This window comes from Bos javanicus, chromosome 21, assembly GCF_032452875.1.
Source record: "Bos javanicus breed banteng chromosome 21, ARS-OSU_banteng_1.0, whole genome shotgun sequence".
Lineage (NCBI taxonomy): Eukaryota > Metazoa > Chordata > Mammalia > Artiodactyla > Bovidae > Bos > Bos javanicus.
In genome coordinates this window covers 30,222,754-30,293,221 of record NC_083888.1, presented here as the reverse complement: position 1 = coordinate 30,293,221, position 70,468 = coordinate 30,222,754, and the positions used below count along the sequence as shown (strand labels likewise).

General features: G+C 47.1%; 2 protein-coding genes and 1 long non-coding RNA gene across 8 annotated transcripts; 2 read left to right on the top strand and 1 right to left on the bottom strand.

The window, feature by feature from the left end:
• Positions 1-24,267: 24,267 nt before the first annotated feature.
• On the top strand, positions 24,268-43,449 carry SKIC8 (SKI8 subunit of superkiller complex). Of its 2 annotated transcripts, none has more exons than XM_061394691.1 (11): positions 24,268-24,402; positions 27,381-27,431; positions 28,128-28,155; positions 29,969-30,074; positions 30,443-30,615; positions 37,141-37,289; positions 37,506-37,599; positions 38,707-38,800; positions 40,583-40,675; positions 41,414-41,492; positions 43,246-43,449. In XM_061394691.1, exons 2-11 carry the CDS (start codon positions 27,420-27,422, stop codon positions 43,333-43,335), a joined length of 918 nt encoding a protein of 305 aa, XP_061250675.1. In that variant the 5' UTR covers positions 24,268-24,402; positions 27,381-27,419; the 3' UTR covers positions 43,336-43,449. The 2 variants fall into 2 exon arrangements, with proteins under 2 accessions (XP_061250675.1, XP_061250676.1); XM_061394692.1 differs by having other exon boundaries at positions 24,359-24,472.
• Positions 43,450-45,134: 1,685 nt separating this feature from the next.
• On the bottom strand, positions 45,135-62,056 carry DNAJA4 (DnaJ heat shock protein family (Hsp40) member A4). 4 transcript variants are annotated; one of them, XM_061394687.1, is made up of 8 exons: positions 61,608-62,056; positions 61,098-61,236; positions 55,074-55,254; positions 53,022-53,126; positions 51,887-52,114; positions 50,724-50,954; positions 47,298-47,398; positions 45,135-47,111 (listed from the first exon to the last, which is right to left on the bottom strand). In XM_061394687.1, the coding sequence occupies exons 1-8, from the start codon at positions 62,054-62,056 to the stop codon at positions 46,896-46,898; spliced, it is 1,650 nt and encodes a 549-aa protein (XP_061250671.1). In that variant the 3' UTR covers positions 45,135-46,895. The 4 variants fall into 4 exon arrangements, with proteins under 4 accessions (XP_061250671.1, XP_061250672.1, XP_061250673.1 ...); XM_061394688.1 differs by lacking the exon at positions 61,608-62,056 and adding an exon at positions 61,388-61,470; XM_061394689.1 differs by lacking the exons at positions 61,098-61,236; positions 61,608-62,056 and adding an exon at positions 60,208-60,631.
• A 35-nt stretch (positions 62,057-62,091) lies between these two features.
• Positions 62,092-67,856, top strand: LOC133234318 (uncharacterized). 2 transcript variants are annotated; one of them, XR_009732105.1, is made up of 2 exons: positions 62,092-62,176; positions 63,494-67,856. It is a non-coding gene; the product is annotated as an uncharacterized LOC133234318 (long non-coding RNA). The 2 variants fall into 2 exon arrangements; XR_009732104.1 differs by having other exon boundaries at positions 62,130-62,211.
• Positions 67,857-70,468: the final 2,612 nt, after the last annotated feature.

Sequence of the window (70,468 nt, the reverse complement as noted above, 5' to 3'; positions counted from 1 at the left end):
CTTCAGGACTGCAAGCCTGGGGAACGGTTGGCTATAATTTATCAGAAAACATGGCAACTGTTCCAGCTTCCCTTTCAGTGCAAAGAGAAGGTAAATTGATGGCCCACAGCCCTGCACTGGGAAGGGCCCCCGGCCCAGCCAACAGTGCACAGCACGTGATACAGAGCTGGCCCCCGATTGTCCCCCACTTGGGCCTGTCCACCTGCTGCCTGGAGGTGGCCACAGGGGGGTCAGCTGCCTCTCATCGATCGCCCTGCTCGGGATACCAAATGGTGCCTTTGAAAGTTCACAAAGGAAGAGACACCCGTTCATCCCTGATCAATTACCTCTTGCCGCCCCTTGCCCGGCACGTGCGGGCGCAGCACAAAGCCTGCTCGTCACGGGTGCTCGATCACTGTAGCAGGATTAATGGTTCTTCAGATGAGAGAAACGCCTGCCTCCTTCTCCCTCATCCCCAGACCAGGCGTCTCCAGGACAATGCTGCAATGGCCCCAGCAGCCCCCAGCTCCCTGCTGCCCTCCTTGATCGAGGTTGACGGATGTGGGGTGAGTGGGTCTATAGAAGCCCCCAGGCTCCTTCTGCGGGGCTGATGGGCAGGACAGCTGCCTCAGCCCTCCCAGATGTCCAGGAGAATCCATTCTCTCCTCCCCATCAACAAGGCAGCTGGGCCAGCCCTGGGAGCATCAAAAGGCAGCTGGGCCAGCCCTGGGAGCCCCACCTGAGGGGCCTCGGGCCTCGGGCCTTGGGGTCAGACCACATGGCCCTGCACAGGCAGGCCTTTGATCCTGAGAGCTGGGGGGCTGGTTTGCTTCTCTCTCGTCACCCCAGTGACAAGCTCAGTGCCCCCCTCTGCCTCCTGAGGCTGCCCCAGCCTGGGCTTTGAGTGATGAAGAGGGTTTTCCTGGCCTAGGAGGATGATTGCGTTACTGCTGATAACTTGAAAATTAATCATCATAATAAGACCTGCCGGCTGCTGAAGGAGACGGATGGCTGCCTGCATTCCGGCAGCACGGCGCTTCCCGCTGGGCTGCAATCATGTCCTCATCCTCACGGCTCCCCGAGGCCCTGCAGGATGTGAATATTTAATTAATGTCCTTCTCCTGCTCACTGGAGTGTTTGTAAATATGATTCATGGCCGCATTGTTACCTCAGCAGAGCTCTGCTCTGCCTGCAGCATCTCTCGGGCAGAGTCAGCCACCTGGCAGCTTAACACCCCCGTCCTCGTGGGTCCGTCCACACCCTGTGCCCCTGCAGGATTTGGGAGCAGTAGGGGCTCCAGGCCTGGACACAGCCCGCCTTCCCTTCCATGGAACCCAAGCTGGAGATCGGAGGCCACGCTTCAGGTTGGGTTTGGACCACAGTTCATTAACGGGTCTTTGAGGAGGCCCACCCCCCGCCCCGGGAGCAGAGGCCTAACTCAGGCTAGTTATTCTAGGGAGCAGGGGACGACCCCATGGGAAGGCCTGTCTCCTCCCTAGCCCCACTCAGAAACAAACACATAGGAGAATAGTGGACCATAATTACCAAACATCTTCCCACCAGCGTGAGCAAGGCAGATGGCATTGCTCTGAGGGAAGGGCGTCAGATGGAGGAGCAGGAGCCCGGGGTTCTTTTGTGGGCTCTGCTGCCATGTGCTTCCTGACTTTGGGTAGGTCATCGGGCCTCAATTTTAGCATCTACATCGTGCACACATTAATACCTATTCCATCAGTTTCATGGGATGCTGCAAGTGCTGGGGAAGCCGTAAAAAATTCTGTGCATTTTGAGGAATATAACACACAGTCAAGGCTGGAAGGGCTAACTCTTTCACCATACAGATGAGGAAATTGAGGCTCTGAGAGGAAAAGGGGCATGCCTAGAACACAGTCAAAACTGGGACTGACTGTGAATCGGCTTACTCTCAGCTAGAGGTTTTTTCTGGAACAGAGTTTGGAAATGGACCATTTCATTCTTTCAGCTCAGTTCCCAGATTGGCTCAGAGGTTCTCACCCCGGGGCACCAATGGTGGGCACTTCTCCCCGAGACACAGTGCAGGCCGGGAATGTCCATGTGTTCGCCCAGGGTGGGGTGGGGTGCTGCAGCCTGGGGGCTGGTGGTCACATGCAGGGGACCAAAGGCAGCTGGCTGTCTGGGCAGACCCTCAGTCTTGGGGTCTGGCGTGGAGGACTATCTCAAGCTGCCCCTGCGGCTCTCTTAGAGTCCAGGCAGGGCTGACCTTGTGGGGTACCCACCCAGCAGATGAGGACAGGCCCTGGCGACACTACCATGGATGGCCATCTCTGTCCTCACACCTCCCTGTGTGCCCTCAGCCACTGCCCAGGCCAGGCCTTGTCCTGATTCTTAGGGGCAGCCTCCATGGGTCTCCCAGTTCTCAAATCAATCTTTACTCAGCAGCTCACAGATTTGACTGTGACCTCCACTGCCTGAAACCCTTCTAATGTGGCCCCCAGCTTCAGAATCGAGTCCTCGCCCCAGCTTCAAGCACCTTTGTGATCTGGGTCCCTCCACCCCACCTCCCCTCATTTCCCTGTATCTGTCCCACTTTTCATTTCTGTTTTACACTGCTCCCCCTTCTATCTGCTTGACAAGACTCCTTTGTTACAATCCAAAACCCAGCTCACCTGTCCCCAGTTCTGAAATCTTCCCAGACCCTTGCCTCTGGCACCCAGCAGCCCCCATCATACCACTCTCAGAGCATCACCATCCTGTATATTTATACCTCTGTGTTCTGCCTAGTCTAAGAGCAGCTCTGGTTGAGTGTCCAGCCCAGGGCACAGTACAGAGCAGACTTTGGTGATGTCCAATGAGTAGATAGGTCGGTGATTGAATAAGAGGACTTCTATAGGTGGGTTCTTGGCTGATTCCACAAGTATGCATGTCCATAGAGCAGCTGTTCTGGGGGCTGCACACGTCCCTGCCTTCCCAGGCCTTTGTCTGCTGTGCTCCTCAGGGCCGACACCCTGGAGATGGGGGTGGACAGGACAGAGGAGGAAAAGGCAGAGGGGGAGGCTGGAGCCCCTTGCATCTGGGGCCCGGTTCCAATCAATGCTGCTTCTCTGGAGTCCAGTGGGAGGCCCCAGGATCTGATGAGCTTATCAGGCTCCTAATCTGTTCCCCTCCCCTGGGGGTGGGGCAGGTGGTAATGGTGGTTAGGGGCTTTGTCCGAGGCCTTTCATCATTCTCTGTGTCCTATTTTCCCCACGGTAGAGAGAAGCAAAAATATGATCCAAGAAGTGGGGCAACACCTGTTTCACGAGGCGAGTGAGACCCTTGGGATGGAGTTCCTGCCTTCACCTGAGTTGGAGGCTCTTCTGGGCCCAGGTGACCTCACACTTTGGCTGGAAAGGCCTTTACCCACCTCCTGCCCTTTCCCTCTCCTTGAAATGCGGCCATTATTGATGCCGCCTTTGGCTTGTCCCTAACAAAGCTCAGATGCCTCTCTTCCTATTTGGCATGGGTGCTTCAGAGGTGGGGAGAGTGGATCTTACAAGGGGAGGTGGGGGTTCCCTGAAAAGTCATTTCGGCGGGGCGGGGCATAAATGAAGAATAGTAGAGACTGGGCTGCTGGCCTTCAGGGAGGCTAGGCCCCGCAGTCATTAGAGCCATCCGCCCAGCCCACAAAGGGGGTATCAGACTCACTAACTCATTAATCACGGCCCATCCATCTTCTTTCTCTGCCTTGACACATCCATCGCCCCTGACAGCTGACATGACTGTCCTGGAGGCATCACCCTCAGTGTGGGGATGGGGAGTGGGATTGTTGGGTGGGAGAATAAAATGTCTGCTTGGAAATTTGTTTTAACTGCTAGAAAACCACAGAATGCTGTGGGGTCACCAAGAAGCCTGTTGGTGCACTTGTGCGGCAGACCCAGGTTTGATGTGGGCTGTATCGCTCTCTTGCCATGGGGCTAGGGCCAAGTCAGTTCCCTTCTCAAGGAACTTCAGCATCCTCCTCTATAAACTATGGAGTCCAACCCCTCCTTGGATGGGGTGTGTGTAAAGTTAAAGTAAGACAATGGATGGGGATACTGGTGCTGCCCACTTTTTAGATGCCAGGATTGCTAACCTGGAAATGACAACCCTGTTTTGCTGTTCATATGCGCACTTTGAAAACCCTGACCTGACAGCTTCACATCCTGGGCATCAAGCCCGTATGCATAACTTATGAAGAGCCTTAGGAAATCTCATCTAGGCATTGCCAACTTTCTGGAGGACGATGGAAGAGATCAGTAAATGATGGGCTGTTTCACGTTGCCCAGCTGTCTGTGGTTCAGTCACCAAGATGGGGCTCTGTTGACCCTTGTGTAGATGTGGCTTTCGGCTGTCGAGCTGTTCTGAGTTGACTTGTGCTGGGCCTCTTCTCCCCAACCCACACCAGCCCTTAGCACTGCTCACCAGAGACCCTCCAAGAGGCAAGTCCACCGCCAGGCATCAAGTGGTGTGGGTGGGTGCAGAAGGGCTCCTCAGCCCATGTGTGGAGACGTCCAGATTCCCAGGCTGTACACCAGACCCTCTCCACCGTTTGTGCATTCTGCCTGCAATTCCTAGGCGTGCCCCCTCCCAGAAAGCCCAAGCTACTGAGCATCAGCGGCACAGCCTGTGAGATGCCCTGGCTCATCCACCTTTCCTCGCTCAGCTGGTTCTGCCTTTGTGGGCTCTGGCCTCAGCCACAGTAGCAATGCAGACGTTTCAGCCAGAAGGTGTGACCGAACTGTGCCATCTCCTCCCCAAGATTCCTGTCCCCAGCACCCTCCCTAGTCTTTTCTGATGAAACACATTTGAGTTTCTTCCTTACCCTGGGCTTCATTTTGGAGATATGTTCTCCTTTGTCAATGTCCTTCTTTTTAAAAATATGTGCACATATTTTAAAGATTAAATTATTTTACAGAAAAATTATAAAATCGAAAAAAATAATCCCTGTTTGTATTTTTACATTTCCTTCCAATTTTCCCCTCAAATAGGAACTATATATATTTTCTTACTTTTATAGCATAAGCAGTTTCCATGTTGCAGTATGGTGTTCACTTTACTTTTTTTAAATTTTCAAAAATAATGCAATGGGATGACTCAATATCATATAGTTTTCTACCCTAAGATACTCTATAAATTCAAATCTAATCAAAATAGTAATAGGATTTTTTTATATTTGGAAGGCTGTCTCTAAAATTTATGTGGAAGAATAAATATACAAAGATCACCAAAACAATTTTAAAAAGAAAAAGCAAAGAGGAGGAACTCATCTCACCAGACATAAAATACTTTGGAAATCTTTAGTATTTTAAAATCTTGGGCATTGGCATAGGCATAAACAGATCAGTAGGACAAAATTGAGAATCCAGAAAATTATCATCAATGTGTAGGTAGAAAAGCAGTAGATCAAAAAGTGACACTTCAAGGACTCGTCTGGCAGTTCAGTAGTTAAGAATCCACCTTGCAATGCAGAGGATGTGGGTTCGATCCCTGGTCAGGGAACTAGGATCCCAGATGCCATGTGCTGCATCTACTGAGTTGGCGCACCACAAGGAAAGATCCCACATGATGCATCAAAGACCCTGTGAGCCACCACAAAGACCTGAGGCAGCCAAATAAAATTTTTTTAAAAGGTGGCACTTCAGACGTAATGCACTCACATAATATTCAAATGTTCCAGAATTAAATACCCTCCTCCTCTTCCTTTTTCCTCCCAATGTCAGAATATCCAGCGTGGAGAATTCCATCATGTGGATGTACACTACTTTACTTAACAAGCAGTCCCCTTCTATTAGACATTTAGAAAAATGTCTTTAACACCATGAAGAGCATTGCAATGAGCATCTGTGTCTCTGTAGGTTTTTCCCCTTCTGTTTTCGGATTACTTCCTTAGAAACTGTTCCAGGAGTGGGATTGCTGAGACAGAGGGTAGGGCCATTCCAGGGCTCTTGGCACATATGCCCGAAACACTTTCCTGAAGGGTTGGGCCTTTAGTCATGTTCTTCCTTCCTTCATTCATTGAGCTCCTCTGCTGGTGTTGGGACTGGGGAACCAGGTCAGGCACTGAGTGTATGTAATTCAGTCAAAGGAGAGGCATGGAAATGATGATCTTTACTGACATACTGCTTAAAACCAGGCAGTATGTCAGCCCTTGGAACAGTGCACTTTGAGAGTCTAGAGGAAGATTCCCCAGGGCCAGTGGCACTGAGACCAGCTGCCTTCCTGAGATGGGCACATGAAGGGGGCAGAAGGCCTCGGGCACCAGGTCAAGGAGCTAGGACTGTGCCCCAGCTCCATGGGAGGTAGGTGAGCTATAACAAGCTGACGGAGGCAGGCTGGAAGCAGCTGTCTTGGCTTCAGGTCCTCTGTTCCCATCTCTGCTGGGCTGCTGGCCCTGCCTCAACCTCTGAAACGAGGCAGCCTCCCACATCTAGAGGCCACCCCAGCCTCAGGCTCAACTCTTAAAGGCCCAGAAATGAGCAAAAGCCACATTCTGCCCTCTGCAGCCCTTGGGAACCTGAACTTCAGGGTCATTGGGGGTGTGTTGAGCTGGCTCTGCACCAAATGAAGCGGGGGTATCTATGGAAGTTCATCACAATAGTTCATGTCCTGGTTCTGCTGCTGATTCCTGAAGCCCCCTTGGGCAAGCCCCTGGCTTTCTCAGGCCTCAGTTTCCCCACCATATACTGAAGACTGTGAATCAGCTGGTCTGAGGATTTCGTCAGCCTGGACTTAACCCAATGCAAATGGAACCCAGTTCTATCAAGCGTCAGCTGTAATGGGAGAAGCACTGGCACAGGCCCAGCGGAAATGCCTCCAGTCAGCTTGTGTGGCTTTTCTGGTGTGCCTCGTCACTACTGCCTCCTCCCAGCTATCTCTGTTCAAGCCTCTTTCATCTGGTTCTGTCTGCAGAGGTGAGTGCAGGCCACTTCCCTCAGTATCCAGCCCAGGGTCTGTCTCAGACCCCTGATTTCCCCCAGGCAGCAGAAGCCTAGCGACAGGCCTCATTCATCTTCGCCACCACCTCCAAGACAAAGGCCTAATGTGTGTGCAGATGGGCCTGCCCTCCATCATCCCTTACAACCAATGGCCGATAATGGGCCTCCAATGAGTCCCCTGTGGCCACCAGCTGACCAAGGGGTGGCCGGGCAATGGCGCATGCAAATACAGGGACCAGATGACAAAGCAAGCCTCTTGGGGGAGGGCATAGAGCTGGAGGCATGATTGTGGCCCCATGGCGAATCACATAACTCATTTCTGACACAGATACGTTATGCCTCTCAAAGACCACTTGCCCCTGGACACTGAGCTGCCAAATTAAGTGACAGGGGGTCTGCTGAGGCAGCCACTACAGAGCAGGAACCCCCACCCCCAGAGGCCTGGCCCCAGGAACCATCACTTTCTGTGAGGACAGAACCATCCCCTGCCAGGCCACTGGGCTATTGAAGATCTTGGCCACCACCGAGTGCCTGTATTTGTGTGATTAAGAAAATGGGGTCTCAGGAAGAGCCACGATGTGCTCCAAGCACATGGCTAGTTGGGGGCAGAGCTGAGGCTAGAGCCCAGGTCTCCTAACTGCCCTCCCAAACCCATCAGAAGGGCTCTGATGCACAGTGGGGCCTCCCGTCCTCTGAAGGGCAAGGCCAGTGACTCCAGCCCATCCTCCCATAGAGCCAGCACAGAGCCTAGGCCTTCCCTGGAGCCCAGGGCCTGGTCCCCCACCTTGGCAAAACCCCTGAAGGCCAGGCCCTTCTTAAAAGCAGATACAGAGCAGATGTGGAGGGTGGGAGATGGGATGGAGGAGGCGCCAGCAGTCCTGAAGTCATAGCTGGCCCCTCACTGAAGCCAAAAAGGGCTTTGGGTGGAGTAGGCTCCAAGAGCTCAGCTGCGCTGCTGGCCCGTCTCAGAGTCTCTGTCAGACTTGCCCTCTCTTTAGACCTCAGTTTGCCTTTCAGCAAAATGAAAGATGACGCAAAAACTAGTGACTCAACTCCTAACGGCTCCTATGTATGGAGCGCTTGCTGGGAGCCAAGGCCTGTGCCAAGTGTGGCGTAGTCATCGCATCAGCTGAATCTTCATAATCACCCCAAGAAGCTCTCGTCTCTTACAGATGAGAAAACTGAGACATAAATAGCTGAAGGCACTTCTAACAGTAGTGGCCAAATCCAGGTTAGAACCCAGCCTGACAACGAAGTCGGTTTCAGGACATCAGGCTGCCTGTGGCACTCCTCTGGCTTGGGGACAAAGAGAGAGGAGGGCCAGGAAACAGGGAGGGACAGACTTCCAGAGGCCCAGCTCCCGCCAGGAGGGCAAGAAGCATGGTTCTAGAGTGGCGAGGCCCTGGGCGCCTGGGGAGAGGCGCAGGGTAGAGAGGACAGTGTGGCCTCTCCATTCTGAACTGCCCAGCCCACATCGCAGCAGGACTTGCTGAAAGCCCTCCGTTCTCCTCATGAACCTCTGCCTCAGCCCCCTTCCCACAACAGGGAAACCTAGACAGTATATTGCAAAACAGAGACATCACTTTGCCAACAAAGGTCCATATAGTCAAAGCTATGGTTTTTCTAGTAGTCATGTATAGATGTGAGAGTTGCACCATAAAGAAAGCTCAGCACCAAAGAACTGATACTTTCAAATTGTGCTGGAGAAGGCTCTTGAGAGTCCCTTGAACTACAAGGAGATCAAAGAAGTCACTTCTAAAGGAAATCAACCCTGAATATTCATTCATTGGAAGGACTGATGCTGAAGCTGGAGCTCCAATACTTGGGCCACCTGATGTGAAAAGTCGACTGTTGGGAAAGACCCTGGTGCTGGGAAAGATTGAAGACGGGAGGAAAAAGGGTGACGGGGATGAGACGGCTGGATGGCATCACCGATTCAATGGACGTGAGTTTGAGCAGACTCCAGGAGATGGTGAAGGACAGGGAGGCCTGGCGTGCTGCGATCCATAGAGTCGGAGAGTCAGATGTGACTGAGCGACTGAACTACAACAGGGTTAGCCACATCCTGGTAGCCTCAGCCTGGTTGTCATGGAGATTTCAACAGCCCCCAACCCTTAGCCTTGCTTCCCCCACTCTATCTTTCTGGTTCCATGTCCTGAGGCTACGTCACGGAGTGAGGTCACCTTGTGGGGCACAGCCTCCAGCACCCAGACACCCCACTGGTCCGTCACCTGAGCACATCTAATCCTATCACTGCCCTCCCTCCACCTTCCCGTCACAGTGGCTTTGTCTCCACTCCTGGACCTGAACAAAAAGAGCCCCTGAAGGGGCCTCAGAGAAGGATTCCTGCATGGCTTGAACAGGGCATTGATGACCAGCTGGACTTGGAGACTGTGAGAGGAGAAGCCACAGTGAGGGGAGAGGAGTCTGCATGTAGGAAAAGCAACCACTGAGGCCAAAGAGGCAGGGCCACACCCCAGACTGAGGGTCCCACACTCAATAGGCGAGGACTTTAAGTGGACCCTACAGCTCTGCATAGCAGAAGTCCCCAAGGTCTGGGGGCTGTGAGTACAGGGTTGCCCAGGGGGAGATCCTGGTGTGGATTCAGTGGATTTGGGGGGATGGAGCAGCGCTGGGCTGAGAGTTTGTCCTGAGTCTAAGCTCCCTTCAGCCTTTTGCAGCCCTGCCGTCAGCAGCTCAGTAACAGGAGCAAATCCAAAGTGACTACAGAGGAGGAGACAGTACCTACAGGGCAGGGAGAGCCCCGAGGCTACACTGTGGTGGTCCTGGGCTCTGCTCTGCCAGTCCCACATCAGGCTGTTAGACTACACCTTGTACATCTTCCCCAGAACAAGAGGCTCACCCCTAGGAGGCAGTCCCTGCCCTGTGGACTGGTTGTGCTTGTGACAAAGAACCTTCTGGCTGGGAGTTCAGACACCCCTCTGTGGCCCCACCTTGAGGTCAGAGCCTGCATTCACTCCTCTGACCAGCACTGCCTGGCAGAAGTCTGTGGAGGAGGCTTAGGCACCACCACTCCCACTCCAAACCCCCACGTCTCTGCAGGTCAAAGATGCTATTATCTTGTTTTTGTTTTTCAATTTTTACAGTGTTGTGTGGGTTTCTGCCATACAACAATGTGAATCAGCTACCACCAGACATATATCCTGTCCCTCCCTAGCCTCCCCCTCCCCCTCCCCCATCCCAGCCCTCCAGGCCATCGCAGAGCGCCAGACTGGGCTCCCTGGGCTACACAGCTACTTCTCCCCAGCCAGCCACCTTACACCTGACAGTGCAGATAAAATGAGGTCTCTTTCTCCACTTGTCCCACTCTCTCTCCCCCGACCAGGGCCACAGGTCCATTCTCCACATCTGCGTCTCCATTCCTTCCTCGAAACACTATTGTCTTACGGCTAGCTGTTCCACGGAGTATAACCTCCTCCCCGCACCTGAATACTGCCTCTCCTCCAGGAAACCTTGGCAGGGCAGAATCTTCCGTCTCATGACTGAGTGCCCACAGCTGGTATCTACTGCCTGGCACCCCCTACCCCAGCCTCATTCTCCCCGGTTCTGGAATTGAGGTCTACGGAGGACCTGGTCAGTTCCTCTTCATCAAGGCTTTTGTTCAGAGAAGAACTCAGCTCTGCATGCACAGGACACCTCAGTAGCAACGACCCACCCCTCTCCCCACCAATGTGATGAGGTTTCATCGTTTCATCAACACTCCTACCCACCCAGCACAGGCTCCTCATTGATCTCCCCTGGCTCCAGACCTTCCTCTTATACCCCCTTCCCCAGGGCTGAGCAAGGCTCCTCAGAGATTCCCTGGTTCCATGGGCCTTCTTACTCCTCCAAAAGTCATCTGAATGCAGGGGAATGAGAACTTCACTAGGACACGGAGTCACCCCCACTTTGTCAAATGGTGGATTATCCTCAGCCATGGGTCCTTGGAAACTCAGCCTGGATTCCCCCTCAGAGCAGAGCCTGAGGCCAAGACTGCCAAACTGGGAGCTTATTAGAAAAGCGATCCCAAGAGCAGGATGGAGAGAGAGGGGTGAAACAGGGGAGAAGGGAAGGCCAAACCAAGGATGCATTACTGGGCTGGCCCCCAGAGCCGGTGGCTGGCGTTTGACCCCGTGGGGCCTTTGAAGGGTCATGCAACAGGTGACTCAGAACTGGGGGAACACTTATGCAGTGGCTTCCCCTCACATTGGTTAGGGCCACCCCACCAGCCGTGATTCCCCCACCCTTCCTGGCGAATGTGGAGCAGCTCCCCAGGCAGGAAGGTGGAGAGTCGCGGAGAGGGGAGATGCCATCGGCTTCCACTTGGGCTGAGCTGACAGAAACCTGTGCTGAGCAGGGCGTGGGGGTGTGGCTGGACTGAGAGGTGAGGCTGAGGGATACTCAGAGCTGTGCAGAAAGTACCCCTCATGTGCAACACAGGGAGCTCACAGCCGACATGGCCAACCAGCCGGCAGGGCACCTCGGTCCAGAACAGCCAAGGTGGATCTGAAGGTCAAGACTGGAAGGTGCCTCAGAGCCGATGGGCTCCCTGGACAGACAGATGAGGAAATTAAGGCCCAGAGAGGGCTCTGGCAGAGGCCAGCCAGAGACCTTCCCTTCTAGATCCTCTAGTGGCTAAAGGAGACAATTTGGGTGAAGTGCCAGCTTCATGCGTGGCATACAATAAGTGCTAGGAAATGGGAATTTTATCAATAACAAGGGCAAGAATGATAACAGTTCCCAGTGTGAAGTTCCCTGTCCTGGCTGCCACACCACACAGCTTCCTGGGGCATCTTTGATATAACTGCCCAGCAGGTTCTCTACGTGCTTTCTTTCTTCTGCTCTTAACTCTGGTGCAGTGGCAGACAAGGAAAATGTTGATACTTTCAGCTGAACGGAGCATCCCAGGAATGCACTTGAAATTCCTGTCTGGTGTGCGGCTTGGACCTCAGCTCCCTCCCTGAGTCAGGGCTGTGGGAGGTGGGGAGCTTTGTGGCAAGGCTGTTTTAAAGCTCCTTTTGTTTTTTTGTTTTGTTTTGTTTTATTCCCTTTGTCCTTCAGAAGTGCATTCAATACAGAATACCTGGTGCTTTCCCAAGCTTTCCAGCTTGGTGCTGGCACCTGTTTGTCCTGGCAAGAGATTCTGGGCTTAAGCTGTTGGGGGGAAGAGATCCCCAAGTTCCCCTGGCAGTGAGTTCTCTTCCCAGGGCTTGGTGTGCCCCTTTGCCTCCCAAGTCCAGACCCCTCTGCTCAGCATTTCCTTCCAATCCTGCCTTCCACACTCTGCTATCAATCCTTACTGCCCCTAACTTTGCAAGTAAACATTCCTGAATTTCACAGTCCCTTACTCGGATGCTGCTTTTCCCAGAGCAGCCTCTGGAGTGGACACCATGGGATATGGACATCCCGGGCATACCCTGGGTCAAAAATCACCAGTGGTGTGCTGAAACCTCACATATCAGCTTACCAGAGCAGATGCTGTGCACTGATCAGTGACATCATGTCAGTAACTTGAAATCACCCACGGGAGCTATATTTACACCACAGTAATTGGCCTATGTTATGAACCAGGTTTTGATGCTTTCTCTGAAGAGCCTGTTGTTAAACATTCACCAGCGTATGGATGGAACCCCTGCTCCTCCTCCTCCTGCTCCTCTGAGACTCTCATCATCCAGGTAGACCCCCCCGCCCTCTACCTTCCTCATCACCCTCACCTACCAACCTGTCCTGTCTCATTCTCTGCAGACTGTGGGACTGGCTTACAGCTTCCCACCCGATTCCCACCACATTATTGGACGCAGAGCCTCCTCTTAACAGCCCACCATCCTAGCTTCCCTGGCTCATCCTCTGACACTCTCCGTTTCTTCAGCAGCCTGTTTCTGCAGCCTGACTTTGCTGCTTCCTGTGTCATTCGGTAAGTGCCCAGCTACAGCAGAATTCTAGATCCTACTGGGCTTGCCCAGCCCCTGTCTCTCCCTCAGCACAGCTGCACTCCCCAAGGAGTGTGACCCAGCCCCCTAGTCTACAGCGAGTTCGCCCCTGGCTCCTGCCCCTTCTTGAGTGGTGTGGGCACTGCAGGTAGTTGGAAGAGGTGGGACTCTGGCCCTCAGGGTCAGAGATACCACCTGCCCGGGGCCTCAGGGAGACTGGGTTCCCATTCCCATTTTTCCGTGGCTTTTCTAGGTGTTCTGTATTAACCTTGTTCACTGTGCCAACTTTTCTATAAAATTGTGTGCTGTGTGCTCAGTCATGTCCGACTCTTGGTGACCCCACAAACTGTAGCCCACTAGGCTCCTCTTTCCATGGGATTTTCCAGGCAAGCATACTGGAGTGGGTTTCCATTTCCTTCTCCAGGAAATCTTCCCAACCCAGGGATCAAACCTGTGTCTCTTGTATCTCCTGCATTGCCAGGCAGATTCTTCACCACTAGAGCCAGTTGGGAAGCCCTCTTCTATAAAATGGGGACTTGTCATTCCTAGACTTCTAAGGTAGGGAAAAGCAGACAGGCTATGGCTTTTCTGATTCAAAGGCTGATTCCTTTGAGGATGGTCTAGAAGCCTGATGAGAATCACTGGGAGCAGCAGCATTTCCATCTGATGCCTTTTTGTGTTTCCAGCCTAACCCCATACAAGCCAAGCTAGTGGACATTGGCACAATAGCCCTGGGCAGGAGGTGACAGTCAACCCCTGGCCAGCAGCTGGTGAATTGAATAGAATAGAACCACGCTGGTCAGTGCTTGTGTGCAAGGCCAATCAGTTCCCCAGGCCTCTCCGCAGGCTGCAGCCCTTAGGTCAGGTGTGTGCAGAGGGTGAATTGAATAGAATAGAACCGGTGCTTGGGTGCAAGGCCAATCAGTTCCCTAGGCTGATCCACAGGCTGCAGCCCTTAGGTCAGGTGTGTGCGGAGGGTGAGGGCCTCAGCTGCACCTCCCCAGGCTCTCTTTCCCTGCTTCTACCATCTGCTCGCACTCCCTTGGGGGATCTTCCTAGACTACACCTACAGGGATTACCAAGGGGAATCCCATAGCTCGGTCTCCAAGGTCCCTGAAGAAAATGGGGTTTCTATCCTCCTCCCTCCAGGCTTTGTGAGAACCACTACCCTGTTCCAAGGAGCATAACAATAATCCTTGATAGCCGGCTTCCTCCTCCATCTTCTAGTTTGGTTGAGATCAATGGTTTGCACATGTTCACCTGTATCATTGTCACCCTGGAGGGCCCCTGACTGCTGGGGCCAGCCTCAGGTCTGTGATGGGGCCTGAGAATTTTGCATTTTGAAAATTTTCCAGGTGATGCTGATGCTACTGATTTGGGAACCACATTTTGAAAACCATTAGCGGTTTAGGACATGGTATTATGACCTCCACTTTCAAGGTAAGGAATTTGAGGCCTGAGACGCCCTTGCTTGGGGTCCCATAGCAGGGACTGAGCAGTAGGCAGTTTCTGCCTCTGGTGTCTGGAGGAGCCCAGGACAGCCCATTTCAGCTACTCCATCACTTTCTGCCTGCATGGGCCGAGTGACCAAGGGCAGGCAGTGACTGCCACCCTCTGGCCAACAGCAGTAAAGCCCCAAGCTGGTGGCTCCACAGTTCTGGACTGTGTTTTGGGTGGAGACTGCCCAGACTGGGTGGGGACTACCCAGGGACCCAGGTTGCTCTATAGGAAGCCATTTTCCAGGAATTTTCCTGACTCAGCCTCCCCAGACCAGCTGGAGAAGGAGCAGTGGGATCCCTGTGGGTTTGGATATGAATCCAAACTCCTGCCTCTGGCCCAGTAAGAGTTCTGTCCTCACCCCTCTCAGCCACCCCTGTCCTTCCTGTGACTTTCTATTCCCTAACTTTCCCTCTCCTAAAACTATGGACTTGGGAATAAAAAAAGATATAGCCATCTCCCAATTCAGCCTGGGTCTCAATCCGACTTTGCAATTTGCTGACTGACACTGGAGAAATCACTTTCCCTTTCTTAGGGTCAGTTTCCTTCTTTGTGTAAAACAGCATTAATCCCTCTGCAGCATGATCACAAGTATTCTGCACAGTTGTGTTTCTCAGTGCATGGCTCCAGCCATACGTTCATCACTGCATCTCTCCAAATGTTTAAAACCAAAACAAAAATTTGGAGATGTTAGGATCTGGGATTCATGTATACCAGAAAGTGAGCAAGACCATCCACTGGGATATGGAATGAAAATATTAGACCTCCTGATTATATTTATTTTTATTTCATCTTTTAAAAAAGAATTCATTCATGTATTTATCTGTGGCTGTGCTGAGTCTTCACTGATGTGTGGGCTTTCTCTAGCTGCAGCGAGCAGAGGCCATTCTCTAATTGTGATGCGTGGGCTTCTCATTGAGGTGGCTTCTTTTACTGCAGAGCATGGGCTCCAGGGCACACGGGCTTCAGGAGTTGTGGCACACAGGCTTAGTTGCTCCATGGCATATGGGATCTTCCTGGACCAGGGATCAAACCAGTGTCCCCTGGATTGCAAGGCAGATTCTTCACTGCTGGACCACCAGACCACCAAGGCCATATTTCATCTTTTTAAAATTCTATTTCTGTATTTGTTCTATAAGATACACAAATCTATTAGCAGAGTAGTACGTACACATTATTTATAAATAATAGTCACATATGGAGTTGCTCAGAGGAACTGCCAGGGCCCTCTGTCCATGGGATTCTCCAGGGAAGAATACTGGAGTGGGTTGCCATTTCCTTCTCCATATGGTGGTGCACAACAAGCATTTTTTAATGACGGGTATGTGAGATCACTGCTTTAGAAGATGAAGGGTCCTCATAATTTTCTAGAAGTTTCCTTGTGAGGAAATGCACACAGTAGATCATTTCTGGATGATGTCTAAGGGTTCCCCTGTCTATTAGCTTCAGAGATGCAAATATGTTTAGGTGTCCAGGGAGCCAGTGAGGGAAGAAGACCTTGAGACTTTTGAGTTTCCTAAAGGTGATTTGTGGCTGTGCTGTATGTTTACAACTTCCCAGAAAATAATTGTAAGAGTAATAATAGCGAACATTTATTATTTACTATGTGAGAGGCACTGTTCTAAGCCCATTATATGTATTAATTCTTTTAATCCTCATATCAACCTAAAAGGAAGGTACCATGATTATCCCCAATTTAGAGATAAGGGAATTATCTTATTAACCCAGAGATGTCATTTACCATAACCTCTTATGTATATTATTTACCATTTATAATTTACCCAGAGTTGCAGAGTGGAGCAGCCAAGATTGAACCCAGGCATTCTGGCCCTAAAGCCCAAGCTGTTTAATCCTTATATACCCAATCTGAAAACGAGAGGGGCCTGGGGGTCTGTCGGTGGGGGCAAGGAGGACAGAAGGAAGGCAAGCTGATCCGAGAGTGGGAGAGTCTTTGGGGGTGGAGCGAGGGATCTGGCCGTAAGAGAAAGGCACCATGTGACCAGACTGCAGGTTGGGCAGGAGAAGGGAGGACAGCGAGGAGGAGAGTGAGGGGTCAGCTGTGGGGGCCAGTGGGGGCAGGCTAGGATAAACTCCACACAGCCTGACATGGGCTTCCTGACATTAGGCTTTGCCAGATGGGGTTCAGGGAAGGACCACAGGAAGCCCACTTGGAGTTCCTTGAGAGCCCTCACAGGACAGACACAGCCCATAGATGCCCCCCCCGCTCTACCTGTGCTGACAAGCAAGACTTACACCCGCACCCTACTCCGCACCCACTGACTCGGGTGTTTCCTAGGAAGTTGACAAAGTCTTCCTGGAACTGGAGCAGAGGCAGCTCTTCCTCTCAAGGAAGTGGTGAGCTCCCTGTGTTTGGAGGTGTGCAACCAGAGGCCTGTTGACTCCATGATAGGGTTGTGTAGAGGGAGAGAGGTGTGGAGTAGACCTGCAAGGCTCCTTTCCCTTTTAAGATGCTCAGACCTGTGACTCTGAGTGAAGGGAAGAGGGGAGGAGTCGAGCGGGAAGTCACAGTGGGAACTGTGACCTTGTATCACTCTACTTACCTCAGCCTCAGCCTCTGGCTGGGTCTGGGGCTGGCTGGAAAGGCAGCAAGCCACTCTCCGGGAACAGCTCTTTCTCTGCAGGGTTGCTGCCTCTCAGGGTGGCCCCCTTATGCTCTGCAGAGCTTTTCAGGGCAGGCTGTACACCTGACTTATTTCACAGTTAGCTTGGATTTTCACTTGATTTTTTTCTAAAATCCTTTCCATCCCTCCTGATCCACAAGATCACAACTTATAGATATTTAAACGGCAGGCAATCGCATTAGCAGTTCTCTCCCGATTTGCTCTGCTTCTGGCCTTTGAAGGAGCTGTGATTTTTGGTAGAAAATAATTATATATTTTCTTTAACCTTTAACTAGACTTAATATTGGAGAAGGCAATGGCACCCCACTCCAGTACTCGTCTGGAAAATCCCATGGATGGAGGAGCCTGGAAGGCTGCAGTCCGTGGGGTCGCTGAGGGTCAGACACGACTGAGTGACTTCACTTTCACTTCTCACTTTCATGCATTGGAGGAGGAAATGGCAACCCACTCCAGTGTTCTTGCCTGGAGAATCCCAGGGACGAGGGAGCCTGGTGGGCTGCTGTCTATGGGGTCGCACAGAGTCGGACATGACTGAAGTGACTTAGCAGCAGCAGACTTAATATTTCCATTCATTATAAATGTAGGTAATAAGCGCCAGAAGTATTAGTAGTACCTGTGGCTTTGTTATCAATACAAATCACAGATATTCTCCTATCACATTATAGCTGTTGCAGATCATTTGAAATATTGTTTATGTGTATCGCCACTTTGAAATTTAGAAGTTATTAGACCTGCTGCATTCATAATGAAGCACATATACTACTATTTCACAAATATTTTGGTAATTATTTTGACATAATTGGTTTCCTTTGTAATCTGTGTTTTGTTTTGATGCGTTTAAAAACGTCATGCTAAGACTTCATGAGATGCCAAAGATGTTTATGACACAACAAAGGCCAGCTAACCTATTTGCAGGGCAGGAATAGAGATACAGACATAGAGTACAGACTTGTGGACCCAGTGGGGGAAGGAGAGGGTGGAATGAATTGAAAGGGCAGCGTTGAAACATATACATTACCATATGTAAAATAGATAGCTAGTGGGAAGTTGCTGTATAACAGGGAGCTCAACCCAGTGCTCTGTGATAACCTAGAGGGGTGGGGTGGGGGATGAGAGGAAGGTTCAGGAGGAATGGATATATGTATACATGTATACTTATGGCATCACTGACTCAATGGACATGAGTTTGAGTAAACTCCGGGAGTTGGTGATGAACAGGGAGGCCTGGGGTGCTGCAGTCCATGGGATCACAAAGAGTCGGACACGACTGAGGGACTGAACTGAATTGATGGCTGATTCACTGTACAGTTTCTCCATCTTTGGCTGCAAAGAAAATAATCAATCTGATTTCAGTATTGACCATCTGGCGATGTCCATGTATAGAGTTGTCTCTTGGGTTGTTGGAAAAAGGGTTTTGCTATGACCAGCATGTTCTCTTGACAGAACTCTGTTAGCCTTTGCCCTGCTTCATTTTGTACTCCAAGGCCAAACTTGCCTGCTTTTCCGGGTATCTCTTGATTTCCTACTTTTGCATTCTAATCCTCTTTGATGAAAAGGACATCTTTTTCTGATGTTAGTTCTAGAAGGCGTTGTAGGTCTTCATAGAACTGGTCAACTTCAGCTTCTTTGGCTTCAGTGGTTGGGCATAGACTTGGATTACTGTGATGTTGAATGGTCAGCCTTGGAAATGCACCGAGATCATTCTGTCATTTTGGGGACTGCACCCAAGTACTGCATTTTGGACTCTTGTTGACTATGAAGGTTACTCCGTTTTTCCTAAGGGATTCTTGTCCACAATAGTAGATATAATGGTCATCTGAATTAAATTCACCTGTTCCCGTCCATTTTAGTTAACTGATTGCTAAGACATTGATGTTCACTCTTGCCAGCTCCTGCATGACCACATCCAGTTTGCCTAGATTCATGGACCCAACATTCCAGGTTCTATGCAATATTGTTCTTTACAACATCAGACTTTACTTTCACCACCAGAAACATCCACAACTGAGCATTTTTTCCACTTTGGCCCAGCCACTTCATTCTTTCTGGAGCTATTTGTAATTGTTCTCTGATCTTTCCCAGTAGCAGATAGGGCACCTTCCAACCGGGTATGAGAGCAGGGTGCTCATATCTTTTTGGCTTTTCATACTGTCCATGGGGTTCTTCAGGAAAGAATATTGGAGTGGGTTGCCATTTCCTTCTCCAGTGGACCATATTTTGTCAGAACTCTTCACTATGACCCATCCTTCTTGGGTGGTCCTGCATGGCATGGTTCATAGCTTCATTGAGTTACACAAGACTCTTTGCCACAATAGAAACTGAAGAGATTAAGAAAAGCTGGCAAGTATACACAGAACAACTACACAAGAAAGGTCTTAAAAACCTAAATAACCATGATGGTGTGGTCACTCACCTGGAGCCAGACATCCTGGAATGTGAAGTTAAGCAGGCTTTAGGAAGCATCACTACAAACAAAGCTAGCGGAGGTGATGAAATTCCAGCTGAACTATTTAAAGTCCTAAAATATTATGCTGTTCAAGTGCTGCACTCATTGTGTCAGCGAAATTTGAAAACTCAGCGGTGGCCACAGGACTGGGAAATGCTTTCATTCCAATCTCAAAGAAGAGCAATGCCAAAGAATGTTCAAACTACTCTACAATTGTGCTCATGTCACATACTAGCAAGGTTATCTTCAAAATCTTTCGAGCTAAGCTTTAACAACCAAGAATTTCCAGATGTACAAGCTGGGTTTAGAAAGGGTAGAGGAACCAGAGATCAAATTACCAACATTTGTTGGATCATAGAGAAAACAAGAGAATTCCAGAAAGACTTCTGCTTCATTGACTACACTAAAGCCTTTGACTATATGGATCATAACAAACTGTGGAAAATTCTTAAAGAGATAGGAGTAACAGACCATCTTACCTGTCTCCCGAGAAACCTGTATGGGAGTCAAGAAGCAATAGTTAGAACCAGACATGGAATAACTGATTGGTTCCAAATTGGGAAAGGAGTACGATAAGGTTGTATATTGTCACTCTGCTTATTTAACTTTTATGCAGTCAGTCAGTTCAGTCGCTCAGTTGTGTCTGACTCTGTGACCCCATGGACTGCAGCATGCCAGGCTTCCCTGGTGAAATGCTGGGCTGAGTGAATCACAAGCTGGAATCAAGATTGCTGGGAGAAATATCAACAGCTTATGATATGCAGATGATATTCAACAGATATGCAGATGATACCACTCTAATGGTAGAAAGTGAAAAGGAACTAAAGAATGTCTTGATGAAGGTAAAAGAGGACAGTGAAAAAGCTGGCTTGAAACTCAATATTCAAAAAACTAAGATCATGGCATCTGGACTCATCAGTTCATGGCAAATAGACGGGGAAAAAGTGGAAGCAGTGACAGATTTTCTCGGGCTTCAAAATCAATGTGGATGGTGACTGCAGCCACGAAATTAAAAGATGCTTGCTCCTTGGAAGGAGAGCTATGACAAACCTAGACACAGTATTAAAAAGCAGAGCCACTTTGCCACAAAGGTTCGTATAGTCCAAGCTATGGTTTTTCAAGTAGTCATGTATGGATGTAAAAGTTGGACCATAGAGAAAGCTGAGTACCAAAGAACTGATGCTTTCAAATTGTGCTGGAGAAGACTCTCGAGAGTCCGTTAGACTGCAAAGAGATCAAACAAGTTGATCTTAGAGTAAATCAACCCTGAATATTCACTGGAAGGTCTGATGCTGAAGCTGAAGCTTGAATACTTTGGCCACCTGATGTAAAGAACTGACTCACTGGGAAAGACCCTGATGCTGGGAAAGATTGAAGGTAAAAGGAGAAGGGGGCAGCAGAAGATGAGATGGTTAGATAGCATCACTGACTCAATGGACATGAATCTGAGCAAACTCCGGAGATGGTGGAGAATAGAAGAGCCTGGCATGGCGGTCCATGGAGTCATAAAGAGTCAGACACGACTTAGCAACTGAACAACAACAAATGGCTGATCCATGTTGTTGTATGGCAGAAAGCAGCACAGCATCATCAAACAATTATGGTCCAATTAAAAATAAACAGTTTAAAAAGGCCAGCTATCCTTGCATCACAGTCCAGATGTTTTTGTTGTGGGTTGCCGTTTCCTTCTCCAGGGCATCTTCCCAACCCAGGAATTGAACCCTCACCTCCTGCCTTGAAGGCGCATTCTTTACCGCTGAGCCACCCAGGAAGCCCCACAGTCCTTATACTAAGGCCAACTACGTCATGTGCCTCAGGCTGTAGCAGTGTTCTATGGGTAAAAGGAGGTGCACAATACATCCTTTCTGAATGAATGATAGCATTTCTATCACAACTATAGAATTATAGAGTTGGAAAGTCTTTAGAGAGCAATGAATTTCAAACTTCATGGTCATAGCTCACAGCAGGAAAAACATTTTCCTTTGTGATCCATTACCTGTCTATGTGAAACAAGTTTTTTATAAAGCATGACATATCTTTAAATGCATGATACACTCCTATATCTCCTATTTTTCTTAATCTATTGTATTTCTTTTTGAGAGATGGTAATTAAATTTTTATTCAGAACAACTATCATGGCTGACAAAAATTAAATTAATCCCCAAACTATTTGCTTCAATTGGAAATTAATAGTAGTGGATTTGGAAGCAGGCACAAAAAGGTGAAAGCCTTAGTATTCTGACAACAGATAAAAGGCATGAAAGTGATCAGTGTGCTCTCAGAATAATCTAGAGGTGGAATATTTACAGTTAACGCAGAGAAAAAAGAAAAAAAAAACACATAAGCCCAAATCACACAAATTAAAATTCACTTAATTACATAGTTGTAAGCACTTTTCTGGACAAAATTTCACCATTCTTAAAGTAGGAGTGTTCAAAAATATTTATTTATATAAGCTAAAGTAAAGATGACCCAATTGCCCTGGTTAAGGAGAAGCCATATAATAATCAGTCTATTTTCAAAACCCAGAGAAACCCAGAAACTCTGCCAATAAAATTAAAGGGACAAAAACCAAGATTGGCCAAAACTGGCAACGAGTTGTACAGGAAGACAGCAGATCACTCCTCATTTCACTGTTAAAAGCCACTGCATTGGGGACTGATGTTAGGTCCTTTCCACACTCTAGTAACCTGGATCCTGGCCATTGCAGTGTCAATTTCTGTTTGTTGGGTTCTGTGGAATTTCCCTGAATGCTGTGGTCCAGTCAGCACTTAGGTCCTTATGATGGGAATTGCCTCCAGTTTGAAGACACGCTTCCTGGCCTGAGGGTATAATTTGTACACTCTTCTTTAGCTTCAGGGACAAATGTGCTCTGGTCAAGTATATCCAGAATGGTTACAGGGATAATGTGACTTTTAACAGAGGCTATGTAAGAGTTTTGACAATTCAAGGTTAACAACTGAAGCATGCTCATTGTGACCCAAATTTTCTAAACCTGTGACATGTAGGGGATCCACTGGGGCTGGATGAAGTTTCCATTGACAGACCTGTCACTGAAGGAATTACTGAGGACCAGAGAACAGGCACTGGGAGACTTGTGAGTGTATTTAGCAAATTTCTGGGCCATAAAATCTCCTCATAAGGCCCTCAAAGATTTTATCCAGTTGTATGGACAAGAGTTGTATGGTCTAACAGTTTTCTGAAATCATCATAGAACTCAAGATGTTTTAATAAACTAGATCCTGGGAAATTAACTTTTGAGGGTGGGCGGAGTAGGGTAAGGGTACATGGATATTTCAAGGGTTTACATTCACTGTGACCATACTTTACCATCATCCCCTTCTTCTAGACTCTTTTTGGACTTCTAAACCAGTTTTAATCAGGAGAGACTGTGATCTCTCTCTCATGATAAGCTGAAAGAAAGCTTAACCCTTCAGGGAGCTCCCCCGCCACCCAGAACTTCCACTCCCTACTGCCCAGAGAGATTGAGACAGTGACCAGCAGCCAGGAGGGGCCGGGCAGCTTTTCAAGGATGGGGTGCAGTGCCTTCACCCTTCCATCTCCTTTTAAAATGCTGGTCATGAGCTTCTAAACTGATATGCATCACAGTAACCTAACCGGTTGGGTCCAAAATCACCACGGGCGCTGACTGCAGCCATGAAATTAAAAGATTCTTGCTCCTTGGAAGAAAAGCTGTGATAAAATTAGACAGCCTATTAAAAAGCAAAGACACTACTTTACTGACAAAGTTCCGTCTAGTCAAGTGAAGTGAAAGTGAAAGTTGCTCAGTCCTGTCCGACTCTTTGCGACCCAATGTTTTATACAGTCCATGGAATTCTCCAGGCCAGAATACTGGAGTCGGTAGCCTTTCCCTTCTCCAGGGGATCTTCCCAACCCAGGATCAGGTCTCCCGCATTGCAGGCAGATTCTTTACCAGCTGAGCCACAAGGGAAGCCCATCGAGTTAAAGCTATGGTTTTTCCAGTAGTCATGTATGGATGTGAGATTTGGACCATAAAGAAGGCTGAGCACCAAAGAACTGATACTTTTGAACTGTGGTGTTGACAGTTGACAGCTGATTCTTGAGAGTCCCTTGGACAGCAAGATCAAACCAGTCAATCCTAAAGGAAATCAACCATGAATATTCATTGGAAGGACTGATGCTGAAGCTGAAGCTCCAATACTTTGGCCACCTGATGGGAAGAGCTAACTCATTGGGAAAGACCCTGATGCTGGGAAAGATTGAAGGCAGGAGGAGAAGGGGACGACAGGATGAGATGATTGGCTGGCATCACAAACTCAATGGACATGAGTCTGAGCAAACTCTGGGAGATAGTGGGAGGACAGGGAAACCTGGCGTGCTGCAGTCCATGGGGTCGCAAAGAATCAGACACGACTGAGCGACTGAACAACAACCGGTTGTGACTTTACAGTCACAAAACTGGATGCTTGGGGCTGGTGCACTGGGACGACCCAGAGGGATGGTATGGGGAGGCAGGAGGGAGCAGGGTTCAGGATGGGGAACACATGTATACCTGTGGCGGATTCATTTCGATATTTGGCAAAACCAGTACAATATTGTAAAGTTAAAAAAAAAAAATAAATCCTATCAAAAGGATTCAAACTTGAAAAAAAAAAAGCTCTATTTCACTGAAAAAATTTTGAAGCAATACTTGCGGTCATCAAGTGTAGTCTATCTCAAAGTACAAATAAAGAAATTGGAACCCATCGGCAAGCCGGTTCTCCGTGGCCCCGCCCCGGGGGAAACCAAGGTGACCGGGGCGTGGCCTCTTCCCCTTCTCCCCGCCCATCCTCCTCCCCGCCCCGCGCGCGTTGAGGCAGAGGGCGCTGCGGCGTGCGCCTGCGCCTTGGGGACCGGCGCGATGTCCCGCCTCTTCGTGAGCTCATCACCCTGCGTCGCGGTCGCGCGGAAGCTAGCGTCAGAGGAGCCGTGGGGCAGTGCAGCCGGACGGTGAGGCGGTGAGTCGGTCCGCAGAGCCGTTGGGGGTGGCACTCGTCGGTGCCGATAACGGTCCAGCCTGGAGGGCGGGTGAGCGAGAGTGGGCCCGAGGCTACCTCTAGGAGGGTTTGCTCAGGAATGCCCCACGCCGCAGGGCCTGAGGATGGTGGCTTCCGTGACTCCATTTATTCTGGCTGACTCGCGGGGTGTGGGGTCTGAGGGGAGAGGGGAGGTGGCCTCATCTTGCATCCTGTGGATGTTTTGTGAAGCCTCGAGGTTAGGGCTGGTCTCAGTGTCGATAGACAGAACTGTCTTAACCGAAGTCTTCCAGTGGTAGGCCACTCTGTCTTTTTCGGTAGCGAGCTGGACAGGTACAGGCACAGGCTGAGTTATCTTTACTTCAAGTACCATGTAGTATTGCGGGTTACTGACCTCCCTGAGTACTTTAATAGGGGCATGTGTAGTGTTCTTTGGAAACATTGAGGAAGCAATGAATTCTGCCTGGGAAATGAGAGGAGAGTTCTCTAAAGAAGGAAGGTGACAAAAGAGGCTTTTGGCGTCCTCTTAACGCTGAAATTATTGTAGGATAAGAAACTGATGTAAAAGGTAGTGTGAAAGTGAAAGTCGCTCAGTCGTGTCCGACTCTGCGACCCCATGGCCTATACAGTCCATGGAATTCTTCAGGCCAGAATACTGGAGTGGGTAGCCTTTCCCTTCTCCAGGGGATCTTCCCAACCCAGGGATCGAACCCAGGTCTCCCGAATTACAGGCGGATTCTTTACCAGCTGAGCCACAAGATACTGTAACCTATACTATAAGCTTGTATCCGCCTTCTCCTGTCAAACTAACCTTGGGGGAGGTCCCTTAACCTCTCTTGAAGTCTCACTTTCCTTATGAGGAAAGTAGAGATTATAATAAGAATATCTATTAAATGAGATGAGAGGGTTCAATGAGCTAACCTACATGTAATATGTAAACGGTACATCATGGTACCCTGACTCATGGTACATCATCAAACATACATTCATTGATAGAAGCATACCTTTATTTGAGGAGCCTGGCTTCTTGGAATTTGACATCTTGCAAACCTTCCTACTCTTGTTTCTCCTTGTTGCAGGGAATTGTTTCTGTTGCAGGGATGTGAGGCAGGATTTGGAAGGGCAGAGGGTTGGTGCCCAAGAGAGTTTGAATACTGTTTACTCCAGCGAAACTGGCTTGACCTCCTGCCTGTCTTTCCTACCCTTGCCAAGACACTGTTCTTGGGTCACAAATGAATTAAGCACTACCGCCTTGACTGAGATCTTCACAGGCAAAGGTTATTTAGAAATTGTTTGTTTTTTCTGTTATCCTTGGAAAACCTTCACAGTAGTCTTTTTGACTTTGCAAATTTAAAGCAAGTAACCTGGACATGGAAGCTTTAGATGTATGGTGTCCTCTGTCCATGGATAGAATTGAGGGGGCCATGAACTTGGATGAGAAGAAAAATTGCATCCTTATGTTCTCAAACTTCTAACTGAAATTTAGCATTTCCTTCAATTATAAATGTAGTCAGCAAACCAAGTATTAACAGGGTGACTTTGTCACCAATAGAAATCACACATATTTTCGTATCTTAGGATATTGTATAAGTTCATCATAACTTTGAAATTATGGTAGTTGTTAGATTTGCTGCTAAATCTTGTTATATAATGTGTAAATAAAGAATTACATATACTATCACAAAAACTAATTTTTGTATTTGGTAAAATTTTATTTCTGTATACAGTTGATCCTTACTATTCTCATGCTCTGTATTTCCAAATTCATCTACATTCTAAAATTTATTTGTAGCCCCAAAGCATCATTTGCAGCACTTTGTGATCTTGGACGTGTGCGAGGTGGTGAAAATTTTGAGTCAACTGACGCGCATTCTTAGCTGCAGTCGAACAAGGAAGCACTCTGCTTTCTTGTTTCAGTTATCATGCTGTAAACAAGTGTCTTTTTTTTTCAGTCTATTAGTGTTACAATTTTTGTATTTTTGTGGTTTTATTGGTGACTTCACTGTTTAAAATAGCCCTCCAAGCACAGTAGTAAAGCTCTCTTAGTGTTCCTAAGTCCAAGAAGACTGTGATGTGTCTTATGGAGAAAACACATCTGTGGATAAACTTCAAATGGGCATGAATTACGTCGCTGTTAGCCATGAGTTCAATATTAATGAATCGCCAATGTGAAATAAGGTGTCTTTAAACAGAAACATGCAGAAAATAAAGTTACTTACTGATCAGTTTCCCCAAATTTACCAGAGTCTTGCAGGAACCTAATATAGTGTCTGCCCGAGAAGCAGTGGGTCAGTGTTCACTAACTCAGTATTCAGTGACTTGATGGAACTTAACTCCCTGGAATAACGAGAATGGACTATACTTGGTTTCCTTTCTAATCCTATGTATTGTATGTATTTTAAAACATCCTGACAAGGGGTTTATAGGCTTTACAGAGCTACCTGGGGGGTGTGTGGGGGGGAGGTGGGCACGGAGGATTCTATAGCACACACACAAAAGTTAAGAAGCCTTATTATAGCTTTGGGGAGACATGTAGTCTCCCTCTAGCTCACACCCTCATTTACACTCCTGCTGGCTCTTATATGTGTTTTTGGCTGCAATCCCTGCATGGACCATAAGAACTTTGCTCCCCCATATTTGCTTGTTGAGTTTTTAATAAAATAATATTTTAAATTAAAAGATCCTGTGGTTTTATCTCTTGGAAAAGCAGCAAGGAGGGAGACTGGATCCTCTCTGTAGTCAACTTGAGAAGAAAATATGAGAGGTGGTAGGTATTAGTTGAGAAAGAACACTGTGCCACCTGGTAGGGCTTGTGAACAGGGACCCTGGGATCAATCTGTAGAAAAGTGTCAGGTCAACTCTGGCCAAGAGTTGCCTTACAGTCTTGATCCAGGGGAAGCTTCTATAGCCCTCTATCCTGATGGCCACCTCTTACTGAAGCCCTGGTGTTGTTTCCACAGAGCTGTCTGGCCTTTAGCCCTTCATCCTTGGTTAAGGAGATGACCAACCAGGTAAGGCCTAGGGAGAGGGAGAGTACCAGTTGGTCTCTTTGGGGGTTCGAGCCCAATACATTGTCTGGGTTTGTAGTCAGAAAACTAGCATCTGATTCCTGCTCTGCTTCTGAAAAGGAGGGTATCCTGGGCACCTAATTACCAGAGGGTTAGGTGACATTAGTAAAATGCACAACACTGAGAGAAGGGTAATTTTATTTCAGTCTGTACCACAGTTTACAAAGGGATTGAGGAAGCTTAAAAGAATTTGTACACAAAAACGAGAAAGGAAAATTAGGGAGAAACATGTCTTTGTAATAAAATTAGGGACAGAGTTAACAGGTTATTATGCAGGCTGTGTGGTTTTATACAACTACAAAAATTAAGCTGCAAACTGGACTCTGAGCTTCCTGGTGATCAGAGCAGGAAAAAGCACATAATTTATGACTCTTTTTTGGTGGGTGGAAGTAGTTAGAAGAGACTCTAGCTTCTTTAAGAAGTAATTGTTTTCTTTAAGAGACTATAGTTTCTTTAAGAACTAACATTACAAACCTTGCATGAGCTCACAGGAGGTCAGGCTGCAGCAAGGGAGGTACCTAACTCTGGTGATTATATCTGCTGGGGCACAAGGTGGTGAATTGGGGGGTGTTTTAGGGAAAGGATGGGACACATCTGAAATCTGACCATTGGTTTAATGTGTCTTCTGTTCTTTTTTAGTACAGTATTCTCTTCAAACAAGAGCAAGGTAAGCAGCTTGCCAGTTCAAGCAAATTCACCTGTGAAAAGCTGTTGCCCCTGGCTTAAGGTTTTTGTCACACTGACCAGACATGCAGTTCCAGCCGTACTCACTTTACATAAGAATTGGCAGGGGCAGCTGAAAACAAATACGCTTCAGAACAAACAACCAACAACAAAAAAAACCAACCACTAACTTAAAGAGCAAGAGGCAAATGATAGACTGCAGAACTCTGGGCTGAGGAAAATTTTTTCCACTTGAGGAAGGTGTGACTGAGCTTCCCGGCTATCAAAGTGAAAGAAGGAAACTCTGAGTCTCAGGACTCTGTTAATACCAGCTCACCTGGGGAGGTAAACTTGAGCCTGGCCATGAACACAGAGGTTCTCTTGGGAGCCTTTATTCAGGCTCCTCCACTTAAAACAAGTGTAGCGAGTCTCACAGAGGGCCTTTGACCCTCAATAATAGAGGAGGATTGAACAGGTGAATTTGTCAAGACCACTGAGTATATGGGTGGGCTAGGGGCTGTGCGGCTGTGGCAGTGGTGGGGATGGGAGAAGGAGGGAGGTTAGAGTCTGGAAAGGTAGCTGGCCAGTGACAGCGGACTTCATACCTGGAAAGGAGGGTGTGCAGGGACTATTCACGTGTGTCTCATTTCTTCACCACAGCCTAGATAAGTTATGTAAAGCCTGGAGAAATTTGTGGAATGCCTAATAAAACTCTTCCACTTTAAGTAGTGACATTTAGGTAGTCTGAAGTTTAAACCCAAAGCATTCTTTCAAGTTAGCGAGCGTAGGTATGGAGCAGCTAGTCAGCTCGTCAGTCAGCTACCTTGTATGCACCTAATGCCATCCAATGGCAAGCTGGCAGACTTGGGTCAGGTGGGGATTGTAATGGAAGCCAAGATGCTATATGTAACTCACAGCTGTTTAAGTTGAATGTCCTTGTATTCATGTCTTGGAAAGGTGTCCCTGAAGAATTGCTGCCAGGTGTGAAGAAAGCCTTCTTGTTCACTTGTTACATTTGTATTCGTATACCCGGTCTGCAGACCCACCAGTATGGCCCGCCAGATATATAGCTTACAGACTTAGAATTTAAAGTGGACTTTAGTTAGTAGGGAGTTTAGGTTTCTAGGTTAGAATACCAGCTCTGTCTCTTCGTAGCTTTTGACTTTGAGTGAGCTACCAGGCTTCTCTAAGCCTCTGATTTTTATCTGTAGCTGCTGCTGCTGCTGTTAAGTCACTTCAGTCGTGTCCAACTCTGTGTGACCCCATAGACGGCAGCCCGCCAGGCTCCCACCATCCCTGAGTGGGTTGCCGTTTCCTTCTCCAATGCATGAAAGTGAAAAGTGAAAGGGAAGTCGCTCAGTCGTGTCCGACTCTGTGCATTTTCGGACCTGTACTGTTTACAGTTGACCTGCCTACTGGTTTCCAAAGATCTCTTAGGAAATTACTCTTAACAAGTTGATCTCTTTTGGGGGGTGGGTTTCACTTGAGCCAAGTGAGAGCCATTCCAATCTAATGCATGTCAGACAGCATACTAAAGTAGAAAGGACCCTGGACTACTCCAGTACTGCTCCCCAACCTGGTAAACCTGTGATTTGGGGCAAGCGACTTCTTCAGAACCTCTGGTATTCTTATCTGCCTCCACTGTTCTAATAAAAGCTGTGTGGGAAAGCCATCTGCAAAACAGTAAAGCAGACACAGGTGGATATTACCTCAAAAATCTCAGAATTGGTGTAAAAATCTCAGTATTTCTGCTTTATCTTAGCACAATCAGTTTAGAAGTTGCATGAAGACTTTATATGAATGACTTTCTGTTCCAGCCCATGATGATGCCATCTGGTCAGTTGCCTGGGGGTCAAACAAGAAAGAAAACTCTGAGACAGTGGTCACAGGATCCCTGGATGACCTGGTGAAGGTCTGGAAATGGTGAGTGCTCTTTCCTCTACAATACAGCCTTGGAAGTTGGGGTTTTTCTTCTGGGCTCCCAAGTTAAAATCAGAAAAGTATTGACTATTATCTACGCAAGAAAGCAATGGCGATATGGTGGTATAAAAAGGCAGACTCTTTTTCTCACTTGTTTTCCTGTTATTCACCATTAAGGCCTTACAGTTGAAAGAAAAAAATGCTATGGTTAAAAGTTGGCCGCATTTGGTGTTCTGTGGCTCTTCATTTCCTCTCTTGATTCTGCATTTCACAGACCTCTGATAATGCATAGTTACAGGAGCCCAGAATTTCAGATGCCAGGTACCATGTGTTGTGTGTGAAGAAATCCATTTCTCTGTCCCCCATTGAAGGCGTGATGAGAAGCTGGACCTACAGTGGAGTCTGGAGGGCCATCAGCTGGGTGTGGTGTCTGTGGACATCAGCCACACCCTGCCCATTGCTGCATCCAGTTCTCTTGATGCTCATATTCGTCTCTGGGACTTGGAAAACGGCAAACAGATAAAGTCTATAGATGCAGGACCTGGTAAGAGTTTTACTCTTAGAGAGGATACTAGAGGTTTACAATCCCTTTTTGATATCTTTAGGGAGAGATGTATTTTAGTGTTTAGAAGTTTTTGGATTTGAGATTGGTAATATGGGTGTATGAACTGCATGTTCTGTAATACCTTCAGTGGGACTTGGACAGCACTCTAATCAAATACTAGTATCTCAGCAACTAAACATGAGTATTTATACTAGGAGATAAAGATAAGCTATAAATAGCCTTGTATCAGTTCTAGTTTTATTGCCAAGTGAATTTGGGTACTAAAATTATTTCTAAAAACTCATAGTTTTTATCACCCTTGAGTTTCAAATTGCTGACTTGGGATTGTGGACCTGTGTTTGAATGGTCCACAGGTTCTCTGTTTGCCATATTCTGAATTGATCTACTCGTCACCTTATAGAGGTCTAGAATGTAAAGCACTGTGTCCTCCTAGATCTGTGTCATGGTAATCTCAACTAATTATGATTAAAGTGCCTATTTCTAGTTTATGCTTGATACATGAAACTTCTAAAGAAACAAATAGATTTTTTTAAAGTTCTGTAGGACAGCATAATCTTGTCCATTAGCCTTAATAAACATCTGAAGTAATGGGAATTAATAATTTCAATGGGACAAGCAACATGACATTTCAGATTCCTTGTGGCCCTGTATTTACTTGTATATGAGCATATAGCTTTCATGAGCAGAGCCTGTTCTGCCAGAATGGGTGATGACTGGAAGGAGTACAGAGAGCCTGGTACCTCTCTGGCACACCCCTCCATGGAGTGATTACAGAACTGCTCAGTGCTTTACTTAACATAATTCCCTGGATTGGAGCCCCAGCATATTTGCTTCCCACCAGTTATGTTCAGTAGCATTCTATAGGTTGTACTTATTTTGGAAAGAATGATGTTCCCAGGGTTTTAAGGACTCTGTGTTGTCTGAAAACTGAGTTCATTTCCCCTCAGTGCCAGTATTTGACATCTCTGAGTCTTAACTGTTGGAGCTTTTTAAGGAAGACATATGTTGTTGTTGTTCAGTTGCTCGGTCATGTCTGACTCTTTGTGACCTCATGGACTAGCATGCCGGGCTTCCGTGTCCTTCACTATCTCCCGGAGTTTGCTCAGACTCATGTCCATTGAATACATATGTCCAGTTCCTATTTTGGATCCACTGAATCAGTTTTGGGGTGTGTGGGCCAGGATATGTATTTGAAAAAATTCACCCAAGCATTCTGACTCCCCATATAATTGTTTTTGCATGTGTCCTTGCCCTATTGTTATCTTTTACGAAGGACCTGGGTCCCCAAACTAGTGCACAAAGTCTGTTAAGCTGAGACGAGGAGGAAGAGGTGGATCTATTGCTGCCTCTTCATCTTGGGCACCTAAGCCCTCCCATGACGCTAAGGACACTGTGTGGCTTTGTAGCCCCGGGCACACCACAGTTGAAGAAATGAGTGCTGGATTGGTTCTAAGGAAAAGGATGAAGTCTGTACCCAGCTTGCCTTTCCTGACAAATAATATCTTAAGCTACATGTTGGTTCCAGTTGTGGCAAGTGATCATTGAAAGATTACTGTTAGGAAAGAAAAAAGATACTGAGATGAATATAAGATTGGATTTATTTTCTTTTTTGGATAGGAATCTTCATAAAACTATACCAGACCATTAAACAACAGTTATTTGAGTAAATAATAAAATCAAGCATTGCTACTGACAACTAAGGAGCAGCTCAGTTGAATTCACCTAAAGGTAAAACTAGTAAGTCTAGGTCTAATGAATTTAGGCAAATGGACATTTACATTATACCAGCCTTGAAAATATGCCTGGAGAATGTGAGAGGAGGAACAAAGTAGGAGGAAAGAGAAAGATCTCAGATCCTGAAGAAGAAAGGGAAGAAGTAGAAGAAAGGGAAGATGACGGGGAAGATCTTTCATCTGACGCCTCACCCAGGCTGTGGCTGCAGCAAACTGATGTTGAAGATGTCGAAGAAGAAAGTGCAAGCATAGGGGCCTCTCAACATCAGGTGGTTCAGGATGTCCCAGTGTAAAGAAGAGTTACTCTCTTCACTGATGAGGTGGAACTTAGTGATTAAAATAAATATTATGCAAATGTTAAAGTAAATTTTAGAGTGCAAGGTTAAATTGAGGAATAAAAATTCCTTCAATTTCGAGGAAAAGGACATTCACCACTAAAAGTTTTGTATTATCAAACAGCTAATAAGGGAAATGTAAAAGTAATTCAAAGTGATTTTACTAAACTTCAAGGAATCATAATCCGATTTTCTAATAACCATTATTCCTGTAAACTAATTATAATAGGAATAAGAGAATATAATCCTGTTGGAATAAATGGTATAGTCATTAGATAGATACTAAAAAGCAGCCTTGTGAGAGATTGATTATAATAAAAGCTTTTTTAGATCTTCTTGGTTGGTTGAGTACTTTTGAAGTTAATTTCCTTTTTGAAGCAAGTATTTCTTAAGTGATAGAGGTAAATTAATTACTACTTTGAGTATGTGTGTTAAGATTTGCAAGAGATTTTTATTTTAAAACTCACTCTGGTATATGGTACTGACCCATCTGTCCTGGGAGCCCCTATCTGCCATGAGTCAAGTTCAGGGAGACCTCTCTTCTGTGGGCTGAGAAGGGCTTGACCTCTTTGAGCCCTGCCCTAGGAGTAAGGAGAGTGACTGGGGAAGGAGCCTTTCCTCTCCCTTTGATCTTACAAGCACTGGGCAGGTACAGGAAGGGCAGGACTTAGGGAACGTTCCCGTATAAGACTGGCCACGGGCAAAGGGACCTCGACCAGCGCTGGACAACTGGACTGTTCCTTGCTCTCTAGGCTCTGACCCCAGAGGCTCCTAAAGCTCTTTGAGATTGCCCATGAAGAGTTTCCCACATAACTGAAAAGAGAAATGCTGAAATATCTTCAGTGGTCCAGATGGAAGTATAAAGCACATGTGCTTACCCAGGCTGCCCAGGAGTCTGGAGACCTTTACACAGAAGCACTGTAATACAGAAATAGCATCTGAATAGAACCTTTCAAATCAGGTTGTGTGATGTAACTTAAAAACCAGTTGATTAAAAAAGCAACAACAATGCCTCTTCCCAGGCCTTATTCTCTTGCTAATTTGTGATAAATACTTTGTCATATTATAGTTTTATATAAGAATATTTCTGGTACCTCTTCATTTATTTGCAGCTTATTGAGGTAGACATTCACCTCTATAATTACACTCTGAAATCAACCCATTATACAGTTTTAACAAGTTTTAGTAAATTTCCACAGTTGTGTAGCCATCACTCCAATTCAGTTTTAGAACACTTCCATGTCCCCCACATGTTCCCTCATGCCCATTTATAGTTAACCTGTGCTCCCACCCTCAGCCTCAGACAACCACTGATCAGCTTTCTGTCTCTATAGTTTTGCCATTTTGAAAGATTTCACATTAAGTGAAATTGTATTGTCTTACATATCTTTAGCATAATGTTTTTGAGGTTTATCTATCTTGTAGTATGTATCAGTAGCCTGTTCCTTTTTATTGCTTAGTAGTAAGGATTCGGTTATAGGGCTATTCCACATTTTGTTCATTCATTCATCAATTGATGGATATTTGGATTCTCTCCAGTTTTTGAGTATTCTTAATAATGCTGCTGTGAGCATCCAGGTTCAGTTCTGTTCATGAAGATGTGTTTCCATTTCTCTAGAAGTGGAATTGCTAGGTATTATGGTGTGTGTTTTCACTTCTTCAAAGTAGCTATACCATTTTATTATATTCCCACCAGTGTACGAGGATTTAGGTTTCATTACACCCTTGCTTTTTTTTTTTTTTTTGCATTTCTTTTTCTTGGGGGTGGTCTTGATTCCTGTCTCCTGTACAATGTCATGAACCTCCATCCATAGTTCATCAGGCACTCTGTCTATCAGATCTAGTCCCTTAAATCTATTTCTCACTTCCACTGTATAGTCATAAGGGATTTGATTTAGGTCATAACCTGAATGGTCTAGTGGTTTTCTCCACTTTCTTCAATTTCAGTCTGAATTTGGCAATAAGGAGTTCATGATGCAAGCAACAGTCAGCTTCCAGTCTTGTTTTTGCTGACTCTATAGAGCTTATCCATCTTTGGCTGCAAAGAATATAATCAGTCTGATTTCAGTGTTGACCATCTGGTGATGTCCATGTGTAGAGTCTTCTCTTGTGTTGTTGCAAGAGGGTGTTTGCTATGACCAGTGCGTTCTCTTGGAAGAACTCTATTAGCCTTTGCCCTGCTTCATTCTGTACTCCAAGGCCAAATTTGCCTGTTACTCCAGGTGTTTCTTGACTTCCTACTTTTGCATCCCAGTCCCCTATAATGAAAAGGACATCTTTTTGGGGTGTTAGTTCTAGGAGGTCTTGTAGGTCTTCATAGAACCGTTCAACTTCAGCTTCTTCGGCGTTACTGGTCAGGGCATAGACTTGAATTACCGTGATAGTGAATGGTTTGCCTTGGAAACGAACAGAGATCATTCTGTCATTTTTGAGATTGCATCCAAGTACTGCATTTCAGACTCTTTTGTTGACCATGATGGCTACTCCATTTCTTCTGAGGGATTCCTGCCCAGAGTAGTAGATATAATGGTCATCTGAGTTCAATTCACCCATTCCAGCCCATCTTAGTTCACTGATTCCTAGAATGTCGATGTTCACTCTTGTCATCTCCTGTTTGACCACTTCCAATTTGCCTTGATTCATGGACCTAAAATTCCAGGTTCCTATGCAATATTGCTCTTTACAACATTGAATCTTGCTTCTATCACCAGTCCCATTCACAACTGGCTGTTGTTTTGTTTGGCTCCATCCCTTCATTCTTTCTGGAGTTATTTCTCCACTCATCTCCAGTAGCATATTGGGCACCTACTGACCTGGGGAGTTCATCTTTCAGTGTCCTATCTTTCTGTCTTTTCATACTGTTCATGGGGTTCTCAAGGCAAGAATACTGAAGTGGTTTGCCATTCCCTTCTCCAGTGGACCACATTCTGTCAGACCGCTCCACCATGACCCATCCATCTTGGGTGGCCCCATACGACATGGTTTAGTTTCACTGAGTTAGACAAGGCTGTGGTCCATGTGATCAGATTGGCTAGTTGTCCGTGACTGTAGTTTCAGTCTGTCTGCCCCCTGATCCTCTCTCTCAGTGCCTACCGTCTTAGCTGGGTTTCTCTTACCTTGGACGCAGGGTCTCTCTTCACGGCTGCTCTAGAAAGCTCAGCCGCTGCTCCTTACCTTGGATGCGGGGTAGCTTGAGCTGAAATCAAGATTTCCAGGAGAAATATCAATAACCTCAGATATGCAGATGACACCACCCTTATGGCAGAAAGTGAAGAAGAACTAAAGAGCCTCTTGATGAAAGTGAAAGAGGAGAGTGAAAAAGTTGGCTTAAAGCTCAACATCAGAAAACTAAGATCGTGGCATCCGGTCCCATCACTTCATGGCAGATAGATGAGGAAACAGTGGCTGACTTTATTTTTCTGGGCTCCACAATCACTGCAGGTGGCTATTGCAGCAATGAAATTAAAAGACGCTTACTCCTTGGAAGAAAAGTTATGACCAACCTAGACAGCATACTCAAAAGCAGAGACGTCACTTTGCCAACAAAGGTCCATCTAGTCAAGGCTGTGATTTTTCCAGTGGTCATGTATGGATGTGAGAGTTGGACTATAAAGAAAGCTGAGCGCCGAAGAATTGATGCTTTTGAACTGTGGTGTTGGAGAAGACTCTTGAGAGTCCCTTGGACTGCAAGGAAATCCAACCAGTCCATCCTAAAGGAAATCAGTTCTGAGTGTTCATTGGAGGGACTGATGTTGAGGCTGAAACTCTAATACTTTGGCCGCCTGATGCGAAGAGCTGACTTGTTGGAAAAGACCCTGATGCTGGGAAAGATTGAGGGCAGGAGAAGGGGACGACAGAGGATGAGATGGTTGGATGGCATCATCGACTCGATGGACATGGGTTTGGGTGGACTCCGGGAGTTGGTGATGGACAGGGAGGCCTAGCGTGCTGCGGTACATGGAGTCGCAAAGAGTCAGACACGACTGAGTGACTGAACTGAACTGACACCCTTGCTAACATTTTGTATTGTTCTGTCTGTCTACATTTTTAGTGAAAAGTTAAGAAACCCTTACATTAAATTGGTATAGAATTAATATCTTTACAACATATTAATGTTGGGCATATTAATGTTGGGCTTCTGACTGAAGCACCTGAGCAGTGCAACTCAGTGACTTAACAGCCGTTAAAGATGACATAGTTCATGGAAACCTGTGTGAGGAGATAGGAGACAGTGATTCTCCAGCTTAACAAGGGTCTCTGAATTTCAGGCCATGCTATGCCCATATTAATACAGTTGATATCTTTACAATGTCCTGTTATGAATCAGGACACTATTCCTCCAATTTTAAAACATGTATCTTTTGGTAAAGCTTTAAAGTTTTTAAAATTAAGGTCAGATCTTTTCTCACTATAGTTTTTCCTTTTTTTCTGTTCAGTGGATGCCTGGACTTTGGCCTTTTCTCCTGATTCTCAGTATCTGGCCACAGGAACTCACGTGGGAAAAGTGAACATTTTTGGTGTGGAAAGTGGGAAAAAGGAGTATTCTTTGGACACAAGAGGAAAATTCATTCTTAGTATTGCATATGTAAGGAAATATTGCTTTGTTTCTATCTGATTCTTTCAGTTTCCTCTTCTAGCCTGTTGTATTCCTTGATAAACATTCTGCATTGGTCTCACTAGGAAGCTGCTGGCTTTGTTTGCCAGTCAGCCAGTTAGACCTGGAACCAGCAGATTACTTGTGTTTGAGGGGGGATGGCTTAACAACATGGAGTTTCAAATGATTTTCGTATGTTCTCTACAGAGTCCTGATGGGAAATACCTGGCCAGTGGAGCCATAGACGGAATCATCAATATTTTTGATATTGCAACTGGGAAACTTCTGCATACGCTGGAAGGTGTGGTTCATCATTTTGTGCAAACTGGGTTATCAGATCACAAAGGAAGACTTACTCTTTCATTAAAATGCTACTAAATGGCAAATGAGCCTTAGATTTGCAAAACGTCACTGTCAGTTGGAAATCTGAAATGCCTCTAAGGTTCACTTTTGTCACTGTGCTGCTGCTGCTGCTAAGTCGCTTCAGTCACGTCCGACTCTGTGGGACCCCGTAGATGGCAGCCCACCAGGCTCCCCCGTCCCTGGGATTCTCCAGGCAAGAACACTGGAGTGGGTTGCCATTTCCTTCTCCAGTGCATGAAAGTGAAAAGTGAAAGTGAAGTCGCTCAGTCGTGTCCGACTCCTAGCGACCCCATGGACCACAGCCCACCAGGCTCCTCTGTCCATGGGATTTTCCAGGCAAGAGTACTGGAGTGGGGTGCCATTGCCTTCTCCATTTGTCACTGTAGTTATAACCTAGACATATTAGTTTTTGTACCAGTGTTTTAAATGCTTATTTTGGTGAACAGGCTTACTTTTTATTTATGTGTTAATATATCCTAGCTACATGAGTGTCATATTTCTGTTATGTTTGACTCTAAAGAACTTTGTGATAGGAAAATAGCCCCTTTTTGTCGATAGTTTGAAGGTAAATGAAAGTTCTGTGCCCACTGGTGACCTCTGGGCAGGGGGATGGGATGGGATACTAGGACAGGGGAAGGGCTGGAGAGAGGCCTCTTCAGTGCATCCTTTACCCTACAAGAAGGATTTGGTAGGGAACTAGCATCCTGTTTGTTCAACATGCAAATCAGAAACAATGCATATTTCCATGTTTGGCCATATCTGTAGGGGCAGAGGAGTTTTGTCTAAGCAATGTATCCTGAGGTCCAGTTGGTCAGGGAAGGGATCTGAGGAGTAATGACTCCCAGGAGGAGGAGCCTGCGTTTTGTGCATGTTTCTAGAGCATTAGAAAGAAGGGTCCAGTCTGTAGCTCGCGTCTGACTGAAGCACTGAGCAGTGCAACTCAGTGACTTAACAGCCATTAAAGATGACATAGTTCATGGAAACCTGTATGAGGAGATAGGAGACAGTGATTCTCCAGCTTAACAAGGGTCTTTGTGAATTTCAGGCCATGCTATGCCCATTCGCTCCTTGACTTTTTCCCCGGATTCACAGCTCCTTGTCACTGCTTCAGATGATGGCTACATCAAGATCTATGATGTGTAAGTTACCTGTTGGGTTTCAACACTTCTCTCTTAATGTCAATGCCTGTTTGTCTCTTATCACTAGGAGGAGCCCTAGCAACTGAGCTGCTCCCTCTTTATGTCTAGGAAAGACATGTGTTCAGGTCCTGTCCCTGCTTTGAGCTTAGGATGTTACAGAGGAAGACGTGCGTGGGTTACCAACTAGAATCAGCTACTTGCTACTTCTTTTCCAGCATCCTGTCTCTTGTGGGGCACGCTGGTTTTAAATTTTTTTAGACAGGTGAGTAGTGTACAGATGAACAGATGGAGCCATGGGCTGTAGCTAGCTTGAAGTAATGATGAAAAAATTAGAACATTTGTTTTCTGAGGGTGTGACGTTCTAGAAGGCATTCTTCTGCCCTAGTTAGGGAGTTGTCTGTTTATAAGCCAGCTTATAGCAGGTCTAGATAAGGGAGCTTTTTTGTTGGTGGTTTTTGACTGCAGGTATAAAGGTGAGTTAGTTAATCTTCAGTTGACAGCTCACTTTCATTGTAAGCCTATGCACGGGCCCTTTCTCTTTTTCTTTTCTCCTTTATTTCTCAGTCCCCACCCTGTTCCCCACTGAGGTCTCCCCTATAAGGTGTTTGATGTGTGTCCCTGATTCTTTGACTCAGTACTGCAGTGTGCCTGGCTTCTGGCTTCCGAATGTGGCATTCTGATCCACTGGGTGCATCCCTTACCCTTCTCTGTGCCCCAGCGATGGGTGCCACACCATGACCATCCACGTGCATGTTACTTTGTGGGCCTATGAGAGTTTTGCAGGAGTTTAAACTTGGGAGATTTTGGACAACAGAAAGTTGTCAAATAGACATGGAATTAGAACTGCAGTTTCTGGAGTTACAGCTGAATGAGCTGTTAGGGTCCAAGAGAAAATGCCTGTCTCAAGTTGTGCTTGCTTGTCAACAGCAGGGCCAGTATAAATACTAGCAGTTTCTTAAGTGTTCAGCTCTCTTTAATAAGGCTTTCACTGTTACAGTTTCATCATCTTCCCAACTACTGGTGAGGTAGCACAGGTTAAGGTCCCAGTCATATTGCCGACGAGGAACCCAAGCTGAGGTGGTGGTTTGGCCAAGGTGCTGATACTGAATGAACACCTGGGACTTTTACCTTCTCATGGTCCCCCAGCTTTCTACTGAGGCCACCTCTCCTCTTAACTGGGGTCTGCTCTACTCCACTGGCTTCAGGGGTGAAACTGCTGACCTTAGTCAGGTCTTAGGATTGTTCTCCTGCCATAGGTGATTTGATTTCACTTTTTTAAAAAGTGAAAATGACTATAGTCATTAGACCTGTCTTATTCTTGGTTAAGTTAAAAATGGTCTGTCCAAGTCACACCTGTTGTAAAAGAATACCTTTTGATACCTTCCTTAGACACAGGCACTGGCTCCACATGGAAAGGACGCTAGGTGGGCAGGGCTCAGAACCTGCAGCTACTCTGAGATGGCTCTTTGCCTGCTGGTTCTGTTTCCTCACCTTAGGAATTGGCTTGCTGAGCCTTCTTTATTTTGAACTGCTAAACTCTGCTTGTTTAGGATCCTATTTTTGGCTCTTGTAGGCTCTGACATATTTGGGGTTAATGCTATTGAAGATTTTGTTTCTTCAGTATGTGATGCTACTTTAGTGAAAAGAGAATGTCTATGTTAATACTGTCATTTCAAGGATAGCAGATTTGGTCCAATTAAATGGACACAGTACACCTTCCGTTTCAGTGATTATATTCCAAAAGTTAATGTCTCCATTTTATTTGAAACTTTCCCATTTCAGACAACATGCCAACTTGGCTGGCACATTGAGTGGCCACGCATCCTGGGTGCTGAATGTTGCATTTTGTCCTGATGATACACACTTTGTTTCCAGGTACTTATGACTCTTATCAGTTCCTAAAATGTTAGGAAGATGAAGACGGTCCTCTTGTATGAATTGCCTTAAAATTTGAAGATGGTGTGACTCTTTTCTCATTCAGGTAGCCTTTGTTTCCTGTAGTGTTTTTTAAATTGTCAAGTTAATTGGTCTTAGCTGGAACAAAGATGGATGCTTTTGAGCAACTCAGTTCTTATTTCTTCCTTATAAATCTAGGCCTCTACCTACAGTAGGTAGGTATCCCTTATAAGGATACCTGTGTTCCAATAGTAACTATAGATATGAACATCTGTAAAATTTATGCTTCGAGACCCCAATGTTGTTTAGGCCCAGGATGGCCAAGACAGTTGAAAAACAGGAGGTGCATGGCTTAATAGCACTGCACAGAGGCTTATAGAAGACTCTGAGAGCCTTTATTTTGAAGCTTTAACCAGTCTCCCTCCCATCCAGAGGGAGCCTCTCATCTGAGACTCCTGACAAGGATATTTAATATGAGGGCCAAGCAGATCAGAAGTTTGGGGAAATAGCTGCTCTGTGAGTGGGGAATGCCAGCCAGTTGTGTCAACATTCTTGACCACCTTTTGGGGACCAGGTCAGCCGCTTGTACACACACACGCACCAAGGGGGCCTCTAGGTAGGTTGAGTCAAGGAGTGTGGAATTTTTGGTCAGATTCTTTCCAACTTCACACCAGTCTGAAAAGTTTTCTGATACTGATGTTTCCTTTTTTAAAATAGTTCATCTGACAAAAGTGTTAAAGTTTGGGATGTTGGAACAAGGACTTGTGTTCACACCTTCTTTGATCACCAGGATCAGGTATGGCATAATTAACATTTAAATTCCTTTGTCTTTGGATTGCTAGCATTGTCTGACTGCTATGCCAGAACTCACTCATTTTCCTAACCTCCCTGCTGAGGTTGTCAAGATTGGATGACCCTCAGAGCTGAGCTGCTCTGATTGCTTGGATGTCCATCCAGCCCGTGTTCCAGTGGACACTCTGGGGTGCAGAGGCTGGGGATGTGTTGTCAGCCTGGAAACCCACAAGGCATGATACGTACCCATGATATGGGTAGACCGGAAAACTTGCGCTAGCTGCACAGCCTTTGAATGACTTCTTCGAAACATGTTGCAGCAATGCCTAGGGCATGCCTGGGCCTTTTTCTGGGTACAGCTGGGCCATGGCTGTCTCGGGAAGGACCTGCTTCCTCAGGAGTTTCCATTCCATCCCACAGCCGTCACTTTCTCTTCTGGAGCTGCCCAAAGAAGTGATGTGGTTTTTTTTTTTTTTTCCTTTGAATATATTTGAAGCCAGAAATTCTTAACAGGGTTGTTTGACTTTAAAGATATTGGTAAATTTTATTTCAGCCTTTAAATTAGGAAAAAGAGGCTCTCTTCTCACAGGAGTCTTCCGGTGAGATGAATGTGAAATGTTAAGGCATTCTAGGGCAGGGCTTCTGAGTCTTTAATGTACCCTGGGGATCTGGTAACAATACAGATTCAGTAGGTCTGGCCTGCGCCTAAGTTTCTGTCCCAAGTTTCAGGTGAGACTAGCACTGCTAGTTCCAACCACTTTTGAATAGCAAAGGTCTTGGGGAAGCAGTATAAAAAATAAAATACCCATGGCAGTATAAAGTCATCTTTTATTAAGTATGTATTTTGTATGTTCTTAGGATGGTCTCATAGAATCTCTTTGGAATGCATTTTAAAGTTAACAAATGTTCATGCTTTTTTACACTTAATCTTAACATTGTTGCCAATGAAGTTGAGAGGATTTAATCTTGACATTTCCCTCCTGGATTTAAACATTGTACTCGGGAAGGAAGTCCTGGCTGGCTATGTTGCTTTCTGTGAGTGTCAGTGTGTGGTGCGGTCCTCAGAGGAAGACATTTGGAATGGATATAAAGCCATCACCTGGCCCGCTCACAGCGCTGAAGTGAGGGCTAGAACACCCACCTCAGGGATAGAGTGACAGGCTTGACCTGATGAAACTCCTACCACATCAGTTCTGCCTGGGAAGGAGGTGTGAATGTGTTAATTCAACATGTAGCAAATGAAATCAATGACTTGCAATACCAGGTTGTCTAGCTCCTGGGGACAGGCAGGTTTCATAGGCCTCTAATAAGAGAGTGAGAATTACTGAGGTAGGTTGTGGGCACAAGGAGGTGGACGAGGAGCACAGTTTGTAATTATCCCTGTAGGCAGTGACCTCAGGGTAGCTGTGGGGCCTTTTCCTTCCTGGAGACCTGGGAACCCGTGCTGGTCCCTCGTGGGTTCCATCTTCACAACATTAGGTCACTTCCTCGATTGTGAATCTTTGAAAGGTTTGTGAATACCTTGATTTATGTTTAGAAATGAATTATCTGGAGTTGGGAAGTGAGTGTGATGATAATTAAACAGTAGTAATAGAAGCTGCCTGATTAAAGGAAAAGCCCCATTCTTACTGTTGAGAAAGCATGAAAACACCCTCATCCTATTGTTTTTCTGGATTCAGTATAATGAGAGTAGGGTAAGGGTATTTGTTCCTAAAGAATAAAGGTGTTAGTAGAACTTTTTCTCTTTTTATTTACAGGTCTGGGGAGTAAAATACAATGGAAATGGCTCAAAAATTGTGTCTGTTGGAGATGACCAGGAAATTCACATCTATGATTGTCCCATTTAAACATCAACATTTTCCAGGCTAATGCTACAGAGAGAACGTATAGATTGATTATAACATTCCTTACCTTTCTAGCTTGTTAATATAGCATTTATTAAAAAGTTTATCAAAAACAAATTTTGTAGATACATATAAATCTTTTCATGTTTTATTGGAAATGCCATTCATAGTTTAACATAAAGTGTTCTTAATACAAACACTCATGTTCTTCAACAAGCTTCTTTCTCATTTGCCCTGTTACTAATAGAGCAGTAAGAGGAGTTGTCATCATTCTGTGACAGTGAGTACTGCCTCAGGAAAGAGGACATCCAGGCATGTACTAAACTCCCCAGGATAGAAATTTAGGCTCACCCTTCCAGGGGATGAGCCGTGCAGAGGCTGTGATAGGAGGCTAATCTATTTTAGAATGTGATCCTGAAAGAAACAGGTTATTTGACTGGGTGGGAACATTCTTTAGTCCTGTCTGAGCATTCTTCTATTTGGTAGATTAAAAATGCCCCGTGCCACACTCTTTTTCACCCTGTTAATTTTAGAGAAGCCTGTAACCTGCTGGTGGTGTTTACAGGCTCAAGCCTGTACCTACTCTGGTTGGCCTCCAGCCCTGCTTCAGTTACCCCAGAGCTCCTACACCTCAGTTTTCTCAGTGGCCCACTTGAGACGTGGTCTGCACGTAACAGGAGAGGTGTAAGTAGCTAACACTCCGAAGTTTGCTGCTTTTTACTGATCGTAACTTCATATGCTTCACGTCAGGTCCTGTGCTTTCCCTCCAGACTCCCCACAACCCTAAATCAAGCCCATCCTCTCTTCTCTCTCCTGCCTCTGCCTTGTTCACCTTCCTGTAACTGAGGCAGGAAGTGGACAGGCCCCCAACCAGAGTAAAGCAATTGGAGATTCATTCCCTGTGGACTGAAACTCCAAGACAAGAAGAGCAGGATAATTAAGGGAGGAAACCGGGCCCTGGTCATACCACATATTTCTCATTCTCCAAGTCAGGCGACCTCCCTGACCACACATGCACAGAAAGGCTCCTTGGAGGTCAAAGGGGAGGGATGTCAAGGGATGTTGTACCCATAGCCTCTTCAGTAGACTCCATCTTGGCTAAGAGATGTGTGCACACACAGAGGAAGATCCTGAGATACACCAAATATGGACTGTGAACCGGGCAACTCCAAATGACTGGCCAAAGGAAACCCAGAAAAATGCCCCTTAAAAGGCATTCAGCCTGTCCGGAGAGTGTGACTCAGGGACTCTCCTCTGAGTCTGCCCATGTATCTATCTACACGTACTGTACTTCCCCCCCACCACCAGCTTTTTACTTGCTTTACTATTTTTTGCCTTTGTGGAAATTCTTCTCTGTAAAGCCAAAGGGCCAGGGCCCCTTGCATTGACCTCTGGTCCAGTGGTTAGGATTTGGTGCTCTCCCTGTGTGACCTGACCTCAATCTCTGGGAACCCAAGCCCCACTTCAAGATGCTGCAGCCTGAGGCCACCCGAGATCATATCCACACAGCCCTGGCCACTTCCTCTGCCTTCCTCAGATGTTCCTTCCTCAGACTTCCACAGGCCTTGCTGCTTTCAGGTTGTTCTCTGGTGTCCGCTCCCAGTAAGAGGCCTTCCCCTCGCCCCTTTCCCGTTATTCTCATTCGTCACTGCAGTCATCATTGCCTGATGGATTTATCCCCACCCCAAATATAAGCTCCATGAGAGCAGAACCTTCATTCCATTTTATCAACCAATATGAGGCAAACTTGCACCTTAGCACTAGTCATTGGAAATAAAAGTAAATAAAAACAAAACCATCTGTCTCATACCAGCTCAATTTTAATTTTAAAGTGACAAATGTACAGGTGGAATAAATTTTAAGCAACACCCTCCAGATCCCATTTACCATGACAAGGAGCTGAATACAATTTTGCCTTATCATCAACTACAGGAGTTTTCTGGCAATAATTCTTCAGGAAGTCACAGCACAGAAACAGAACACCCTGGAGTTGTGGTCCATTTGTAACCTGATTTTCATACAGGCTTAGCTGGAAGAGTAGATTTTCTTTCCTGACTAATGGTCAGTGGGACAGGCAGGCTCCTTCTGTACCTTTCTTGAGTAAATTATGCCCACCCACCACTGCTGTGTTCTGCTAGAGTGGGGTCCATCCGCTGAACCTACCTGCCATGGGTCTGATCTGCCCTTTGGCCCTCCTGGCGAGGTCCCTGGTCTGAGTCAGACTTGCAGGTACTATATGACCAAGTAAGGGTGGATCTGAAAAGTGGCCTCTGCTTTAACCCAGCAGCTGAGAAGGCAGCAGTTTTTCTTTGTGACTGTTATGCGAAGGAAAGGAGCAGTAATAGCTGAAGGTTGAGGAATCTAAATTTATATTGTAGTCTACCTGCCAGGAGTAAACAAGTAACTAATATCTTTCTGAACAAGTTATCATTTACAGTGGTAGCCCATACAGACTGCGGTCCAGAGTAGAACTTTTAAGTTTTCGCTGAAACTTTATCCCTTGAGCAGGAAGCCCTTTGTGATATGGCTGTGCAAGGAGATGAACCATCCATCCTTTGGAAGGGAGCTGAATCTGGGAGAATGAGGGAAAACACTGAGATGTCCCCTGCCTTTCCAGAGCCTCAAGTCATCCAGGATAACTGGGCAGGCAGGGAGACTGGCTGTGCCACGGGGCTGAGTCACCAGCATCTCCCACGGCTTCTGTTGCTGCACTAAGGCTGCTGGGGATGTGGATGGTTTCATTTTCTTTACAAGTAAGCACTTTGGTGGAACAGCACTGCAAACGCTGTCAACAGAAAACAAAAGGCAAGGTGCAGGGGTCGCAGGCAAAAGTATCATCAGTGTTTCATTTAAAACACTCGTTTGTCCTCACCACAAGGCCTGGAAGGCTCAGGAAGCTTCCAAAAGAGATGATCAGACCCACCCCACTCCAAACACTCAAGGGCGTAAGACAGTAGGAACCAAGTTGGCCCTGCAGCCCACTCAGTGTGAGCCAGGCACTGCAGCCAAATCCAGCCCACAGATGTGCTTTTATTCTTGAGGAGAACCATCTAGAATCTAGATTCGGAAATGTAACATTAGCAGCCCTGAGATCATGCCCTCCGTAACTTTGCCTTGGGAGGCAGGTGAGGAGGGGAAGAAACTGCAGAGCTGGACATGGGCCAGGTCACCCACTTCGCGCCTGGAGGTTTGCTCGGGGGCTGAGTGCTCCTGTCTGGGCTGTGCTTTATTGGTGGAACTGAATTATGGCAAAGCCACTAGAAGCACAAAGTGTCAGTGCGTTCACTGGCATCTCAAAAACATCCTGAAAATGTAAATAAACAGATTCCATATGCAGACTAGTGATTTACACTTAAAACATTTAAATATAAATTAAGCTATAACTTAAGTTACAACCAAAGAAAAACAAAAGAAAAACCAAAAGACACTCAGCAGTTGAGAATGCTGAACACATACACAGGACTCCCCAAACACGAGGCCGTTAAAGCGATGCCATTTTTCATTGTGCCAACTTTACATTCATGATGTGCTAGTCCCGCCAGGCCACGCTGTACGGGGCCGCGTCATGCCGTCTGGCACTGCACTCCAGCCCGCGGCCCGTCATCGTCCTCTTCATAGGCTTCCCTGTGCTGGCGCCAGTTCTGCTCGTTGGGATTAAACTCCTTCAGCTCCACCTGATCCATGTCCTCTGTAATCCTGACTTTCTGTCGAGGTGGGAGCAGAGCTTCCAGCTGGGAAAGCTTGTCTTGGGGAAGCCAGTGTTTTTCAGGAAAAATAACCTGTAAAGAGTGAGGTGGGAAAAAGTTGTTTCTTCCCTTCCCAATTAAGGCATTTAATTTTATGTCCCATGGGAATAACACACACACACACACACACACACACACACACACACACACACACACACACACACACACTTACTAAAAACTGACACACACACACACACACACACACACACACGTACTTACTAAAAACTGTATGATCAGAATCCCTTTCTCCAGAGGTGATTTGTAGATCGGCATTCCTTCATTACGTACACATTTCAGGTCCCCGTGCTTTATCACCTCACCTGTCACACACACACACACAAAAGGTTTACTTATGAAATATGAAGACGGACAACGGCCTGGAGCCTGGGGCAGGCCCGAGCACCGTCACAGCAGCAGGCTAAGGCAGGGGTCATGGAGCATCTGACTAGAAAGCTGGTCCCAGCCAAAATGGTCCCTGTCAGAGGAACTGGCTGGGCAAAGGGGATGAGAGAAGGGTGGGAGTGGAACACTCTCTGATCCATGTGCTGGGATCCTGCAGTGTATCCAAGGAGAAGGGGCTGGAGCCTCCATCATAAAGCAGGTTTAAAAACGTGAACTAGGAATCAACACTCAGTTTGGGAAAACAGGGCTATTATGTTAGCCTGCCTCTTCAGATATTACAAAATGACTTTCCCATGAGTGGGAGGAGATTCTCCTCCTCACAGACTCGAGCAGAGCTTGGAGCAAGAATCGGCCTCGAAGGAGCCCAGCAGGAGAGCTAGCCTCCTTGGCAGGGAGCTCAAAAGGCACAGAGGTCTCCTCACACACCCGTGGGATGGAGCTGGCCCGGCTTGCACTTGCTGGGTCTGACGTTTCTACACTTTTTCAGAAGGTATCATGGGAGTTCAGCATCCACAGAGCACTTGCTGCTGCTGCTAAGTCGCTTCAGTCATGTCTGACTCTGTGTAACCCCATAGACGGCAGCCCACCAGGCTCCCCTGTCCCTGGGATTCTCCAGGCAAGAGTACTAGAGTGGGATGCCATTTCCTTCTCCACCAGAGCACTTGGTTCATCCCAAATTTTAAAATATTTTTTCCTTCCAAATATGAAGAGAGATAAAAGGGTTTCTTTTTTTTTTTAAGTATGCCTTTCAGCTCAGTAATGAAAATGGGTAAAGAAATAAATACCCAGGAAAAATATGAACGGGGGGTGGGGGCAAACACTTATTTATTCAGCATCCCACTCTCCTGGATGAATGCTCTCCAGAGGAGATCTATTGAAGTATCTCATGGGAATTTTTCAAAATAAAGCATGTGGAGGACTCTATTCTTGAGGGTCATTCAGCACAGGGCTGTGTGGCTCACACAGGGCCCTTAGAGCTGCTGATGGCAGCCTTAGCCAAACAGCCCCATGCTACTGGGCTTGTCATGGTTTTCATTTTGTTTTTAAATAGCTTTCTGTCTCTCTGTTCCTATCAGGTGTCACTTCTTATTGCTCTCAGCACAGCTCCTCAGGCTTCTGCTTTAACTCTTTGAGGGCAAGGAAACCCTGGGACCAAGTATGGACAACCACATGTAAGACAGGGAAAAGAGGATGACTTTTGACTCTTCTGGGAGGTACAGCTCCGCCTTCAGTCAGGGGGATCACAACCTGCTGAAGCTCTTAAGGTGCTTTTTTCTCTAATCTCCTCATTCTCAGCCATTTTCAAGACAGCCTAAGGGGCTCTAACGAGGAAGGCAGTACAATAGGAAAAGAAGGAAGAGGAAACGAAGGAAAGAGAAATAAGCCGAAACAACAGAAGAAGAGCTGAAGAGAAAAGGAGAGGACTCAAGAAAAAAAAAAAAAGGTAAATGGGCAAAACGAAAAAACAAGCGAAATCTCCAGCAGGAGGTTTCCCGGACACCCTGCCCTCCTTGTAACTAAGCAAAGAAATGGGTTTCTCAGGGTTCACCACTTTCTCCCTCTGCGGCTCGCCTCCTCTCTCCTGTCCTTGTGGCTGGGATTAGTTGGGAGACAGCAAGGAGCCCTGGGCTCCCATCCCATGGCACGGGCCCCAGCTCCAGGGAGCTCGGCCAAGGATGAGCTTTCCCAAAGAAGTCACACAGCATCCCAAAGATGCCACCCAGCTCCTATTTCCAGAAGGGCTGGAATAAGGGGTGAGGTAATGTTAGGGGACACTGGACATGATACCAGGGGTCTTGGGCACACACCCACTCACAACCTAGGGCTTTGTGCAAACTACAATCCTCAAACTTTCCTACACAAGTGAGGGGAGGAACTGGGTACCTTGGGAGGCTTACAAATGGAATCTAAAGGAAGATGCTGTATTTAAGTTTTTCATGGATATTTGTATTACAGTGCAGTGCTTTTCCTCAATCCTTAAGTAGATCTGTATGCAAACAGAACAAAAAACCAAATGCTAAGATTTTAACAACAGGCAAACCATGTATCGGTGGTCCTCGTGCTACTTTTATTTTCACAACTTTTTGTTAAATTTGAAATTGTTTCCAAATGTAAAAGACAAAAGAAAACCTCTGATTAAGATGGGGTATATAATTCCATTTCATCTATACCCAGAAAAGGAAGAAACAGAAAAAGCCGAAGAGGAAAGTGGCAGAGAAAGAGAACAGGCCAGAAAAGGGAAGAGAGAAATGGATACAGAGGAAGAAAGGCCCGGAAGGTGGTCGGGGAGACCAGGTGGCTCACCCCACTGGACTGCAGGGTCTTGATTATTTCCACTGCTGCTGGATAGGCTCACTCGCTGGCTACCTCCAAGCCCAGCCCTGAACCCATCCCATCTAGCTTTAAATCTCAGATGCCCACATGAAAAGTCAGACTCCCCAGTAACCCTGTGCCCAGCGAGGGGACCAGAACAGCACTGCTCATGGCCAGTGATGGGGTCAAGAACATCTGGGTGGCTCAGCCACCACTGCACCCATGTGGACACTCTTTGACATGGACAACTGACCTGAAGTGCTGTTCACAGGCAGCTACAAGTCGAGCGTCCCAGCCTGGTCTCTCTCCCCTCTCCCCATGGCCCCTTCCAGGCAGGTGCTCTGAGGCCCTAGCTGCAGTGAGCACTAGCCCTCCTGGGAACTGGGAGCCTGGCATCTAGACACGTGTTGGCAGGCTGAACTCTCAGGCCCGTGAGAATCCTTCTGGTTCAGAGGCAGCTCCCTCCAGCTCCTGTGCACGTGTGCAGATAAGCAGTTCTCTAGATGCCACCAAGGGTAAGCTGGCAGGCGATGCCCTTTTTTCAGGAATATTCTATTTTAAAACGTCTCATATGTAATCGCAACACAGAGGCTCGAGGAATGTGGATGAATCAGCACAGATCACCACGTGATAGGGAAAAAAACCACCTATTATCAGCTGTGTTTTATTACACAAAAGTTAATTTTTTTTAAATTTTAAGTCAGATTGGCAGGTTCCAGGTAAAATTTTAGATCCCCATCGATTCCAACTCTGAATTTTTTTTCAAGCAGACTATAAAAGAAATTGACAAAATTCTTGAGTCTCTACTAATGACTTTAAATTTACAAAAAATCAAGTCACACTAACTTGAATGTGAAACCAAGGTTAAGTTGCCAGGATCACCAGGCCAAACACACAGAACTACAACGAAACACACATTTGAAACATTACCTGATTTAGATGTAATAACAAGGACTCGATCATCCAGTGTTTTTATCGTCTTCTTGAAGCCACAAAGGGCTTCGGAAAGCTGAATTTTCATTTTCATGATCAAGTCATGGCCTCGTCTCTGAAAGACACTATGATCCTTCTGATCAAGCACAATTATGACATCACCAGGCTCCAGCTCGGGCTCCTGATCTCCTTCTCCATGAAATAGTATCTTTTGCCCATCCTTCATACCTATGAAACATCATCCCTTTCTGATTAGCCATTTCTTTTAAAAACCATACTTTCAACAAAGCTTTTGAAGAAGGCTCACAGAGCCCTTTGGGGGGTTCTTTACTCATCAAACCTCCCAACTTTGTGCAGGCCTGGGGCTGGGAGTGGTGGCTAGGAATACCACTGACAAAGAGGCCCACTCCACTCCACATATCCCGGGTCCTCAGCCAAACGTAAAGCAGGGAGAATGGGAAACGAGGCTGCCACCTCGAGCACCGTGCAACCGTGCACTGTCTGCCAGGCCCCGACACCACAGCTGACAGCGCGCTGTGAACACACGTCCGCTTGCTGATGCACAAGCAGTGCTCTAACAAGTCTCTGCGCACCCAGGCCCAGAGCCAAGTCCCTCAGCCTGGGTGTTGGTTTGGGTACTGAACTGTGTACTTTGGTCTCATCTCTCACCTTAAATATATTCTCTGGATTAGAAAGATACAAAATAATCAGGGGAATAGCTAAGAGGGGAAAAGCCCTTAAAATGATGTCCCTAGGCAAAATGAATAGCAGGGGGAAGGTGCTGGATTTGGGAGAATCTGCTGCAACAGAGGGGAAATGTGTGGAGGAAAGGGACTCACAGCTGTGAAGACGTACATGAGCTCTCACAGCCAATGCACGATAAAAGCCACTAGCAAGAGCACTCCAAATGACTCTAAAGGATGGCTTGAGAATTGCAAGCGAGGGCAATTAACCAAAATCAAGGTCAAGTGACTTCTGGAGCATTGGAAAACCTTAAAAAGAAATTGCTTTGGATCGGAAGAATTGATGGCCCACACTAAGGGTATCTAAACTCCAGCTGTGCTGTGGCTCCTCTCCCTGATACCTAACCTGCGTGCTCCATACTCAGCACCTGAGGGGCACTTCTGCCAGCCTGGGGTGCTCGTGCTGCGCTGCCTCACCTTTCTCCACGTGTACCTCGATAATCTTCTTCTCTCGGATGACCTTGGCACCGTTGCAGCTTTCGCAGCGGTCCTTGGGGTTGATGCGCTCGCCCTGGCCCTTGCACTCGATGCACACGGTCTGGATCTGCTGCACCATGCCCGGCCCAATCTGCTGGATGTGAATCTGCATCCCTCGCCCCTTGCACACCGGGCACTTCTCCACAGACCCCTTCTTCCCACCAACGCCTGCAGGGAGACAGGAACGAGGCTGTACTCTTCCCTTAAAAGAGGCTCTGCTGGACGCCACCACAGAAGGGTGATGAGCCATGAAACTGGACACTGTGGTTTGAATTCTATTCACAATCATAAAAAGCCATGTGGGAGAGTCTGGATGATTCTAGCCAAGCAGACAATATCCAGATATTAACATGTGATTGCAAATATTTGTGGTTTTGGCTGTGCCAAGGCAAATTCATCACTTTAACGTCACCAACTATTTTCTTCCACCCCAGGGTGGAAAAACACCCATGCCTACACGTGACCGTGGAGGCTGGAGAACACATCCCTGCCCATAGGAGCGGCTACCCAGCCCAGCCACTTCTCTGTGGGACAGCGTGTGACGAAGTCACTGGATCTGACTTTTCTTGAAAAATTAAGATTTAAAAAACCCATGCTAATTACATTTATGTTTAAGTCAAGGACAGTAAACTATGGCCAGCTCCATGATTTTGTAAATAAATCTTTATTAGAAGACAGGTGCATCATCTGTTTATTTATCTGTTTATTTCCTGTCTATGGCTGCTTCTGCACTAAGAGTTCGATAGTTACGACAGACACGGTATGGCTCACAGAGCCCAAAATATCTACCATCTGGCCCTTTACAGCAAAAGTGTGCTGACCCCTAGGGCTGGGTGAACTATCTTCATTTTTATATTTTTAAAATAATTGACAACACATTAAATAAATGTGCAAGCCAAAGAAAAGATGTACAGGGCCACATAAAATGGGTTTGGCCCTCAGGCCACCTGTTTGTAATTTCTGACCTTCATATCTGAAAAGATCAATTGTTTTTCTCTGAATTGTAAAACAATAAGAATTGTTTCCAGATCTGAGGAACCAGAACTATGAGACTCATTCAGAAATGAATCCTTACCTTCACATTTCTCACAAATTACATTTTTCTGGAGAGCCAATTTCTTTGTGACTCCATTATATAAATCTTCAAGAGTTACAGACAACTGATGTACCACATTCTTGCCTTACGGAGGAGAAAGAAACCAATTAGCAATACTGTATCAGATGTACCACTGTATTAAACACCACCTATATGACCTTTAGTTGTATGAAATCTCCAGAGACTCAGACTGTGCCTGTTGTCATTCATTCATCCCCTTCCCTGGGGGAGGCAAAGCTTCAGTTACACCTGGCCCATCCTTCTGGCCCTCTGCCAATATGAGAACTAATATCTTTTCCAGCTATGAGTTAATTATTCAGTCATTTATAGATGTCAACAAAGACTTTCCATCTTTATTTTCTAAAAACAAATCTGAGAATGAGAGATCAATGAGGAAGCCCATTATGTTAACCAGTGAGACTGGTGAAGCAGGTTCCCAGGAAGAGAGACCTTTCCTTACAGATGACACACGAAGTCAGACTCTGGACCTTCTACTGAAACTCTTTCTTGAACATAATGCCCTTTACTTTTTAAGCCCTTCTGTGACTTGTGACTGACTGCAAACTCTTTCATCTGTGGAAATCTTGTCTGTTCACGCAGGACAGTGGCCTTTCATCTTCAGGGAGGGCATCTGTCTGCTCTGGTGCCATCCCAGCCTCTCAGGATCCACAGCATCAGGTCCCCTCTGCCGCCCACAGGGCTCTCGAGGTCTGAGAGATGGACTGAGATGAGTCCTCACATCAAGGACTGAGATGCTGTCCTTGGCTATTGGCTGTCAACCTTGAGAGATGACTAATTAAGGGTGTGAAGTTGTTCATCTCAAGACAGTGAGAGAGCTGGGCAAGAGGGTACCCAAAGGTTTTAATCACATCCACAGTGTCAATTATATGAGCAGGCAATGCACCCAGACAACAGGGTAAAGATTTTTGCCTAATAAACACTTCATGATTTTTAGCACACTATATTCACAGAATTGACAGCCAAGGTTTTCAAAGCCCAAAGTCAATTATAATGTGAGAATTGGTATAGCCTTACTCATCCAGGGGCCTCTTGTTGACACCAAACAACCCTTCTTAAACCTCAATGCAGAGATTGTTTATTTTGATTTCATTCAGGATTGAAATAAGCTTGGCTATCTATCTGGTTTTGAGATCTAAAGCAGAGTACCAACTGTAAGCTGGACAGGGGAAGGAGGCTATAAGAGACCACTGGTAATAGTCAGAGGTGACAGCTAGAGCCTGTCATGAGGTAAGAGATAGAAAAATTAGGAAGAACAAACCCCAGAATTAAAAAACAGAGCCCTGGGACCATTCCACCAAGAGCTAAGTTCCTCATTCACCTCTGGGGATGAAGCTGCTAGTCCTAATGCATTCTGAAGAGATGGGCAAGGTAGTTTCTTTTACAAAGATGTTCAAACATCAAGGGGTGAATTTTGTTACCAGAGAATCTCCTGAGGAGGCTGAGGAAATGACGCTGCACCCTGAATGACAGAACACCAGCCAGAAACAGAGCCCGCCGGCCCCACCGGGTCAGGAGACTCAGGGAGGAGGCGCGTGCTCGGCAGAGTCATCAGCACTAACCACAGGAGCGGCCATCACGGCTCTTAGGACACTGGGAGTCTGACCCCAACAGAAGAGAAAAGGAGGGCAAGGTAATCTTGACCTTCCTCCTTCCTTCTCACCACCATTTGCTCCTTTGTGGCGGTGGGTCGGGGGGTGGAGCACACCACTTGGGGGACCTTAGTTCCCCAACTAGGAATTGAACCCAGGCCCCGAAAGTAAAAGGGCAGAATCCTTAGCACTGGACCACCAGGGAATTCACCATCTGCTCCTTTATATGTGGGGTTTGGAGAGCGTCAGGCAATTAACTACTAGCTGTACTAAGAGCCTCTGGATACTAGGCAAGTGATGAACTACTTAAAGTTAATGATTTCCCAAACACGGTAACTACACCCTTTTAAGGCAAGATCCCTCCTGATTCCAGTAACACATACAATTTGGAAACAAAAACTGGCTTAATGTCTTTATTTACCTCTTCTCTCTCGAGCCATCCGTCCTCCGCCACCAAAGAACATGTCAAAGATGTCCATGGGGGAAGAGAAGCTGGGGCTGCCTGAGCCTCCTTCCTTAATGGCCTGTTCGCCACCCTGGTCATAAATGTCCCTTTTCTTTGGATCTGAAAGCACTTCATATGCCTGGGATATGAGCTTAAACTTTAAAAGAAAAAAAAAAGATTAAAGAGAGAGAGAGAAGCTTTGAGTTGTTTACGAAGCAAACTCACCATACAAATGCAATAACAAAGGGATTCTGCATCCAACCCCCCAAACTGGTGGGTCTATAAGGTTATTTGGAACCTGACTTTTCCATTCAATCCCCTTGTAGCGTGGGATACATAGGGCAAGCATTACTACAGGATGAGAGGCAGGACCACTGCCTCTCTGCAGAGGGTAAAGGATACAGAGCAGTAGGAAGGACTTTCTGCCTCCTTGGGCTGCACCAGACAGGAAGAAGTGGAGCAGAATTAAGATGCCATGAGACCAGGCCAGGGCTTAACCTACAACCAGAAAAGGCCCAGAGCTCCCAGCATACTGCTGGCTTTCCAGCTCAGGAGGGCTGCTTTCCTAGTTCACTAGCATGAAATTTGACTACAAACATTTTGTGAGCAACACTCCGCATTTGGGCTGCAGACAGCGTGCATAAAACTGTCCTGATCGCCCCTCAAAGTCCCTCCCCTCTTGCAGTCTCCCCCCTTGCAGTCTCCCCCATATCTCACTTATTGACAATGCCAAAACCTCATTTCCTCTCCCTCACATCTCATCTGTCAACAAATCCTTCTGATGCTACCTTCAAAAGTCTATTTCCAGTGCCCTAAGACAGACAAAACACCCAAGTCTGTCAAAACTATACCTTGTAATCCAATTGTAAGAAAAGAATCAGAGAACCCAAACTGAAGTAGCAAAACTCCAGGTGGCACTAGGGGTAAGGAACTTGCCTGCTAATGCAGGAGACTTAAGAGACCCGGTTTCAATCCCTGGGTTGGGAAGATCCCCTGGAGGAGGGCATGGCAATCCACTCCAGTATTCTTGCCTGGAGAATCCCATGGACAGAGGAGCCTGGCAGGCTACAATCCATGGGGTCGCTAAGAATCAGACATGACTGGAGTGACTTAGCATGCATGCACGCACACATTGCAAAACTAAAAGACAGGAAAACGAAATGTAACGTGTGACCCTGAATTGGATCCTGTGTTGAATCTTACACTGGAGAAAAAAATGGCTACAAACGACATTGGAACAACCGGAAAAACAGGAATTTTTTCTCAATGTTAATTGGATAATTTCTCAATGTTAATTTGATAACGGTACTATGGTTATGTGGGGCTTCTTAGTTGGTGCTAGTAGTAAAGAATCCGTCTGCTGATGCAGGAGATGCCGGTTCGATCCCTGGGTTGGGAAAATCCCCTGGAGGAGTAAATGGCAACCCACTCCAGTATTCTTGCCTAGAAAATCCCATGGATAGAGGAGTCTGGCTATGGTTTACATAACTATGGTTATATAAAAGATATTGTTTTCCCAGGAGAAACATTTAGGGCTGACAGGTTATGATGTGTGCAACTTACTTTCCAAAGCTTTAGCAAATAGTAATAGAGATGGGGAAAGCAAATGTGGCAACATATTTATAATCAGTGAAAGTGGGTGAAAGAAACACACGTTTGTTGTACCATTCTTGTCTTCTCTGTAGATACAGAGAAGTTTTTAATATAAATCACTATAAAATATCCAAAATCCATCCCTTCTCACCATCACTATGCCTGCCCAGGCACAGGCACCCTCTTGGCCTGGATAACAGCAGTGACTTCCCAGTGGATTCCCACCTTCCACCCTCACCCCGGCTTTCAGTCTTCTGCACACAGCAGCCAGAACTTGCCAGCTAATCATGTCAACCCTCTGCCTTGAGCCTTTCAAGGGGCCCATTTCACTTGGAGTAAAACCTAATTCTTATTCCCATCTGCAAGCTCAACTTGACACCACTGCCTCCAGCTCCCTGAAATTCTGCTTGGGCTTTACCGGCCTCCTCACTGTTCCCCAACACCTGAGCACTTACTGTTGGGGTTGTGTCCCCCACTGCAATGTCAGTTCCCTGAGGACAGGGAGTTAGGTCAGCTGTGTCCACTAGCATATCCCCAAACCTAAAACGCTGCCGAGCATGTAGAAGGCACTTGGGAAATACTTGTTACATGAATGGCTCGATTCTGGGAATTGAGAAATGAATAAATGAGACAGAGTCTTGGTTCTTCAGAGGTATGGTTTAGTCTGTGAGACAGATGTCTATATAAACATCCTATAATGCAGCTGGCTCCAGAAAGCATGCAGGAAAAAAAGTGCTCTGAATATACAAGTATGGAAATCACAGAGACACTAGGTTTTCTCCTGTACTGCAGATCCCGGATGGAAATCTAATAAGTAATAATAAATAATAGATGATAGCTAAAAAGTAATAGCTAACAACTGGGTAATTTAAAAAACTGTCTCAGAGACATCAGAGTCATACTCAAGGTAGTTAGGTCTTTTGATATATTGATTCTTGCACACCATTTCTGTAAAGAAAGAGGTAGCACTCACCACTACTCCCTTCCACAGCAGAAAAAGAAGGTTTAGGGATGAGGTGCGAGGCACGGAAGATCAGAAAGCAATCAGGCCAGGCTGCCCCGAGAGAGTTCCTGGGGTCTGCACTAGGTAAATATACTTCCTGAAGTATATTCACTAGCTAAATATACTAGGTAAGTATAGTCACTAGCTAAATATATTAGGTAAGTATAGTCACTAGCTAAATATACTAGGTAAGTATAGTCACTAGGTCAATACTCACTAGGTAAATACACTTCATGTCCACTAGAAACGCTCACCAAATATTATGGATACTTGAAAAGACACTTGGTCTTAACAGAACAGATGACTAATCTACAAAGGAAAAGGAATGCCCTTTTCCTTGTGGCATTCAACCAGAAGCCAGATCTCATGTGGGCATGGGGCTCCCACAACCCCGGGGGTCTCAGCACTCCAGTCTAATTCAGGGCCGTGCCTGACCCCGTTCTCACAGCAGGAGATTAGTACTCTGTCCAGCTCACCTTTCAGACAGTAATAATTTGTCATAGGACTGTTTTGGTTTTTTTTTCTTTGGTCTCTGTTGCAGCATGTGGGATTCACAGCCTTGTGGCATGTGGGTTCTTAGTCCCCTGACCAAGGATCCAACAACCTTCATGCCCTGCATTGGAAGGCAGATTCTTAACTACTGGGCCACCAGGGAAGTCCCTGCCATAGGACTTTTAATAAGATTATTATGCAGCTGGAAAAATGGCTTTAGAGACTATGCAGCAACTTGGGAAAGCATTGATGGTAAAATATTAACTGGTGAGGGAAAAAGACCTCTGTGCCCGGATGCCCTTATACAATCACGCTGGAAAAAGGCTGGAAGGAAGCACAGCGACAGCAGTTAGGCTCATGTGTACTTGGTGGGTTTTCCTCAATATCCTGACATTTCCTGTACAGTGCTGCCCTCTTAACATTTTTGAATTTGCATGTCTGTCATTCAAACTAAAAGTTATGATGAAATTGGCCAAAAGAGCAAACTCATCTCTAAAGCTGGCTGGGGTTAACAGCGACGACTCTAACCCCAGTCACGGCCCCCGAAAGGGACTCCCTGACCGACACACTGCCTGTGTCTCTTTCAGAAAACCAGCTGCAGAAAAGTAGAGACTCCACACAGGGCACCTGACATCAAACACAGGCACCCAGTGCTTAGCAACACAGGACAACAAGGCACAAAACAAAGACCAACACCCAGCAGCCTCCTCAGTGGCCTGGGGCAAGGAGGAAGGGACTGGCTTAGTCTATTTTGGAAGAGATGTTAATACAGTGACTAACTTAGCAGGAAAAAAACAAAAAAGGTTCTGCCTATGGCAGATAAAGTAGACAAGAACTATTTAGACTTGCACACAAAAGCAAAGGCCTACACGCTGTGCCCAGTACACAGAAGGCCCAGAAAGGAGATGTCTGGTGAACGAACGCATGAGTCCTCTCTAGGCAACCCATAGTAGAGTTTCTATAAACTGTGTCCCCAGTCTCCTCAACCCCTTTCGTTGCTGGGGAATATGGGCAGCATAATAAAGAAGGTTGAGGACAAGTGGTTCACACTATGGTCAGAGGCAGTCCCCTGGAAGAAGTTTTAGCTGAGAACTAAATTAAAGGGCTTTATCCCCTTCATGGATGGTGGGGACAGAGAAGTACTGTATTCCTGAAACATCACAGAACCCCTCCCCCACCCCCCTAAGCTGAAAGGGACCTGCCAGACCCTTCAAGAGCCTCATTTACATGACACTAATTCAATACCTGGTTGTAAATATTAGTTTAAAACAAATCAACCACCTCTGCTCAGACAGGTATACATATATGCAAGGCAACACCTACAGAAATGTATTACCGGTCAAGTCTAATTTTAAAAAAAGCTTCAGAACACCAGCAGCCGACTGACTCCAACTGCAGGCGTACAGCCATGACTTACGCTTGGACAGCGCTCTGAGATCTGACCTGAACCGGGGTCAGAGACTGTCCCACACGCTGCCCCTGAAACGTGAAATTAGAAGCCTGGCTGTGCTCTCCTTAAAGGATGTTCTCACAAACAGCCTACAATGAATATAGGGAACAAATCCATGAATCACCAACACTACATAAAAAGCCAGTGACTTTCAAAGCTACAGTAAGCCACCTAAATATAGATGAGAAAGAACACAAGTAACAGACAAATGGTCTTACAGGAAAGCATTTTAAACTTGTGACAGCCACACTCGGCACATGTGGCTAAATATAAACATTCTATCACTGTTGCCACCCAGCCAACCTTCTTAGGCAGCTTTCTCCAGCTTGCAAACGCTCCCACAGACAGGTATTTTGATACTAGCGCTGTTTCGGGCAAGTCTAAGTGCTAGACGAGTGAACTACGGCCTCAGAAGTGGCCCAAGTGTCATCGCTATCACCTACTACAAAACCCCACCTCCCAACAACCATCCAGGACATCCCAGGTTTTATAAGACAACAGCAAGAAGTCAGAGGAGGAGTGAGAAGGCCAATAAGCTTTCCCAAGGATAAATGCCTCATGCTTCTAATCACCTACTCTGGTGGGTAATGAGCCTCCTTGGGCATAAAAAGCAGGTTGATTCTTCTATGAACAGGATGAAAAAGTTTCATTTAGGCCTTTCATTTATGTGTGCAGAGCATTTTTCAGCCTATTATTGGTCCTTAGGGTCAACTGCGGGTCATCAGTCACAGAAAACCTGGAATGTTCATATAAAATGATGTGTCAGGTTAAAGATCTCCGTGTCCCTGTTTAATAAAGAAAAGGTGATTATTCAGTGTCTGACAACCTTGATCAAGCAGGAGACAGGCACACAGGACAAACTCAGTCAGCCATTCTCCAGAGGGACACCGGGATGTCCAAGGTCCTAGTTCAGATTAAAGAAATTCATCTCCAAGGCTTGTGCATCAACAGGGAAAACCAGAACAAGACTAATTCAAATCCAGTCGTTCCCAGCAGGAACACAACTTCTGATCGCATGTGCCTCAGTTTCCCTGCGTGCTGGCAGCCTTTCCTAGAGTAATGTCCGCAAACCCTAGGAGAACGGGCCCCTCACGTTTCCGTCCCGGCCCTCCCCGGTATTCGGAGGCGCCCCCTAAACACTTGTGGAGCGAACAGAGGAATGAATGGGCCGAGCGGGGAGTCGCCAGGGGTCACCAGTCCCGATACTCCGCCCTGCGAGCCTGGGGCTCGGCGAAGTGCCCTCCATCTGACCGCGCCGCGCCCCCTTCGGCCTCGGGCCACCCCAGGCCCCAGCCCGGCCCCGCGGCGGGATGCGCGCGGCACCTGGCGACCGCCTCATCAACAAGCGTGGCTCGGGTTCCCCGCCGCCTTCAATAATTCACAGCCCCCGAGCTGCGGGCTGAATAATTGACGGCGGGCCCCACGCGAGCCCGGCCCGCGCCGCCCCGAGCCCGGCCAGCACCTTCTCGCCCTCATCCGGGTTCTTGTCTGGGTGGTACTTGAGCGCCAGCTTCCGATAGGCCTTCTTGATCTCCTCCGGGGAGGCGCTGGGCTTCACCCCCAGGATGTCATAGTACTGGGTCTCCTTCACCATCTTGTCTCTGCGGGGTGGGGCGGGCAGGACGGTCAGCGAGCCCCGGACGCCCCCGCCGGGCCCCTGGCCCGCGCCCCCGCCGCCCGCCCGCGCGTCACGGTCACGGCCGCAGCCGCCGCCGCCGCCCCCGCCCTCCCGTCCGCCCGCGCCGGGCCGACCTCCGCGCCCGGCACCGCCGCACTCGAGCCGCCGGCTCCTCCGCGGCGGGTTTTATTCGGCGCCGGCGGAAGGTTCCGCAAGGAGACAGTGACGCCACAAAGGCCCAGAACCTTCGCGGAGGTTCCGGCGGCGCCTGGACCTGGTGGGCTGGGGCGCGGCTGCAGGTTCTCGGCCTGGACTCCCGACGCCCCGGCCCGGCGCGACACCCCTCCGGCTCACCCGGTATCCTCGGTCGTCTGCTCCTCCGGCCGCCCGTCTGACTCTCCGGAGCTCCAGTGCTGACTGCCGCCCCGGGCCATGTTCGGGTGTTTGGAAGACGGCTTCGGCGTGGAGGGCGCCTTCCGACGGCCGTCCCGCCGACCCGAGGCCGTCCCCTTTCCCTTCCGCGGGTCCGTGGATCTGGCCGGCTCGAGGATCGGGTGGCCTGAAGGGCAGCGTTCGCGGGAACCCTGCCCCAGGGGGTTGGACTGGGAGGGCTGCGCCCCGCGTTCCCCACCCGGCCTCTCCCTGGGGGTGTGGCCGTCCTCTGTTTGGTCATGGCTGGGATGCGCCCTGAGGCCTGCCTCGTATTGTTGCATTTTTGAGGGGTTTTGAGTGGGTGGGGGCTCTCTACGGTGCTGGGGCAGCATTTCCCAAGGCCCTGCAGATGCTGGCACCCCCCGGGGCATCTTCAAGGCTGAAGTGAGCCCAGGCCCTTCCAGATGCGTACAGTGATGCTTTGCTGGCCCCAGCTGTGGATGGTGGTCTCTCAACTACCCACGACTGGGAACCCCTGAAGTCTCCCAAGAGTAAGCAGTGACGTCCCCCAGATGACGCCCGTTAGGTAGGAGCAGTGACGTCCCCCATGTCTCCCAAAGGTGGACAGAGACCCCTCCCCTCGGAACCATCGTGGTTGATCCAGACTGGTGGGCGCAATGGGCATGGGGAGTCGGGTAGGAGAGTGGTTCTGGAGACTGCAGCAGGACCCTCCCTGCGGTAACAAGACCCTGACTTCTTTCCTCTGTGCCCAGCTCCCAGTGGGTGCCTGGGAGCCAGGATGGCTACTCGCTGTAGTGACTTGGGCGTGGCAGGCAGCACTATCAGAGAATTGCAGGCCTTGGCTTCTGCGGGTGGAACGCTATCAGGGAGGGGAGGCCGCTGCTCACCTGCCTGAGATCCCTTGGCCTCGTTTTGGGTCCTGTGGCTGAGGCGAGCACCATACCCTCCTCCAGGTAGTCAGTGGGGGTGAGAAACGACTTTTAACTTCCAAGAGAAATTAAGCTGCTCATTTCTGTTCTTGGAAACATTGCTTTTTCCCTCTCAATTAGACCACTGGAGAGCAGAGAACTCAGAGCTGGAAGTCAACAAGCTTGATTGTATATCTGGATGTTAACTAGATAAGCTTAGCCTCTCTGAACTTGTTTCTTCGTCAGCAGGACATGGTCGTTGCCACTTGCTGCCACCCCCACGGGGCTCTTGCAGGGATCAAATGGGATGATGACTGTGAAGGCTTCTAAGACAGTGGATCTCAAACCTGGCTGTTCATGGGGATCACTTGGGCGCATCTAAAAATCCCTGTGTCCAGGCTGCACCCCAGACTAATCGCATCCAAACTTCTCTTGGTGGAACCCAAGTGTCAGTCCTTTTCAAGTTCTCCAGGTGATTCCAGTGTGCAGCCAGAGCCGAGAACCACTGCCCTGCACCACACATTCACCCGGATTCAGTAGTCTGAACCAGTGGCAGTGGCAGGAAGGGCCTCTGTGAGTGGTCAGAGCCTAGATGCATAGAATGGGACTGTGAACTCTGGGACCAGTGAGACCTAGGTTCCAGTTGCTACATCAGGCTGCCTGCCCTTAGGCAGGTGATTTAACTGAGCCTTAGATTCCTCAGCCTTTTAATTGGGATAATATTAACAGTATCTGCCTCACCTCCTGAAGCACCTGGCACATAGTCTCATCACACCATGATGCATTTTGTTCTTTTTGCTTTTTTCTAAGCTGAAAAGTGTTAGTCATTCAGTCATGTCCAACTCTTTGTGACCCCATGGACTGTAACCCACTAGGCTTCACTGTCTATGGAATTCTCCAAGCAGGAATACTGGAGTGGGTTGCCATTTCCTTCTCCAGGGGATCTTCCTGATCCAGGGGTTGAACCTGAATCTCCCACATTGAAGGCAGACGCTTTACCGACTGAGCCACCAGGGAAGACCTATCTAAGCTGAAGAAGCTGACAAAGATTCTTTCCTTTGTGAAACTCTAGCCAGGCTCCTCAGAGCCCTTTTCTCAACTTTGGCCTCAACCTTGACCTGTAAAGACTTGAACAAGTACTAACATAGTTTCTAACTGCTCAAAACTGCCTCCCTAAGATGACACCAACACTGCCCCAGACTGCTTGCCTGAGAAAACTCAAGGCTGCCAAAGATTTTTATTGTCTGTTCCAGCCAGCCCCTGAGGACAGGGCCTCTGTCTTCCGATCTCCGTGGGACAATTGAATTCTAACTTCAGTAATATCAGCTAGCAGACGCTATTGGCCTAGTTGAATTTACACTTGACCTTTGGTAATTTTTCACTTCTCTGACTCTGCTGAGCACTACCCCCCCGCCTTGCCTCCCTCCCTTCTCCTTCATTTTCACTTTAAAATACCCAGCTATTTCTGTGCAGAATAAAGCAGAGTTCAGTTCATGCTGATCTCTTTTCCTTATTGCAATAGTTACTATTGATTAAAGTCTCTCTTTACCACTTCAGCTAGCATCCAGGTTTGTTTACCTTTGACCATGCCTTTGAAGTTCTAGGACATTTGTTTCCTTGAATTATGCATGGGAGGATTTGAGGCTGTGCATAGACATTTCTTACTCTATTGGTTCTGTTTGTTTTCAGGGTTCACTTTTTCTTCATTGCAACCTTTATTGAAAATGACATTGGTTTTTGAGTCACAGAAAGCAATGTGAAGTTTCCTTTTAATTTGTTTTTTTATTTAGGTTAAACATGTAGATAAATATGTAAGGTAAGTAATATTGATGGCATCACTGACTCGATGGACGTGAGTCTGGGTGAACTCCGGGAGTTGGTGATGGACAGGGGGGCCTGGCGTGCTGCGATTCGTGGGGTCTCGAAGAGCCGGACACGACTAAGTGACTGAACTGAACTGAACTGAAGTATGTGATAGTGCAGGTGGCAGAAGAAGAAAGCAAGAATTGTGGTACTTGGAAACGAGGGAAATGCCGATCCAATTCCACCCCCGTCACTTTGCAGCTGAGGAGACTTCTAGATGAAGAGGCAAAACTAAAAGGCATAGATTGGGCATTTTCCCTGACTTCCAGTATCAGAGTCCCCTTGTGACCCAGGGTGGAAGGAGAGTCAAAGCAGGCAGAGAAGTAGCTCTCACCAAAGCTGCCTGGAACAGGTTCTCCATGGAGTCAGCTGAAGTGGGAAAGTCACCCATGAATGGGGAAGGGGTCTGGAAGGACTTCTGGGGGAGGGTCTGAGCCTTAGACCAGGGACTGAGAGCTGCCCGGCACAGAGGTGGGAGGGAGGGGTTCGTGCTGAAGGGACAGTAGAATAAAGGCAGAGAGCACAGTGCTGGCCCGGATGAAGGCTTCTGATTTGGGAGAGAAGTGGAGACGGGTGCCGTCGAGCCCTGAGTGCCTCGGGGAGCAGTTTGTGAGTTTGTTCCTCTTCTGATAGCTCCTGGGAGCCACTGACGGTTTCAGAGCAGGAGCAGCCTTCTGGGAGGAATAAGCAGTAGCTGTCACCAGGGGCTGGGAGAGGTCTGAGTTGGACATGCAGATTGAGAGTCCCCTTTACGGAGTTGACAAAGGCTGGCCTAGAGAGAGAATGTGTAGAGGGAGGAAGATAGTGTCAAGGGGAAGCCGTGAGGAATACCTGCTTTTAGGAAGTGGGAGGAGGAAGAACAGCCATCAGCGAGCAAAAGGAGCAACCTGAGTGTGAAACAGAGCTGAAGCCATGAGAGCAGGGTGATGAAAGGAGCAGAGGGCCACTGCCCAGGTGGCACCCAGGCCAGGAACCATGAAGCTGGTGCTTGGCGTGGGGAAAGGGGCAGGGGGTCACAGGGTTTCTCCAGTGGGAGGATGTTAATTTGTTGGCCCCTAAACAGTGTCAGAGTTTATTTTGGGGGGCTCCAAAATAACTGCAGATGGTGATTGCAGCCATGAAATTAAAAGACGCTTACTCCTTGGAAGGAAAGTTATGACCAACCTAGATAGTATATTGAAAAGCAGAGATATTACTTTGCCAACAAAGGTTCGTCTAGTCAAGGCTATGGTTTTTCCAGTGGTCATGTATGGATGGGAGAGTTGGACTGTGAAGAAAGCTGAGTGCCGAAGAATTGATGCTTTTGAACTGTGGTGTTGTAGAAGACTCTTGAGAGTCCCTTGGACTGCAAGGAGATCCAACCAGTCCGTCCTAAAGGAGATCAGTCCTGGGTGTTCATTGGAAGGACTGATGCTGAAGCTGAAACTCCAGTACTTTGGCCACCTCATGCGAAGAATTGACTCATTGGAAAAGACCCTGATGCTGGGAGGGATTGGGGGCAGGAGGAGAAGGTGACAACAGAGGATGAGATGGCTGGATGGCCTCACCGACTCAATGGACATGAGTTTGAGTGAACTCCAGGAGTTGGTGATGGACAGGGAGGCCTGGTGTGCTGTGGTTCATGGGGTCGCAAAGAATCAGACCCGACTGAGCAACTGAACTGAAACTAGCAGTTGTCACTCCAGGCCATTGTTTGACTATCCCTAGGGACTTTGCTTGGAGAGGCTCGGCCTCTCACTGGGTGTGTGCCTTTGGGCAAATTACCTCCCTCTGAATCTCAATTCCCTCCTCTGTAAAATGAGGGTAAGAACACCAACTTCATGGGTTTATTGTAAAGAGTCATAGGGACAAGTATATATGAAGTACTTAATGTGTTCCTGGCAGAGAGCCAGTGCTCTCAAGATGGAATTTTTTGGTTGCACCAAAACAGATGGTTGATGTGCACGCGCTGTGTGTCTGGCTCTGTGCTGCGCACCAGCAGTGCAGCGCTGGACGCAGGCTGGGTCTGCCCTGGAGGAGCTCACAGACTGGCCAGGCCTGAGCACCTGAACCCAAGCACTCTGGGTGACCCTCAGCATGGGCCCGTTTTGCCAGCACTCCTAGAGAGTTTTTCTAAGAACTCATATTGAGATAGGTATCTGCTACCATCGTGCTTTAACAAACAAAACCCAAGCTCCTGTGACGTTTGTGTTTGAGGGCATGGTCTCCGAGAGCCCACTTCCTCTGGAACTCAGCCTGCACACAGAGCAACTGCGAGGTCAGGGCCGCCTCCCATCGTGGGGGAGAAAGAACTAAGAAAGTGAGGGAGTGGTCAGCCTGCCCTGTATTTATACTTTCCAGTGTTCCCACCAGGGCGCCCCATCTCGTGTGGTCGCAGAGCCCGGAGAGGAGATGTATCCATGCTTTCATGTGTCAGGACAGTACATTCTGCCTCCCAGCACTGGGGAGGAGTGCGAGAAAATCCAAGAAGAGACTCAGAGCCCACACGGGCCGGTGGGGAGGTAAACCTCCGCGTCCGAGTTGTGATGAGAGCCATGAAGGAGGAGTATTCTCTTACTGAGTGATCATGGAGGTCGCACACGCGCACGTGTGTGTGTGTGTGTGCGGTGTGATGTTCATGTTGAGACCTAGAGGTTGAGAAGGAGACTGCCCTGCAGTGCCAGTGGTAAAGAGTTCCAGGCATAGACAACGGCCCAGGTGAAGGCTTCAAAGTGTGTACGAATTTGACCGTTTGAAATAATCAGTGTTTCTGGAACAGAGATGGAGTGGGGTGTGGACCAGTGGGCAGAGTTGGATTTTCAGAGTTAAAGCCCCCACAGGGCTTTAAGTGGTGTACTTTAAGAAACTGTTGTATATTTATTCCATCATATTTATTGTGTTCCTTTACTTCAACAAAATTGCTATATTGTTATAAACAGCCTCACTGCATACTTTGTGTTCTATTTTCAGGTATGCCAGATGACAAAACATCTCAAGTCATTGTGGCTCCAAGTTTTAATTTGGAGACACTTTGCTCTTCTGAGCAAAGCAGCACTTAGATTCAGAAGTGAATCACAGATTTTATGCATCATACTCGAACATTGCAGTGGGGTCACAAGAGTTCCTGTAGAAATTACAAATATTTTAATTTCATCATACAGTTATCAGTTTTTTAAAGCAGCTTTATTGAGGTGTAATTGACATACAATGACTGGCGCGTAGTAAAGTGTACCATTTATAAGGTTTGATATATGTATATATCGATGAAACTATCAACCTTAAGGTCTTGAACATTCATCATGGTCCACCGTCATGAGGGCATACACTTAAAAGATGACGTGCCCCACCTTGCACTAGTCAGCTGCTGAGCTGGGCCCAGAAGCCTATTCTGCTGTGTCCTAATTTTGTTCTTTTCAGAAAATAAACCCATTAGCACCGTTGGGTGTGATTCTCGCTCTGCCATTCTCTAGCTGTGTGACCTTGGGCAAGTTACTTAACTTGACTGCCTCAGTTTCTCATCTGTGAAAGATGGTCTGTGAGGCATATATAAAATTATATATATGATGATACATGCACATATATAAATTATCCAAATGAAAAGCCCTTAAGACAGTACTTGGCACAGAATGCAATAAATATTGGCCCTTGCTGTTTGATGCAGAGAGCTGTGTAAATGCATTTGCCTAGAAGTATCACGTTGGGGAATACAGAAAGCCTAGTAGGATGGAAAGCTGAAATCTCTCTCCCTTCTCCATGGGAATTGAACTGAGACACTCACCAAATGATGATGCTGTTGTCGGACACCCTGGGTGTCTAGTTAATGCCACTCTTAATAGTTTCTTCAGATCTGTGCATGTCCTGGGCTGGTCCCATCTCATGTTAAGTATGGTTCCTAGCAAATTACAGACTCTCCCAGACCAGGAGGGAGGAGCTGGCGTCTCCCTTAGACACTCAGGCTGTCATCAATTCCTCTCTCTCTCTCTCCTTCCCCATTACCAGAAGTTGTGGCTACTGCTCAGAGAAGTCTCCCAGCTCTGTCCTCTGGCTTAAGGCAAACCCTGTCCTCCTTGCCTTGCCCTCTCTAAGCATTCTCCTTCCTTGCCAGCAACTTAAAAATGATGAAATTCCAGAAGCTCAGTTCTGTTCCAGTCACAGCCTAGCTCTAAAGCGTCTGATGGATCCCTGAACAGGATAATCAAATCCAAATCCTTTCCCTTGGCATTGAAGTTTCTCCATGGTCTTAACCCGGCTCACCCTTCTTGGCTCCACGACCCACTCAGAGCCCTTATTTGTACTGTCAGAACAGCGCAGTGCTGTTCCCCAGCTCAGGACTTGGGAGAACAAGCCTGGAATTTGTTCAGAAGCAGAGAGACGCTGCAGTTCTATTATGATGACGGGGACATAACATTTAAAGAAACATGAACATCTCAGTACCTGGCTTTGAGCTGTTCTCAGAATGGAAACCATATGAAAAAAATATGTTAGGAAACACATTAGAGAGGAGTTTGAGATTTTCTGGGCAGGGCCTTAAAAGACGATGGGAAATCACCTGGCGTGACACACAGGACGACTTTTTACATCCTGAGGAAGGAGTGTGGAGAAGAGAAGAGGGCAGAGAGCTGATAAGATCAAGAGTGGCTTGAATGATGGGGGCTGTCAGCACCTCTGTCTCCTCACCTCCTCCTCACTCACCCATCTTTAGTCTGCTAAACTCTCAAACTTTGGAGGAGGGGGGTGGTTGTGAGTGAGTATACATGCATGCATGTGTGCAAGGGTGTGTGTGTGTGTGTGTGTGTGTGTGTGTAGGGTAGATCTGGAAGAAGGGGTTGAGCATATTATACAGGGACCCTTACTTAGCCTCTGGAAAGCATAAAAATTTTTGGGAGAGCTCTAGAATGCTACAGGCTGTCCAGTTTGGGGGATTTGAACCTATTTTACCTGCATTAATGATCATTTAGTTTCATTTATAATTGTTATTTTTGTCATTACCAAAAAAATACCCTCTAAAAACCTCCTGGGAGAAACACAGAAGAAAAAACAGAATTTTGCTGCAAAAAAGAGATCCTTTAGAAATGCTTGCTTGTCAGAAATATATTTTTCTTTTCTGGTTAGCTGACAAGTGGTTTGTGGAAGAGGGCCCTAGAAAACATGAGGCTCTGAACAAAAAAACGAAAATGGCCAGTAACCATCCTTCAGAAGTTGAGCCTCACCGCTCATCAAAGAAATGGAAGTTTAACCAGCAGCAAGGCATATTGTTTGCCAGCAAGGGCCAGGAGAGGCTGAATCTCTGCAGAAACCTCTGGTCGCTGTGCAGTGGAGAGAGAAAGTGCCATGAGGCCAGGTGATGGGTGTCCCAAACTTGGGTCCACGTCCCACTCGCAGCATTCACAAGAAGCACATCCCGCTGCACACCCAGAGCCAGGGGGCAGAGCTCAGAAAATCCCCCTGTTAACCTGAGCGGGACCATCGTAACCCCCCAAAAGGCCAAACTTTTATCATATTAAGAGTTTTGTGTACTTCATTAAAATATACATTATACATAGTAAAATTCACAGTCGACTGATCAGTGACTTTACACGTGTATACCGTGTGACCACCACCCAGATGGAGAGAGAAAATTTTCATCACCCTAGAAGGTTTCCTCATTACAGTAGTCACGCTTTACCCATGGTTTCACTTTCCACCATTTCAGTTAACCTATGGTCAATTATTTAATGTCCAAAAATTCCAAAAATAACTCAAAAATTTTAAAGTGCATGCCATTTTGAGTAGCATAATGAATTCTCACACCATCCTGTGTATCCCACCTGCTAGTCACTTAGTAACCATGTCTGTTATCAGATCAATTGCCATAGTGTCGCAATGCTTGTGTATAGGTAACCCCTATTTTACTTAATGGCCTCAAAGCCCAAGAGTTCAGTTCAGTCACTCAGTCATGTCTGACTCTGCGACCCCATGAACCGCAGCAAACCAGGCCTCCCTGTCCATCACCAACTCCCAGAGTTTACCCAAACTCATGTCCATCGAGTTGGTGATGCCACCCAACCATCTCATCCTCTGTCGTCCCCTTCT

Excerpts from the sequence above, each read along its gene's own strand:
- SKIC8 (XM_061394691.1), top strand. Across the intron at positions 38,801-40,582 it reads TACATCAAGATCTATGATGT|ACAACATGCCAACTTGGCTG; the intron begins GTAAGTTACCTG and ends TTCCCATTTCAG. Across the intron at positions 41,493-43,245 it reads TCTTTGATCACCAGGATCAG|GTCTGGGGAGTAAAATACAA; the intron begins GTATGGCATAAT and ends TTTTATTTACAG.
- DNAJA4 (XM_061394687.1), bottom strand. The coding sequence starts at position 62,056 with ATGCCCCGGGGGGTGCCAGCATCTGCAGGGCCTTGGGAAATGCTGCCC. Across the intron at positions 53,127-55,073 it reads GATGGCTCGAGAGAGAAGAG|GCAAGAATGTGGTACATCAG; the intron begins GTAAATAAAGAC and ends CTCCTCCGTAAG. Across the intron at positions 52,115-53,021 it reads AATTTGTGAGAAATGTGAAG|GCGTTGGTGGGAAGAAGGGG; the intron begins GTAAGGATTCAT and ends GTCTCCCTGCAG.